The sequence below is a fragment of the Bidens hawaiensis genome, unplaced genomic scaffold (assembly GCF_021521415.1).
Source record: "Bidens hawaiensis isolate Kalapana, Puna unplaced genomic scaffold, B.hawaiensis_p1.1 tig00038163_1, whole genome shotgun sequence".
Lineage (NCBI taxonomy): Eukaryota > Viridiplantae > Streptophyta > Magnoliopsida > Asterales > Asteraceae > Bidens > Bidens hawaiensis.
Genome location: NW_027496695.1, coordinates 121,020 through 190,959, shown reverse-complemented (window position 1 = coordinate 190,959; position 69,940 = coordinate 121,020). Strand labels below are relative to the sequence as shown.

The window sequence follows — 69,940 nt, the reverse complement described above, 5'->3', positions numbered from 1 at the left end:
AAACCGGCAAAGTTCGCCTAAGCGAGCTGACTGGTGCATAAAAACCCTAAAAATGGACTATTTTCATGAAACTAAGTTAATCAAGTAAAAATAAATCATCCGAAAATAATTCGGATGATTTGGGTAATTTTACCCGATTTTACTGTTTCCGGCACCTAAATGACGGAAACGGGCCCCGCGGCCAAACGGGGTGTCCAAACCGAGCTCTAATTTCATCACTTTAACTAAAATAACAGTCAAACACCATTTTTGGGTCGGGTGTGAACAAACTCATTTTTGAAACTAAAAACGGATAACCGTGCTAGGCACGCAAATCAAGGAAAACATAAAAATGATAATTTTGACCGTCAGACTCTAAGTAATGTCACAATCTGAGTCCTTAGAAGTGTCACGGGGTTAACATTGTCCCCGGATCGAGTACAGTACTGGGTTAACAATGTCCCCAGATGTACCGATTGACACGGATTTAATTTATGGGAATTATATATTAACGACTAGATATCATATTACAGATCCAGGCTTATAGCAGTTCATTGTATCACGTCCCGACTCACAGAAAGGTGAGTTTTCACGAGCCCCTTTTAATGAACCGTTTTAAATATTTTCCCGGGGCGGAAAGCATGTCTTTATTAAAGTATTTAAGTACATACCGATCGTATGGAAACACTTGTATATTTATATATATATGGTTTGATGCACAGAATATATAAATTGTTTATCGTGTGGGATTGTTCTGGGGTAACATAGTTCCCAGAGGTTATTATTGTTCTGGGGAAACATAGTTCCCAGAGGTTATTATTGTTATGGGGTAACATAGTGCCCGGAGGTTATTATTGTTCTGGGGAAACATAGTTCCCAGAGGTTATTATTGTTCTGGGGTAACATAGTTCCCAGAAGATTAATGAAAATGTTCTGGGGAAACATAGTTCCCAGCATAATTACATTGCTAATAAATGATTATTAAAATGATCTCTCAGAGTTTATTTAAATTAGTGAAACTCACCAACTATTCGTAGTTGACCCGTTTTCTTTACATGTTTTCTAGGTATGCCCAAGTTGGAATGATTGATATGTGCTTAATGATCTGTGCTACTTGTTGGAAGCTTGCTGATCTATATTTTGTAATGAATATATTAATGTCTTATCGGTAAAACATGTGTAACACCTAGACAGTAACGAAACTCGCAACAATGTAATATGATATAAATTAATGTAGTGGTATTTTCTTTATAAGCAATGCTGTTGATATCAGATGTGTCTGTTGCATCCCGTTTACGTTTCCGCTGCGGTTACGGGGTGTTACAAACAACCCTTGGGTTCGCAGGAAAAACGGCGGCTGAGAACAGACGGACAGAAGCAGGGAGAAGCACCGGCAGCCTGTAAAGGCTGTGGTGGTGGTATGTGATGTCCAGTAGCCGGAGAAGAAGAAGGCGCGAAATTCCGGTGGCCAGAAGTGGCTGCCGGAAAAAACGATTGCCGGAAAACGGCGCCGGCATTGATGGTGGTGATTAGGGTTTTTATGGTACGATCTCTCTTTTATAATAATAAGGATATATCAATTTATAGAAAGATAATTAGGGTTTAACTAATTTAAACCCATTGGGCTTTTACACCCAATTACCAAACTAAAGCCTAATCCACCATCCAATCTTGCTAAGTGATTGTGTCTAGCCCATTAAACAATTTAAATAGACTCGGTGTTCGTTACCCTCGGTGTAACTCTTATCGGGTCACAATAGGGTTGGTCCGCGTTGACTTGACCCGAACCGACCATTTTTCCAACAGTCTCTCAGTTGTACGGATTTGGATCAAGTAGCACAACGCTGACAACTTGAGGCGTTCTAGCTACACATAGTTTTCCCCAACCAATTATGACATGTCTAAATTCATAACCAAAATATCTTGGAATACATTATTGCAAGCTAATGAACTTATAGTAATCGTTGTCATCTATCCTTTCTATATAAGACATCAATTGAACGATGAGACATGGATCAAATCAATTTCATATAGTGTTCAATTATTGTAGTTCTCGATATAGAGCCAAAATGGTCCAATCAAACACACCGTAAGTTTGGGTGAGGCCTCACACTTTACCAGTTTGAATCAACGAGGGCGCCAATATGTCTAACTGTTACATTTTAATGTAAGACTATAGAATCCCATCTTGACTACATACAACTCCCACTGAACTTTAGAATATTCCCAATCAATGCCTTTATGACTGGCAGTTACGTAGAAACGGTCAACATGATCAAAGAATATTCCTCGGCAAACGAAAGTTCCAATATGTATCTCAAGTCTAAGGATAATAAATGAGCATACTATTATCAAAACATCTTATGATCAAGATCCATGAAGATGATTTGATGCGAGTTACATCCAACGCCATTCATAATGAGGTCTGTGAGTTTGGAAGTCAACTGCTTGAGTCCAAAGTCAGAATAGTCTTAATTCAGAATCGTTCCCACGAGTCTGACTGACTACGGATAATTTAGAAATAATATTCACGGATTAAGCGTATTAAAAGAACACAGTTGTATCATTCAACGTTTTCATTTAACCATTAAATCAAAAGTGAACTTAAAAGTACAACTGTTTAAATGTTCATACATCCAAATACTAAATCAAAATAAATCACTAGCAAATCTACGCCCGATAGCATCTCTATGCTAATCATGCTTGTCCTGAGTCATTGGTTTAGTGAACGGGTCAGCTAGATTTTGATCTGTGTCCACTTTGTTTATCACGATGTCTTAATGTTCCAATATATCTCGTACATAGTGGAACTTAAAATGTGCTTGGCCATGTAATGAAAATTGGGCTCTTTGGCTTGAGCAATAGCTCCTGTGTAATCACATATTACGTCGATCATTTTCCTAAACTTGGAACCAGATCGAGGTTGGCTATGAATTTCTTCATCCAAGTAGATTATGAGAGAGAAGCATCTCGGTCATTATGGAAGCTAGCATCAGTGTAGCACCTTACAATGAGCTCCTCTTCCACTCCCCAAAACACCAAGAGCATATCTTTGGTCCTATTCAAGTGCATAACATAGCGTACATGATAGAGCCAATTGTTGAAGCATATGGAATTGCATTCATGTGCTTTGTCTCAATGTCCATTGCCGGAGATTGCAATTTGCTTAACACGGTTCCTTTAGCAATGAGAACAGCTCCTTACTTGGAGTTAACCATTAAGAAGCGTGACATGTCCTTGTCTATGTATATACTTTGACTTAGCCCTAGAAGTCGCTTAGATCTATCTCGGTAGATCTTTATTCCCAGAATATATGCGGCTTCTCCAAGATTTTTCATTGGAAAACAAGATTCCAAACAGTGCTTAACTTCCTTAAGCATAGGAATGTTGTTTCCAACGATCAGTATATCATCCACATACAGGATGATGAACGATATAGTGCTCCCACTAGCCTTTCTGTAAACACAAGGCTCATCTTCATGTTTGATAAAAAAAAACCAAACTCTTTGATTTTCTCATCAAAATGTAGATTCCAGCTGCGAGATGCTTGTTTGAAAATCCACTTGCTCCCATTGCGCGACCTTCGAGGGGTAGCTCAATCAAGTTCCAGACTTGATTGTTATGAATAGATTGCATCTCGGCATCCATGGCTTCACGCCTTTTCTCAGATTCCGGATCCAAGATTGCAGATTTGTAGTTAGTAGGTTCGTCGCTAGACTTGGCTACTAATAAGACTTCTGGACCATCCAGATGCCATAGGTATCTTGGATTTGGTGCGGGAGTTCTACTAATTCTACGAACGCTCGTGTTCATGTCTAATGTATCAGCAACAACAACTTGTTGATCAGACGCTCCAGCTTCCTCAGCGGTTGTTTGTGGTTCATGAATTTCTTCAAGATCGACAATGTAATCTCATGTTCCTTGATCGAGAAATTCTTTCTCGAGGAAGTGGCCTTTCCTCTTGATAGAAATCTTATTTGTATCAGGATGAAATAAGTAATAACCGCTTTGGTTGTAGTATTTGACGAATTCGGGAGGCGGTCATAAGGGCGAAACTCCAAAATGAGTGAGGCAAGTTAGTTCTACACATCATCGTTCTAACCATGTTTAGCAAAGTTCAATTTCTCCTCTCGCTCACGCCAATATGTTGGGGTGTGCCATGTGGAGTGAGCTGTTAAACAATTCCACGCTCTTTTAGAAGAGTGATGAACTCTTAGTTGAGATACTCTCCACCTCGATCTGATCGAAGTATCTTAATGGTTTTTCCAAGTTGGTTTTCCACTTCGTTTTGAAACTCTTTGAACTTTTCAAAAATTTCATGCTTGTGTTTCATAAGATACACATAAGAGTATCGACTATAATCGTCGATAAAATAAACGAAGTACCTTTCATGGTTTCTAGACATACTTCTGAAAGGTCCACACACATCAGTATGTATGAGTCTTAATAGATCTCTTGCTCGTTCACTTTTATGAGTGAAGGAGTCCTTGTCGAGTTGCTAGCTAAGCAAGATTCACAATCGTCAAAAGAGTCTGGTCATGTGGATTCAAGAATCCCTTCGGATTGGAGTCTTTTAACTCTTGCCTTGTTTATGTGGCCAAGTCGGCAATGCCATAGAAATGTATCATTGATGCCAGATCGGACACGCTTTGAAAGATCATATACGTTATTGTTAGTTTGTACATCAATCTCATAAATACCATTTCGAGGTTTAGCCTCAAAGTTAAAGATATCATTCAAGTAAGCAGAAATAGCCATGCATAAAAAAAACATACTTAAATCCTTGTTCAAACAACAACGAAACTGAAATGATGTTTCTGGTCAAACCAGGAGCATACAAACAATTATTCAAAGGAAAAAACTAGGCCAGATGGACAAGTAAAATGAAATACTCCAGTTGCCAGAACTGGTACTCTCTTCCCATCTCCAACGATGAGTTCCATGCTGCCTTTATTCAGTTTCCTCCACTTTTCAGGCTCCTGCAAGACATTAACGATGTGGAAACCACATCCGGTATCAAATACCCATGTGTTGCTAGAGACAGTGAAAAGTTCAATAACATATATAGGAATACCTCGAGAAGAGCCTTTCACCATTGGCTCTCTTCATCTTGATCTCAGCAAGGTATTCGGGACAGTTTCGCATCCAGTGTCCCATTTGGTTGCATCGGTAGCACTGGCGCTCTTCAAGGGGCGGCGGCGGTATCTTTGGAACCCCTTTGTTAGCATTGGTGGCACGAGGGGCAGCAATGGTAACATTCTTCTTGCATTTACCCTTATAACCCCGGTTCTTGGGATTAGGCTTCTTGACACCAGCATATCGGATCATCAGAACTTGATTGGTCCTCGAAGGAATGTTCATCTCAGCCGTTTTGGGCATGTTATGAAGCTCCGACATTGTCTTTACCCCGGCATTCATGTTGAAATTCATTACGAACTGGTCGTAAGAGCTGGGGAGAGAGTTGAGGATGAAATCAGCTGCCATCTCATCGGGCAGGGGATAGTCAAGTTTCTTGAGCTGATCGATGTGCCCCTTCATCTTAAGAACATGCGCACTGACGGGAGACCCTTCTGCCATCTTGCAACTAATGAGTGGTTTCATGGTATCGAAACGTTCTTGACGGGCTTGTTTCTAAAACATGCCCTTGAGTTGCTCAAGCATCTCATAGGCACCAAAGTCTTACAAGCCTTTAGCAAGCTCAGAAGTCATGGTGGCTAGCATAATGCAGGAGACATCAGCCGAGTCATCCTTATGCTTCTCAAGAAATTTTCGAGCAATGGCTGTGTTGTTTTCAGGCTCGGTTGGAACAGGCCCATCAAGAACATACAAGCGCTTTGTCATGGTAAAAACAAGTCTCAAGTTGCGGTGCCATTCGATGAAATTGGTACCGTTCAGTTTATCCTTCTCAATGATAGACTTGAGGGCATAGGGTGAGTTTTCGTTTGACGACATCTGATTAATAAAGCAAAAGTAAATTTAATTAGTATTTTCGACGTTGTAGTCCTATTATTAATGACCCCGATAACATTAATAAAATAGGAGCATGAGAATCTGGCTTCTAGTTATTAAAGGCAGCTGTAGCTCACAACATTAATAAGTGGTTAGGCAGAATGACAACGATTGCCAATTGTGAATAGAGCACAACTCTCGGTTATGAGGCCTATTGAGACAATGATTGTCTGAATAGATACGTTTAGCCTCATATTTGCCCACTTTAAGTCTTCAGACAGCTGTAGCACGTAACAGGAGAGTAAAGTAATAGTTGTCCTAGTACAGTGACGTGTGAAAGGGTTGGATGTGTCAACGAAACGCTTTCACCTTGATGGGATAGGCTAGAAAACAAGTGCGGTGCTGTAGCTCCAAACACTTGAAATTTCGCAGTATGCCTCAAGTGTGACTTGTAGTAGGATTGGCATAAACTATTGGTTTTAAATTAGGATTAATTTTATAATTACCAAATAGAGTAAAAGTCAAATTTTACTGTATTTGTTATCGGGACAAATTGATGAACCCTTTCATCTCTCAGGACACTTAGTTTTAAATAACCTATTAAAAACTAAGTTTGTCGCGATACGGCTAACCAAGTTTATGTTAATAGAAAAACTATTAAGTTATTAGTTTTGGAAATCAAAAGGCTTTTAATTTTCAAAACATAATCGGTTAATAAAAAAATGTTTATTTTCAAATCTATTTGGTATTAGGTCGGTGATATTATAATCCTATTATAAACAACCAAGCAACCACAATAGCAAATAAAATATGTAAATCCATAATGGCCAAAAGAGGTGATCGGTCTCGCTAGAGCCAATTAGGGAGACCGATCGGGTCAAGAGGTTCACAACACAAAACAACCACAAGGATGGACTTCATGGTGCATCCCGTCATCTTGTCCGAACTCCCACTAACTCCAAGAAATCCTTGAGCTCGTCCTTGGTTATCTTCGGGTCTTCTTAATATACAAAATTTATAATACTAACAAAATTTCCCTAATACAAATTTGAACCATCCATATGGCCAAAAGAAAACCAAAAATTAAAATAATAACCGTTTACAACTTTGAACCACCCATATGGCCAAATAACAAGCTTAACAACCAAACACAACCAAACAAACATAGGTCGGGGCCGGATTTACATATTCAAAACAAATAATATTCGGGTCGTTTTGACTTGGTCAAACAAAATAAACAAAACTTTGACCAAATCTAAAATTACCCGAAAACAAATCTAGATCAAGAAACTTTAAACGATTTAAAGTTTGTGATATAGATCCGGTTAAACGAACCGGAATCAACTCGTACGTTGTAACCGCGGCTCTGATACCACTGTTGGGTTTCAACGGTGGTTCGGAGAAAACCGTTAAAACAAATCAAACCCGTTTTAATTTATATATTCATATAAGTAAAAATCAAATTAATATGTATAAACAAACCAAATAAACGCAGCGGATGTAAACGAGTAAAACCGAGCCCGAAACCCAAAACGAGGATCCGGTTACAACTTGTACGAGCACGAAATAATAAACGATAACAACCATAGATAAAAGATTAGCTTTATACCTCGGTTATACACAAACCGGGTGAGACACCGAGAGTTAACAAATCGTTGCTAGATGTTGGCACAATCGAACGGACCGAGACTAACAACTTCCGGCAACTAAGCGGCGGCGATTGATGGCAGCGCGTCAGCAAACGGCGGCGGCAGATAGCAGCTGGTGGTGACTGATGAAGGCAGTCGCGAACAGCAGCCGCTGAAGGTAGCAGCTACGGTGTCAGATAGCAGCAGCAACAACGCTTGGGTTCGCCGGAAAAACGGCGGCTGAGAACAGACGGACAGAAGTAGGGAACAGCACAGGCGGCCTGTAGAGGTTGTGGTGGTCGTATGTGATGTCCAGTAGCCGGAGAAGAAGGCGACGCGAAATTCTGGTGGCCGGAAGTGGCTGCTGTAAAAACAATTGTCGGAAAACGGCACCGGAATTGATGGTGGTGATTAGGGTTTTTATGGTAAGCTCTCTCTTTTATAATAATAAGGATATATCTATTTATAGAAAGATAATTAAGGTTTAACCAACTTAAATCCATTGGGATTTTAGGCCCAATTACCAAACTAAAGCATAATCCACCATCCTATCTTGCTAACTGATTGTGTCTAGCCCATTAAACAATTTAAATGGACTCGGTGTTCGTTACCCTCGTTGTAACTCTTACCCAATCGGGTCGGTCCGCGTTGACTTGACCCGAACCGACCATTTTTCCAACACTTGTGACATAATTTATAAGTTGTAATATATTCGTTTTTGATATGTAAATTCCTTCTGAAAATTGATGTGTATTTATATAAGTGTATGTAACCTAAAGAGGTGTTTTGGTACAACTTAGGTGTTCCAATATAGGGGGAGATTGTTGGAATGAGGAAATGACCTAATAAAGATTGGAATCTTCTCAACCTCTCTGAAAATGGCTAAGTATCGAAACCGAGCACACTTAGGCCTCCCAGCAAGCTTTTACTTAATCTAGCAAGGTATTTTGTCTTCCGGGCAAAGTTATTTTCTTGAAGTCTTCTTAAATGTAAGTTTAGAACCAAGGCAGTAAGCGTGTAACTGGTGGAGAAAATCAAGAAACAAAGCTGAAATATACAGTAATTTCAAATTGATAATTTTTTAAACCAACCTGTTTTGATCTAATCCCTTTATGACCCGGGGCTGTTCCAATCTGAAACTTGTTCTGACCTGACCCCTTTCGACTCAAAATCGTACCGACATCAACCGAGCTAATTTAACCCTTTTGTATCGACCCGTTCCGATTCTAATTTGCTCTTGTAACAATATCATACCCTAAGTGTTGGGATATTTGATATGGTCTAAATGATATACAAATATTATAAATAATCATCCGTTGATGTAGCGCTGATTAATTTTCAAGCACTCAATACCATTTTTATCAGGATTTTAGACGATGATGTCGATGACTAGCCTAGGTTTTGAGGATCCCTTTGCAAAGAGATGGTGAAGCCACCATCAAGAGTTCAGGTCGTGACTACTTGATCGAGAAAGCCATTTTATACCGAAGACCATTTCAAACTTTGGTTCCGAATTTGTAAAAGAATTTGGAATGTGAGGTGTGGTTTTCTTATTGATGTTCGATGCTAGAGGGGGAAAAAAAGATTTACTTTTCAAAAGGTCACCACCGCACTTCGTCAAATAAGGAAGTCTAGTAAAACCGCTTAGGTAATCTACAAAGCCATCAATTATATTTATGTGCCATAAGCATACCGACCGTGAGCAACATTCAACAATTGGCATGGATCAGTTGATGGCTCTTCCGGCATGACGCGGTCAACACATGTGATGTGATCATCCTGTAACAACAATGATGTTGATGTGGGTAGCATCTCAAGATCTATAGTTTTAGCATGGTCTGTTTGGAGTAGCGAGTTCAAGCAACATAAACTTAGTTGATTAGTCGCTGATATGCATCCACAGGAGTAGCACCCAGTTCTTCATTTCAGTTTAGAGAAACACAAGCTACTTCATTGATGACATGGCATATATACCAAGTGCGCTACGTCCGTCATATCCTTTACGTTCCCTCAATATCCAAAAAGAAAATATCACAAATATCCGGAAAAGTTGCTAGGATTCGACGATCTCAATCAAATGACAGCATGTAGTGTAAAACCCAACACATGCAAGGAAACTCCATAGAATACGGTGTGTCATGTGCACATGCATAATTCTATGTAACATGATAGAGCATATGAAGGCCACTTGATTTGAGAGTTTAACAAAAACATGTTTGAAGCATAAATGGGATTAGAAGAAGTTAGAATATGGCAGATACGCAACCGCAAAACACAAGATGTTTGAGCGAATTTACTGAAACATATCGCCTCATTTCCACCCAATGACCAAATCTAGTTTTTATCGTAACTAAACAAGGGAAAATACACCCACGATAACTCTACTATGTGCATTCATACTTGTTAGAAACACATTAATTCTTACGCGATAGCCCTGTCATAGACAGAACCACCCAGCGACCCAGCCATCACCGTGACGAGGCTGAAAGTCCGTTTCCTGCAGGCAAACACCCTCGATCGAAGAAGCACTGCAATTCAAATTCCTAGTACAACCAAGCGGGTTTCGGTAACAATGATGAATTTAAAAACAATACGCCAGTGGAACATACCCCCTTACAATTGATATCAGGCTCATAAGATCTTGTTAGTAAACTGACATGAAATATTCAAGTATGAAAAAAACAATTGCATTCAGTTAGTAAGCAAGCTTGCAACTAGTGTGTAATATCGATTTTAATAGCTTGCTGCTCTTCGATTACGAGTAACAATTTTGCTGTCATCTTATCGCAAATCGATTAACCATGATCCTGTCATTTCAGGCTGGTGTCCGGTTTTCACTCACCAGTCGAATAACACATGGACCAACATGTCAATTAAGCTAAAGAGAGTTTAATGTGAACATGTGGAAACCACCAGATTTAAACTACACCAAATGCCTAATTTAAATAAACTTAGGCTTTTAGACCTGCAACCTTTTGGGCTAACTCATAAACCTCCTCTTGATGCTCAACACCTTCCTGCACCATTTAACAGTACCTTAAAAATATTAACTCAAAGGTACCTTGGGATCACATTTGTTACTAAAAGGTTATAACAGCAATAAAATGGCAAATCAATGTTTGCATACCGAGGGATCTGTTGTTCCTTGGTACCTACTACACATTTGGAAGCACTAATAGTGGCACTCTTTAAATAGCTACGAGCACCGGTTGCTCCATCTTCAACTGCAGTTTCAATACCATTTTCCTTACCTGCAGCAGATGCTTCCGGCTTCGGTGCAGGAACTCTTTCTCTGAAGACAAAATTCAAAGAACATGTTTAAAACCACTTATAATGCATGTGCATAAAAGATAACCAAAAGTAATGAGAAAGAAACAGATGCACTTGTTACTTATCCGTAAACTGTAGCATTAATTTTAGAATTACTTATCCAAAGGGCAAGCACTATAAAAAACCATTATAATTTCTTTCTTTTCTCACATAAGTCCCTTAACAATTTTTCTACACAATTAAGTCCCTCCGCATGTTTAATTTGAACAAAATTGTGATTTTTTTACTTATTAATACGACGTGAGGAAAGTATTGAAATGACACGTGACAAACCAAAGTTCATTCAATGTTCATCTTTTCTTTTCCCTTTTTAATTCAACAAAACTTTCAGAAACAAAATAATAATGATATAAGTGTAACTCAAAATAAAATAAAAAACTAAAAACTTATAAAAATGGTTGTATAAATTAAAATCTTTAAAAGTTATAAACAAATGATTTGAATTGGTACTGTAATGTAATTTTTCAAATAATGTTTTCATAATTTCATACAATCATTATTAAGAGATATATTCTTTTTCAAATTTTAACATGTAAAGGGACTTTTGTGATACAAAAGATCAGAAAGTATGTTGGTTTTTTTATGTGCAAAATATAGTTTAAGGACTTATATGAGAAAAAGAACAGCGAGCATGTTGGTCTTAAGTTCAAAATATTGTTAAGGGACTTATACGAGAAAAAAACACTATGTTGGTATTTTATGGTTTTTGTTGAGAATAATCTCAATACAGTAACTTGCCTAGAGAGTGAAGCATGCTGCCGGTGCAGAGGTGGGGTGCTACTTTTCTCGCCTTTACCATAATGCTCCTCTAGATGTGCAAATTGTCGCTTAAATCGATCAACCCCACTGTTGAATTAAAAAATCGTAAGCATATCATTTGGTGAAACTTCAAATACCAAAGATACATGTCAGCAGTATAACATGTTCTATGCAGAAGTGGCAATTTCAACGCATCTTCCTATATATTTGGACTATGTAACAGATCAACTGAGTTACTTAGAAAAAGTCAACTACAGAGAAAAGAGGTCAAAAGTAAAAAAAACAGATAATAACTAAATTTAATTTCTGTAATAACCTTTAACAGTGACACAACCTGTTTTGAACATCCAAAAGGTACTCATTTTTGAGTCTTTGACCCGTTTTGGCACCTCTAATTTTCATATAAAATTAAAAAATAAATGATGGAAAAACCATATAAAGCTTATCACCTCGGGTACATAAAGCTGGTTTGTTCTCCACCCCGTAAATACTCCTTAAGCATCTGAGGATGATACTCTAGAATCTGATATTATATATATAAGACCAATGTTAGCAAGCAATTAGTGCATATGAACCTAATCACGTTACTTATAACTATTCCCTCTATCCCCTTTCTGGCATGTTTTTAACCAGAATTACTTATTTGCCAATTGTTATAAACGTTATAATGTAGGTCCACAAGGGTACTTTAGTCATTTGGTCATACAAACCTCTCGAAAGATCAACTCTCTAACATCATCTTTTGTCAATTTCCTCCTTTCAAACTCAAACTCAAGCTTCGATATAGCGTGAGTTGACGGTTCTCGCTCCACATTCGCCAACCCTTGAAAGTATGGATTCGCTAGCGCCTGTAAAAGATACCATGTCCTTTAAAGCTTCTGTTTGTGTATTATTCATATAGATGATCCATCAAACATAAACAATAACACATATTGGCCCGTTAATAACGTACCTCTTCAGCTGTTGGGCGATCTTTTGGATCAAACGATAGCAGGCGTTGAAGTAGGCGAAGGCCCAATGGATCAACATTAGGAAACTTGTGTGAAAAAGGAACAGGCGGTTTCTTACGCATGTTACTAAGATACCTTCTAGCTTTTTCATTACGGATCTGCATTTTCATTATATTTATAATTTGATTTGTAAAACATATAAGAAATAGAAGAGGCATTTAACGAACCCTTGCAATAGTTTCAGAGGAAGGAGTGCCAAGCAAATCAGTCATGAGATCCAACTGATGCACCACGTTCTTTCCAGGAAATAACGGTTTCCTCAAAAGCATTTCAGCAAATATGCATCCAATGCTCCATATATCGACACCTGGAGTATAGTACAATAGAAAACGAGCAGGTCAAACAGGTAATTATAGACGGTAGGTAGTAGTGTTCATTATCCAGTTTGAAATCGAGTAAGCCGAAAACCAGACTTGGCCGAAACCGAAAAATACTGAACCGAGTTCTTATTAAGTTATTCGGATCAGTTTGTAACCGAAACCAAAAACAAATTCGGTTTTCGGTTGAAAACTCTGTATATGATTATAACCAAATATCCATAATATTTTTTTTAAAGAAATGTCACATACGATGGACTCGGTACTTCACAAGCTTTTTTTGCCAACCGTATGTTTCAAAATCCTAACTCCAATTTCTTATACTAACATAATTAATCTTAGTACCATACTATAATTTAACTAGATTACTTAATAGAAAAATTCAGCCAAAGTAAACTATCTTTATACATTAATAAACTAAATTAGTTACTTGATAAAGAAATTATACTATCTTTAAATATTACTAGTGGATTATAATACAATTTATATAAGTTGATTATTCTTTATAAATTAGTTATTAGCTAAAAAATCAATTTTGAACCGAATAAAATTCTAAACCTAATAAACTGGAAACCAAACTGATGAATGCCCCTAACTGTATGTGAGGATGACGAATGACGGTCCCGTGAATAAATTTCTATCTTTTGTAAGTTATTTATAAAATTATAACAAATATAATCTTACTTTAAAAAAAACTGATTTAGGAGAGTGTCTGGACGAAAAAGACTTTGGTGGTAAAGTTTCAACCCGTTTGACCCATTAAAGATAAAATAAAATAAAATAGCACAAATCAACCCATTACAAGTAAATGAACCGAAAGTTGTGACATATATAACTAAACGAAAACAAAAGAAGAAAAGAAACATACTTTGGAGAAAAAGAAGCCACAAAGTTCGGGAGCGCGATACCATCGGGTTGCAACATAGTCCTGCATTAATAATAGTAAAATAAAATAACATAACATGACCGGTGATACCAAGATTATAAAGAAAATAAAATAAACACAATTACCGTCCAAAATATGGTAGATGGTGCATCATTAAACGATACCCGAGCAAGCCCAAAATCACAAATCTTCAATTTACAATCCGAATTAGCAAGAATATTTTTTGGTTTCAAATCACGATGAAACACATTTGCTGCAAAATGCAATAACATAAGTAACCATTCACAATATTCACAAGAAGTTGTGATGATTAAAAAACCAACCTGTATGAATATATTTAAGGCCACGAAGAAGCTGGTACAAAAAAAAACTGATGATGTTGCGGTGTCAAATCATCATTGGCTTTGATAACTTGATGAAAGTCAGATTCCATTAATTCAAAAACTACATAAATATCCTTGAACTCTCTTCTAGAAGGAGGAAGCATAATATGTTTAATCTCTACAATATCGGGATGTTTAATTAAACGAAGGAGCTTGATTTCTCTGAGAATCCTCGTGGCATCAGAGACGTGTTCAAATACGTCATTTATTTTCTTAATTGCAACCTTTTCTCCTGTGTGGGTATCAATTGCAGAGCCCACAACGCCATAGCTTCCTTTGCCTATAACTTCTTGAACTTGGTACCAACTAGCTTCCCCATATTCTGTGAAAAATTCTGTTCCAAGCTGATATATAGCAGCATAAAACAGGCATCGGATTAAGCTACAGATAGTTTTTATAAAGGCAAAATATATGATAACAATGTTTCGTATGTTTTCTAAGCATACTTGCTTTCAATGTCTCACATTCGGAAGTTGTTGATCATAGTCCAAGAATGCTCCCTCCAGATCATGGTATTCTAAGACGAAACCTTCGTCTCACATTACATTATAGAAGGATTTACAAATACTGACTACACTGACAGGATGGCCGGGTTTAGGTAATCCCAACTCTTAACCCCATGCCATTGTTATCAAATGCGTTAGGCAGGGTATTTTGACATGTATAAATATGAAAGAAAATGCGTTGCTATGGTTTGAAGTTTGGGTTTCATTGGTGTAATCTACTTGAGTTTACATAACCCAATGAGGTGAGGTTATAGTAGTGTGATAAGTAATGAGCAATTAGTACCTTTGTGTTATGATCCATGGGAGAGGAAGATGAGATGCGTTTGGCGACAGTGATAAGGTTAAGTTGAGAAGGATCCAAGGGCAATTGAGCATTAGGGTTGGAAGAGCGGCGATGACTATGATTGCGAAACCAGCGAACAACACCCCCCCCCCCCCCCCTCCCCCTAAAACCAACCCTACTTACTTCCTGTTCCTTGTATCATCAATTCAATCAAAGTCAACCAGATGCCAGGTAAGAGATGTGAGAGGTTACTAAACCTTTAGTCCTTATAGTTTTTTAACCATATAAAAAATAGGAAAGGAGAGGAAAGAATAAAAAAGTAAAGGGAAGAAAAGGAAATTTTTTTTTAATTAAGTGTGTTATTAAGTTGGAAAGAAAATTAGAGGAAATGAAATGATAACTACGTTCTTAAGTTGGATGAAAAGAAAAGGAAAATAATACTTTTACAATTTTACCCCTCATCCTTAATAAGCAATCGTCTCCAAAAATACACACACACTTTTAATAAGCAATCATCTTCAAAAAAATAACCAACTAGTTTTTACAAGAAATGCAACCAACTAGTTTCAAAAAAGTTCAACTCAAAACCATTTTGGTCATAACCTAATGTGTATTAATTTGTTACAAAAAAAATGTTTACAACAATTCTTAGTCAATCAACAACCTTTTCTGCTAACTTCAATTTTCCTCCATTACTTACTAATTTTCAGGTCCAGCCTTTGATAATTACAAAAAAACATATCACAAAGATTTGCAAAATGATGAGTGAACCTCTTAACTAAGGGGCTGTTTGGAAAGGCTCAGAATCAGACCATTCAGAGGTGAAATCTGAATCGCTCAGATCCAGAGTGTTTGTTTGAGATAATCACAACCTCTTAATGGCTCCATTCAGGCTCAGATACAACATGTTTGCTGAATGAGAAATCAGACCAAATTAAGCCTAAAGTAATATACAAGGTTCGTTCATCCCTCCCAGCCCTTAAACCTTATGCTATCACTCCTTCCCTCCCAAATACAACTGCTATGGCGTTGCTACTCAATCGATTATTACACCCTTTGAACACATCTTCTCCATCGATCCCATCTCAGGTAAATTTTTTTCTCCAATAACAATTTGCGAATTTTTTACTCAATCGATTGAAACTTGAATGTAAAATGTCTGTGTTTATTTTTTAACACGTATTAATTGGATTATTAGGATTGGTTCATAATTGTTAGAGAATAGGGATTGTTTTTAATCAAAATGGTGAAATAAACAGTGAAATAAAGTGGTATTGGCCATGTATACTTTCGTTAATATTAGCTTCGAGTCAAATGGTTCAGGTTTGGGTCGGCTTTCAGGTTTAACAAAATTGAAAAAAAAAACCTAAACTATCAAAGAATTTTAAAACCCAAAGTGAAAGCTAGTTACATTAATCTTGACTGATTATTGGTCTACTTATAATTGCAATTTAAGAATCCAAAATCAAATTTGGCTTGAACGCCTAATCTGATTCGTTTACGCGTATCTTTCTTATGTCGTTTGTTAGACAAAAAAATGATATTTTGATATTCTTATATATCATCCTGGTTTTACATCAGTTGATGTCTCAAGATTGGATGGTCATAACATGGTGCTATGTATAATGATGATTTGCATCAATTTGTGTTTTCAAAATATTGGTTTATATATTGCAAATGTTAATAATTGTTAATTGCTACTCTGATTGATTGTTGCAGATGAAGTGATTTGGTAGATGATGCTAAATAAGCTAAAAATGAGAGAAAATGGTTGGTGTCTCCTATTGGATAATTAGTAGTGCCATTGGGATATAATTTAGGAGATGAAGTTGCTTTGGCATCTATCGATAGTAAGCTTCACTTTCTTCATATTAACTGAAACATGTGTTAATTTAATGGACTCATAATTTGAGTTCTTTTGAAATAAAATGAACCAAAGTTCTTTAAATAATATGTCAAGATTTAGATAACAATTGAATTGGTATACAACTTAAAACAATAATAGCAGTATAGCACATCCAAGCATCATCCCTTGCAGTCCAACTATTACAATTGTCATATATTTTTGATTCATTCAATATCACATAATTGAAACTTTTACATGGTGCAGATTTTTTTTATATATATGTTTAGCCATGTAAACGAACCGAACGAATACGAACATGGCCTTTTTCATGTTCGTTCGTTAAGAAAGTAATGTGTTCACGAATGGTTCACAAACACTTACCGAACAAAGATAAACAAACACAAATTTTTTGTTTATTTATATCTAACGGGCCAACTAAAAACTCGCTTATATACGAGTATGTAGTGTAAATATATGTATATATATGTGTATGTTGTATAAAAAATATATAATAATGCATATATATAAGCGGACTGGACCGGAATCTTAAAAGGGAAAATGTTGTACCTGTAAATCGGACCGTTAATAAAGGGCTGGTTCCGGCTCTACACGGGATTGGAACATTATATCACGGGTTTGCGGGTTTTTAATATAGTTTTTAAGCTTTATTTTATTAATGTAACTATGTTTCGCGGGACAGTTTCACGGATGGGGTTCATGGGTTTCGCGGGACGGTTTCATGGGTCGAACCCATTTATTAATGTAACTGTGTTTTGTTAGGAAATTTCTACGGTTCAGGTGAAGACCTCGATTCGGGTTGCATGCATGAAGACATTGGTTCACGTTGGTTTAGTTGTTGTATATAACTTTCAATTTTAAACATATATATTTGTGGTACTGTGATTTTTTTTTTGTATATTTGAAACATTTTTGTATATTGTTTTCATATTTAGGTATATATATTTGCGTATATTGGGTTTTGTATATTCGGTTTCAATGAAAATAGAAACAAAAAAATATAGATAGTTCATTTTGCATGAAATAGTTCAGAGGGGTATAATAGTCAATCTGTAGAGCCATTCAGACGAAACAAAACTTACTGGTTTAGCACTTATTGGCTCAGAGCCTCTTAATCATTCAAACTTCTTAATCATTCAGCACTTAATGGTTCAGCACTTGCCAGACAGCCCCTAAGTACAGTATACCCCTTTAACTGAATAGCTTCTAATACTAACGGGGGGTAATTTCGTAATTGTACAATCAAAAATTGAGCATGCTTACTAGTTACTACCATGCTAATTTGAGCTTTTGTTATCATCTGTGGTTTCAAAATCCCAAGATTCAACACCAAATACCTCCTCAATCATTGAGCCTATGGGTAAGAACTCGGTTTTAGTTCCCGCAGACGAGATGTACCCGACGTCCCACACCCGTGCGTCCAGGGGTTCAAATGTAAATTCGTGGTTTACCCATGATTTGTTGGCATTAATAATACACGGTGTGCCAGCGGTATCAGATGACCAAAAAGTTCAACTCGGAACGGTAGAAGAAGATGAGTTTATTATGAGTTTGATTATGGGTAATATTGTAATTAGGTTCTGTTATCCTTGGTAATAAACCCAAAAATGGGAGGATAACTTATTGGAAAAATAGATCAATTTAATCCCTCCTAAATCCTTCTACTCCTTTCCTTTCCATCCTAAATAAAAACTCATGAACACCCATTTTTTAATTATCCTTAGTTTTCCTTTCCTTTCCCTCCTTAAAAAAAAACTCAAGAACAGGGCGTTAGATATTATCAGGGAAGAGGGCTTCCCGTCTGAGGCTTGAACTTGAACTTACACCGTGTTCCCGAGTTTCATAAGTATTTTGGCAATCGTGCCATGGGGTTAAGGTGCATGAGTGGGTGTTTCTTTGCGAGATTGGAAGACCAGTGTTATGTGTGAAATTCCTTGGGGGAGCCGTTAGCCTGGATGTCATGTTCATTAGCAGACTTGATATGAAAAGGGCTTCGCGGTCTGTGGAGTTGATGAGCTTTCTCTCGCGTTTGTGAGCTCCGCTCAATGCAAGCTCCTTTTGCTCCGCTCATGTATGGGAGTTGGAAAATTGTTGTTCGCCCTCAGAACATACCAACCTGTGTATGTAGGGGAAGCAGTTTCTGGTTTTGACGATTGTGACACCCCGTAAATTAAGTCATTTTCCGTACAATCCCTAAACATGATTCCTTTACGCTAATTCCTTATAGATTAAAACTGTCAAGTTTAATCATAAGGAGTCTAGCATAAGCCCACATATGCATGAACATTGCATATAAGTAATTTATTTTTCTTAATTAAAATTACTCGAACTTTTGGATTTATCCAACATATACGAGCGTTAGAAATACTCTTAAACGATTTTAATACATATATTTAATCTAACGACAAGGTCTGAATAGAGGTTATACGTTTTTACTTTACAGTTATCTTATAAATAATTGAGGGAGGATGCGAAACAAATTATGAGCAATTATTATTTATTGTAAAATCATACTGTGTGTTATATTATCAGCACATAAGTGTACGAATCTGTAAGGCTTATGTAAACATCTAACCTGCATATAACTTCTTCTAATTAATCACCTAGTCTTATCTCTAATTACCTAGAAAAGAAAACTAAACTCGTCTACTCTAAATTGATTAGATGGCCAGAATTCTAAACAAAAATAAAATTATCTATACATATGATACATACATATGGGCATGGTAAAATGGATGGAGGCATTAATAAAATCTCATCATTACAAATATCTTCATGCCAACTTCAAAACTCCACCTCTTGTTCTATGTGTCTATACCGACACAAACAGCCACACCCATTCCTTTGCTTCAAATTTTCAAACTCAACAAGTACACTCAATCTCATGCACCATCAATTTATTTTATAATATCAAGAGCCATATCTATATACAATTATTACAATCACATCAAAGAGATGAGTACACATCAACAACTTTCTCTCTTTCCCTTGTTTACGTCGGTCCGAACACACCACCGTCACATTACAAACCACCACCAGCAAAACCCACCTCCAACAGGACCATTAGCGGTTTTTAATCTAAAGAAACGACTAGGAACGTGAAGTTGGCAGGCCAAGCTTTTGGAAGTGGGAACTAACTCATGTCTTCTTGTTTCATCATCCTAAATGAACCCGAATCTTAAAGCATTGTGAGCTAATTTTTTTAATGATCTTTACATGGTTATAAAGAGCGTTTATGTTAGCTCTAGCACCCAACGATCAAAACACTAACTAATATGTTTAATGTTGCTAAACTTAGACTTAAACTTGATAAATAAGAGCTTGTTAAGGATTTGAAAAGTTTTATAAAACTAGAGTTAAAAGCATGTTAAAAATGATCATGGTGTTTACATACAAGTTAAAAAGGGCCCTTTGATATAGATGGGGATTATAAAAGATAAACTTAGATTGTGTTACAAAGTCCTAAAAATAGCATGTAACTTCATATTGTTAAAAAGATGGATTTTTATAATATATATATATATGTATTTATATATATATATACAAGCTAGAGTTTATATGAAAAACGGAAAATAAATATATAAAAATATATAAACGACTAAAGCACGGCTTATTGGTTATGTGTAAAGCTATGTCAAATTGATGATTTATAAGTGCAAACAATATTGTTAGAAGATTTTATAAATATTATAGAATACATTCATTCAATCTTATAAAACTTAATTATGGTTTTGACTAGTTTTATGTTTTCAAATGAAAATAATAAGTATTATTTTTAATGACGACATTTTGTGTCAAAATGATAGTTTTTACATAAATATAAATTTTGGGGAAGTATATATGTTAGACGTAAAAATAAATTTATTTTACAGTTTAAATGGCCGAAATGGTATAGAAAGATGGTTTGGATAGTTATGAACGTACATATAGTTACATTATATTTTACTATAATATTTGTCATGACATAAAGAAACAATACTTATATATATATATATGTATATATATATACTATATATAATGAGTGAAAGATGGGCAAATTAAGACACTTGTTTTTAAGTAAAGTACAAATTATAATGCATAACTTACAACCCAACAAAGCATGTTGAAAAGGACAATATAGTCTTTTAAAAGATAAATATCACGTGAACTTCAAATCATTAAATATAGTTACAATTTTGCCCCCTTAACTTTAATCATCCTTTGTAAATTTAAAGAATACTTATAACTATAGCCCTTAATCTTTTACCTATATACTCTTTTCATTTTCACTTTTAACACAACTCCCCCCCACGAAATTTTAACGGTCATAACTTTTTTATACGTTAATATTTTTCATGAAGCATTGCACCATAAAAACGAGCATTTTATTATCTTTAATTTGAGTATCAAATTGCTATAGTTTTTTTCAGTTAAAAAAACAACATTTTACGTATGGGTGTTTGCGGTATGGTGTTAATGGTTTATCAATTAAACCGTGAGCCAAAACCGTTAGTAACGTTTTTTGTCGTCGAATGCCGAAACCACCCCGTTGAAAATTGAAATCTTGTTTGAACGTGTCACGGTTTCAAACCGTACAATGAACACACATAAACTTGTAATGTGATTACCAAAGTCCGCATTTCCCGCTGCATCACGCGGGCACCTGTCTAGTTTATATATATATATATATATATATATATATATATGACTGTAATATATATTTATTTATGACTCGATCAAATGAATCAGTTGTGTCTAAATGAAACCGACACCGAAAATATATTCTTAATATTTATATAAGTATATAAATATTTGTTTTCAAAAACAATATTCAAAACTTATCACCAACGGATCGTCCAAAGACTATCGTCTGAAAAGTTACTTACGAAATAAGGAAACGTTCGGTTGGTGAAAGCAACCGACACAAACTTGATAACGAAACGTTTGGTTGATGAAAGCAACCGACACAAAAAAACATTGGAACAACTAGTTGGGTGCTAGCGACTAGCATAAACCGGCTTGCGAGTCAATAACGAACTAACTGACCTTACGCGTTTAGGACGCGTGAAGGCGGCGAGCTATGATTAATCTGAAATTGCTAGCGAAACGACCACAAAATCACGAGGTGAGTTTCACTACCCCCTTTTTTTACTGTTTTACTCCTTTATTTATTCGGGGGTGGAAAACATACACAACTTCTTTTATATACGATAATTAGAAACAAAACACAAAATCCTTATGCGAACATGAGTTGAACTATGTAGTGCTATAAGTCCCTTGCTTGCATACTATAACCATTAGCTAACGGAGTTAGCCACATGAATATACGAATAGTAATATTGACGTTGACATTTCCCCCTAATGTTAGGTTAGTCGCGCTAACCTCCGATATTGCATCGAAACAGGGTGCGTATATTCCATCTGTGAGATTTGAACAGGGCAAACGGTTATAAGTCGTGGTTTGGTTATAGGCTCAGGGTTCGTCATATTAATTCGTATAATTAGCTAGTCTATGGAGGATAACCGCATTTGTTTCAAGAGATTATTGTATACTTGTTTACGAACTGATTCAACGATTTATGAATAATGTATTTTCATACGAGTATCAAAACCTGTGAACTCACCAACCATTGTGTTGACTTTTTTTTTAAACGTATGTTTTTCAGGGAATTAACAACGCTCATAAGGAATCATGAAGACGGGATCTCAATGCATAATTAGGATACCATTTTGGAGGATTTTTCTTGCATAACCCTATCGATGTTTAGGGTCATATACGAGAAATCTCCTAATTGTTTTGAACAAACTTTGTTTGAAAATAAGTTATGATTTGTAAACGCTTCTTAATACTATTGGTATCCTAATACACTCACCCGTACTTCCGCCTTGGCGGGGTGTGACATATTGGTATCAGAGCCATTGGTTATAGCGTACTAGAGGGTCTAGTCTATAACTCGTGACTCACAATAATCTTTTCATTTCATGCATACCCATTTTCATAACCTATATAATGTTGTACGAATATCTTTGTCACATGGATTTCGTCCTCATCATCCACTCACACTGTGTTTCTCGAAACTATAACCTAGTCTTTTGGCTGCCACCCTTGTATAAGCTGTGACAAACTAATCTTTGAACCGACACCAACCAACTATGCCGACAAGCAACAACTCACACCCGAATGGAGACTTGAGAAAATATTCTTAACTGTCGTGGAGCCGGGATGACTCGGCAACCTCAATGTACCATTATGGAATGAGAACTAGTAACTCTATTAATGGGAGTACCAAATTGATATATTTCTACCGTAAGGTACGTCTCACAAGACTACGATTCAAGGCTGTTGGGTTTTAACAAGATTATCAAAGCCATATAAACCCATTTATATGAAAAACGCAGCGGATTATAAATGTTTTAAATCTTGTTATATTGATTGATATAAAACCCGTTTTATATGTAAACCCAAGCCCCAGATCCATATACGAATTACATGCATACCAAAACTATCAACCATAGGGGGTTTATGTAATACAACCTTTCAAGAGGCAAGAAGATGAAGGAGATGACGGTTTGAATGGCTAGCCTTCAATGGAGAAGAGCCTCAAGCTTGTATACCCTCCAAGCCTTCAACAAACACCTTGCTTGCTAGGATTTAATGACTCTTGCACTTGAAAGATTAACCCTCTTGTGTTCTTCTTCCTTGAGCCGATTTTGGAGAGAAGAAAGAGATGAGAGAGATTACCAATTGCATGTAATGTGGTTGGTGTTAATATGTTGTGTCCCAAGGTAGATATTAATAAGAAAAAATATTTCAAACAAATGGGAGGGAAATTTCCCCCCAAAAGTGGGCTGGTCCTACCAGATATTATTTTCTCTTTCTTCCTGGAATAGACTAATACTCCATGTACTAGTCTCAGGACTAATACTCCATGTATCAGTCGCATTACTAATACTCCATGTATTAGTCACAGGTCTATTGAAACTTTGTGATCTTTAACACTTTTAATATGCCATAAGTTTCGAGCAACATACCTCAACCATTATCATATATATATATATATTATTTAACCAACTTAAATAATATCATAAGATAATCTCTCTTAATAATTTATCCTTATAATTTATCGATTTCTCAAGTGCAAATATTTAGAAACCCATTTTCTAAATATCATGAGTGCTAATATTTACTTGTTAGATCATATCTACAATAAATATTATGGTGTTTGTCTAGCTTGTTATTGGGTATGACCCAACTTGGATCATAACGTACTAGCCACATCAACTCTAATATGTGTCTTGGGCAGACCGATTCCTACAATCTCCCACTTTCACAAGATACATAGAAGATTGATGCAAATAGCAAATACCGCCTAACAACGGTTTACTACCCCTAATACGTATGACGAAGTGCCATTCAATAACATCATTCCCTTCAAGTCCCTTACTTGAAATGATTTAGGTGAATCTATCATTTATCCTTTTGTCACGGATGTCATGTAAAATCCAAAGACACAGAATGATCATTCTTTGTTGATTTAACTTAGCAGGCCTTAGACATCTCACTCTCAAAGAATAAGAGGGACAAATCCCCTATTGACTACATACGTCTCTCACTATCACCTTGTACTACACTTGAGATCAGCCTTATGTACTGACATGTTTCAGAGCAGCGAAGAACTAAGTCAAATTATAATAGTCGATGAATATCAAGACCCAATATGTATCTCAGGTCGGAGGATACTATGATGTTCGCCTTTACTCAAATTTACTTATGATCACAAATCACAAGGATTCCATGCAGTAAAATTGAGGGCGGATCAGTCCAACATTTATCCAATAAATATCTATGAACCTTGGCAGCAACCCTTGCTATATTCATACCCTATGAATATCTACTAATCCAAGTTCATAATAGTCTTACCTTCATACTTGTTCCCATAAATATGAACGACTACGGACATTTAGAATAATTAACTTATTCACGGATTTAAACATGCTAAAATGGAACATAACTCAAATTTCATAATCATAAGCCATAATCATATGAATGAGTCAAAATAACAATTGTTCTGATATCCAAATACAAAATAGATCAAATCCAATCACTAGAATATCGAAGTCCTAAGGCGCAAGCATGACCCTCATGCTTCGGCCTTTCAAGGAGCTTCGTGAGTGGATCCGCAATGTTTTGATCAGTGTAAACTTTGCGAATACATATCTTTCCCTTTTCAACTTCAACCCTTATGTAGTTGAACCTCCGCTCAATGTGCCTAGTCTTTTGATGTGCACGAGGTTCCTTGATTTGAGCAATCGCACCCTCGTTGTCACAAAAGATCTCTATAGGGTCCCGAATGGAATGAACTACCCCTAAATCGGCCGTGAATTTTCTAATCCATGCAGCTTCTTGAGCTGCCAATGAGGCGGCGATGTATTCAGATTCAGTGGTGGACAAGGCTACCACATCTTGATTTGCGCTCTTCCAAGAGACATCACCACCATTTATAACGAAAACATATCCCGACTGTGATCGAGAATCATCTCGATCAGTTTGGAAACTCGCATCCGTGTAACCCTTTACAACGAGTTCCTCCTCACCAGAGCCATATATTAGAAACATATCCTTAGTCCTTCTAAGGTATTTCAATATGCTCTTAACCGCCATCCAATGGCTACTTCCCGGATTTTGTTGGTATCGACTTGTCATGCTCAAAGCGCATGACACATCCGGTCCAGTGCATATCATGCATACATGATGGATCCTATGGCCGATGCATATGGGATTCCATTCATTTTGTCTTGCTCATCCTTTGAGCTTGGACATTGAGAAGCACTCAATATTGTTCCTCTTTGAATGGGTATGAAACCTTTCTTAGAGTTGTCCATCTTGAACCTTTTGAAGATGTTGTCAATGTATGCACTTTGATTCTAACCTATCAACCGCCTTGATCTATCCCTATAGATCCTTATTCCCAAAATATAGGCGGCTTCACCAAGATCTTTGATGGAAAATCAACTCCCAAGCCAGGCTTTTACACCTTCCATGGTTGGAATGTCATTCCCAAACAAAAGTATGTCATCAACATACAATACTAGGAAAGTAATGATGATCCCACTAGCTTTCTTGTACACACAAGCCTCATCAGCGTTCTTGATGAATCCAAATTTCTTGACTTCTTCATCAAAAAGGTGATTCCAACTTCTAGATGCGTGTTTCAATCCATAGATTGATTTCTTTAACTTGCATACTTTATTAGGATGTTGTGGATCGACAAAACCTTCGGGCTGAACCACATAGACATCCTCTTCAAGATGTCAATTTAGAAAAGAGGTTTTGACATCCATTTGCCAAATCTCATAGTCATAATATGTGGCTATGGAAAATAATATCCTAATAGACTTTAGCATCGCCACGGGCGAGAAAGTTTCATCATAATCAACCCATTGAGTTTGAGTGAAACCCTTTGCTACGAGTCGAGCTTTATAAGTATCCAAGTTTCCATGCATATCAGTTTTCTTCATGAAAACCCATTTGCTTCCAACCAGTTTGGAATTAAGAGGTGGAGCAACCAGCCATGGCTTCCAGCCATTTATCACAATCAGATTGCGACATTGCATCTCGGTATGTGGTGGGTTCATACAAATCTACCACGTAGCATCCATCCATGAAAAATCCATATCTTTCAGGTGGGGTGCTAATTCTACCAGTCTTGCGAACGCTTTGTGTGTTCCGATCAACCATTTGATCATCATCAACAACCTCTTGTTGATTGCTAGTGTCAACCAAACGTGTATCGGCTTGTGGTTCTCGATCCTCCTCGAGTTCCAAAGTTCTATCAGTTCCTTCCATAAGGAACCTTCTTTCCAAAAACTTAGCCTTGCGAGCTATAAACACTTTATGCTCATTTGGATTGTAGAAGTAATATCCCATCGAATCTTCGGGATATCCTACAAAGATACACTTAGTGGAACGGCTTTCAAGTTTATCAGGGGTGTAGATCTTAACATAAGCCTCACAGCCCCATACCCTTAAATATGATAATGACGGAACCTTTCCATGCCATATTTCAAAAGGTGTCCTTTCCACTTTCTTGGTTGGTGCCATATTTAAAATATGGGCAGCAGAGATCAGTGCGAAACCCCAAAATGATAGAGGTAATGTTCTTTTAGCCATCATGGATTGAACCATATCCAATAAAGTTCGATTCCTCCTTTCAGACACACCATTATGTTGTGGTGTTCCAGGTGGAGTATGTTGTGAGACAATCCTACAACTCCTAAGATGTTCTAGAAACGCATCATTGAGGTATTCACCTCCTCTATCGGAACTTAGTACTTTGATTGTTTTGTTGAGTTGATTTTGTACTTCATTTTGGAAGACTTTGAACATTTCAAAGGCTTCATTTTTGTGTCTTAATAAGAACACATACCCATAGCGACTATAATCGTCGGTAAAGGTAATGAAGTATCTTTCACCATTCCTTGTCATTGTCCTAAAAGGACCACATACATCCGAATGTATGATACCTAATAAGTCTTTCGCCCTTTCATTAGTTCCATTAAAGGGTTCCTTGGTCATCTTTCCCAATAAACAAGATTCGCACTCATCAAATGAATCATCATTTGATTCCAAAAGACCATTATTTTGAAGTGTACTTATGCGACCCTTGTTTATGTGACCAAGGCGACAATGCCAAAGACATGTCTTACTCAAATCCACTTTGAGTTTCTTGGTGCTAGATTGGTACAATGTGTTATCAAAGGATGTGTTATCATGAACTAATTCGTAAATGTCATTAGATGGCATCGCTTTAAAATAAAAGACATCATTCATGAAAACACAAATACCATTGTCTACAAACTTTAAATCATAACCACATTGTCTTAAAAGAGAAACGGAGATAATGTTCCTAGTCAAACTAGGAGAATACAAAATTTTTTTCAATACAACTTCCAAACCATTTGGAAGCTTCAAAACATAATCTCCTCGGGCTTGGACGTCAAACTTTGCTCCATTGCCCATGAAGAGACTTGTATCTCCTTTCTTGAAATGTTTATTTCTTTTGAACTCTTGCAATAAGCTGCAAATATGAGTTCCACATCCGGTATCCAATACCCATGTGTTAGAAGAAATAACATTAAGATCAATATGGATCATGAAAGTTGTACCCAAGGTTTGCCCCGCATCCCTCTTGTTTTTCAACTCTTTGAGATAGGTTGGAAAATCCCCTTTCCAATGTCCTATCTCACCACAACCAAAGCACGAGTCGTTTAAGCTAACCTTTAGCTTCTTTTCTTTTGTTTGGGTGGTTCCGCTTTTGCTTTCCTTTGACGTTACCCTTGACGTGTCCCTTACCTCTAGCAATCTTTGCTTAAGGTTCCAGGTGACGCCTCTTCACCGATTGTGTTTCTTTCATATGACATGCATAAAACGCTTGAACCCTTTCAATGCGTTCCACCCTAACTTGAATAAGGAACATTTCCTTAAGTTGGGTGATCATGTCATATGCCCCATGATTTTCAAAACCCTTTTGAATCTCGGGAATCATAGTTCCCAACATGAGACAAGAAACTTACACCGAATCCTCGGTGTATTTTAACGAATTTGCATAGGCATCTAAATCGTCAATGTTTGGTTCATCGGGAATAGGATCTTCCAATATGTAGGACCTTTTTTCTTGTTTGAGAACAATTCTCAAATTTCGATACCAATCCATAAAATTATTATGGTTAAGACGATCCTTATCAAGTATAGCTCTTAGTGATAGGTTATGCACGAGTGGGATAATTTCGTTACGTGGATTGTAGATTGCGGACATTTAGGCAATTTAAGAAAGTTCACTTTTAGTATTTTTGATATCAATAAATTAATTTTAATCTTTAATACCCTTTATGTCTTCAAGACAATTAATGATTAAAATCTAGAATCCAACGTTTCATTCAGATAGTAGTTAGGTGATCCTTATCCTACTATTCAAATTAACAAGGTAGTCAACGTTTGACAATTGCAACCCTTTGCAACTTCTAGTTTTATGGGATCAGTTAAACATCATATGTTTAGTTGGCATGTTTAATCCCATCAACACCTTTGAACGCCATGTGCCGGTGACCCTATTCACATGGTTTCAAATCAAGTCATCCTACTTACACACACGTGTGAGTTTACACATACAAGTGGTTAGGTGACCCTCATTCCACAAGTATTGTAAAACCACCTCAAGATCACAAGTTTTCTTAAATGTGGTTAGGTGACCCTTACCCCACATCAAGTCTACAAGTGACTTAAGTGTTGTATAAAAGGATGGTGTTTAACTTGTTTTAAAAAGGGATTTAAGTTTTCTAAATTCTAGGTTGGAAAACTGTATAATGTACCTTCCATTTGCATGCATTCAAATGTATGGTACTTTATTTGAAAACCCATTTTCAAAGTTCCTTTTAATAAAACCCATTTTATTGTGAAATCATTATCTTTTAATAAAACCAATTTTATTACCTAATGATTTCTAAGGAACCAATTTTATGCAAGTTGTTGATATTAAGTTTGTTAATTATCCTTATCCAAATAAGATAAAACAAAATATATAAATCAACCATGCAAGCATAAATAAAAAACCACAAGTTCATAACCTTAGCCACCTAATCTTGGCCACACTTGTTGACCGAAACACGTGTGAGTTTACACATACAAGTGGTTAGGTGACCCTTACTCCACAAGTATTGTAAAACCACCTCAAGATCACAAGTTTTCTTAAATGTGGTTAGGTGGCCCTTACCCCACATCAAGTCTACAAGTGACTTAAGTGTTGTATAAAAGGATGGTGTTTAACTTGTTTTTAAAAGGGATTTTAGTTTTCAAAATTCTAGATTGGAAAACTGTATAATGTACCTTCCATTTGCATGCATTCAAATGTATGGTACCTTTGAAAATCAATTTTCATGTTCCTTTTAATAAAACCCATTTTATTGTGAAATGATTAACCTTTAATAAAACCAATTTTATTACCTAATGATTTCTAAGGAACTAATTTTATGCAAGTTGTTGATATTAAGTTTGTTAGTTATCCTTATCCAAGTAACATAAAACAAATTATATAAATCAACCATGCAAGCATAAATAAACAACCACAAGTTTATAACCATAGCCATCTAATCTTGGCCACACTTGTTGACCGAAACAAGTGTTTCAAAAGGTCTCTCCTAAAGGACGAGAAATGACACAAGTCATGTGTTGGTGAACTCCCACTTGATCCCGCATCCATATGCTTCAAGCATCCACCTTGTGTTGTGACCTTTCCACTTTATTTGGGCTTCCAATGGGCTCCAACTTCAGCTCCTAGCTTCCTTGGGCCTCCACGTTTGGGCTTTGGCCTTTGGGCTAAAATCCCATCTTGGACTATAAGGTCCATTAAGGCCCAAAACCAAAACCGTAATCTTGTTGCATCTTCTTTTACATAAAATATATCCTTATACATTTTTCTCTAGTAAAAGAAATACAACTAATCTACTTATTATTACAAACCAATATGAATGAATAAATAGATTACAAACCCAAATAAAATAATATTACAACCAAATTGAATATTGAACAAATCACAACACAAACACACATCCAAACACAAGGTCATGGCTAGGTTATAAACATCCAAATGCACATCCAAATATGCAAGTACTACATCTTTAAAAAGGGTTCCCCTTGTGAACCTCAAACTTTCGGCCAAGGATAAGAAAAACCGAAAGTTTCGGGTTTTGTCCAAACAAAACAACCAATCATCCAAATGACTTAATTCTTCAAGATTATCACATGCATGTAAAGTATAACCTTGAAGAACCAAGGGGTAACCAAAAGCCCCAAAAAAATTTCGGCCATATGGTGAAACACACCATACAACCCGAAAAATTTTAGATCTATTGATGCATGTATCCGTATAAGCGGCTCTTGATGCCATTGTTGGGTTTTAACAAGATTATCAAAGTCATATAAACCCTTTTATATGAAAAAACGCAGCGGATAAAATAGATTTAAATCTTGTTATATTGGTTAATATAAAACCCATTTTATATCTAAAACCCAAGCCCCGGGTCCATATACGAATTACATGCACACCAAAACTATCAACCATAGGGGGTGTATGTAATACAACCTTTTAAGAGGAAAGAATATGAAGGAGATGACGGTTTGAATGGCTAGCCTTCAATGGAGAAGAGCCTCAAGCTTGTATACCCTCCAAGCCTTCAACAAACATCTTGCTTGCTAGGATTTTATCACTCTTGCACTTGAAAGATACCCTCTTGTGTTCTTCTTCTTCTTCTTCTTCTTCTTCCTTGAACGATTTTGAGAGAGAAGAGAGAGAGAGGAGAGAGATTGCTAAAATGCATGTAATGTGGTTGGTTCTCTTTTTGTTGTGTCCCAAGGTGTATTAATAAAAGAAAATTTCAAACACAAATGGGTGGGAAGTTTCCCCCCAAAAGTGGACTGGTCCTACCAGATATTATTTTCTCTTTCTTCCTGGAAAAGACTAATACCTCATGTACTAGTCTCAGGCATAATACTTCATGTATCAGTCACAGGACTAATACACCATGTATTAGTTCACAGGACTAATACTCCATGTATTAGTCACAGGTCTACTGAAACTTTTTGACATTTAACACTTTTAACATGTCATAAGTTTCATGCAACATACCACAACCATTATCGTATATATCATTTAACCAACTTAAATAATTGTTGGGTCAAGTAATTGACCTAAGGGGAGATTGTTGAGTCAAAGATTTGACCTAAATGAAGTACATGGAAGATTGGAATCTTCTCAACCTCCTCTGAATTTGCTAAGTAATGGATCCGAGCACACCTTAGACCTCCGAGCAAGCTTTTATTTGGCCGGGTACGATATTTTGCCTACCGGGAAAGGTTTACTTCAAGTAGTCTTCTTAAGTGGATATCCGAGCAGGGTTTGCAATTTAGTGTATTGCCAAGTAAGGTACACTAGTTTATGTAAATCCGGGCAAGGTTCACTTTATCAAGCAAGTCTGTTCTTCAGAGCCAAGTATATTACTCTTCCGAGTAAGGTTTGGTTAACCAAGTCCAAGAAGCCAAGTGATTGGAAGACCGGGCAAGAGATTCATTAATAAGTATGATCCAAGTATGCTTGATAATCTAAAGGAATATCTCTAAGTAATATCGGGCAAGGTTCAGCTCAAGCAAGGAACAGTACTCCCGAGTACACTTTGCTAATAAGTTATTTTATAGCAAGGAGCTGAAATGGATCATTGAAGAACAAGGTTGCTCGTAAGGAGTTGTCGGGCAAAGTCTGGCAAATTCAAGTAGACTGAAGTCTACTCGGTGAGTATTTTACTTAGTGAAATACTATTTAAGTAAAGTCTACCCGGAAACTGATGCCGAGCACACTTCTATGTTACCAAGTTATGAAGGATGGCCGAGCATACTCGGAAAGACAAGACTGATGCAAAGCCTACCCGGAAGACTTGTTTTACACTTAGTTTATTTTGAATATGTAATTTGAATATGTATGACTGTATTTAGGGTTTCTAGAAGGAATGACAGCTGTCCTAGGTTGGAAGGCCTATAAATAGAATGATTATGGCACGCCACCGACAGACACATTAATTGAGAGAATATTGTGTGACGGCTGTCTTAGGATTCCTAGAAAACCCTAAATCAATTATCCTTTTGTATGATTAATATTATATAAATGGAAATCTTTTGAGTGAATCTTTAGTGTGCTTTCTACCTTTGATTATTCATTGCAACCGTATGTTTGTTATTGATTCCACCTTTAACAAACGGATATCTTTCTAAATATAGAAACTCGTCATTAACTCTCTTGTCAACACGTTAATCTGTGTGAGTTATGACATAATTCATTAAGATCCAGCTGAAATCGAGGGGACCAACAAGTGGTATCAGAGCTTGTTACTGCTATTTTGGAAAGATTGTTGCTGATTGAAGATTTGAAGAAGAATGACGTAAGCAGACCACTGTTCCATTGATTTGTGACATAAGCAGCCATGTTTTTCATTTTTCTTCCAGATCTACAATCTACCGGTGTTTTCTCTTCCTTATTTCAATTAAAGTTCTAATCTTTATATCTAAATCTTGTTCTAATCACATCAGACACATCAGATCTGAGCATTCTGTTTTCAGATCTGATTATTTTGAACTTTTTTTTTAAAGAAACTAATTTTTAATTTCTCAAAATGTCTGGATATGAGGAACAAGAGGTGTCTACTAACAAGATACCAAGGTTGCATGGACATGAAAACTTTATCAAATGGAAAGTACTCTTTGAAGCAGCAGTATGCTACAATGATATTGATGTGTGGAACTCCATCAAGAATGGTCCACAAACTGCTGTTGAAGAAGGTGCAAATGCAGCTGCAACTGCTGCTGTAAGAGAAAAAATAAGAAAGGTGGATGACAAAGCCTTAGCTATGATTAAGCTAGGTTTGTCTTGGGAGATTTTGACCAAGGTGGCACATCACACAACTGCCAAGCAAATGTATGATGCTATCCTTGAAATGTATGAAGGGAATACTGAACTAAAGAACATAAAGAAGCAAAGATTGAAGAAACAATTGGAAAGGTTCAAGTATAAGGATGGAGAAAGGTTGAAATCAATACTAGAACGTTTTCTAAGTATTGTGAATGAGTTGAGGACAACTGATTATGTAATGACTGACTTTGATTTGAATACAAAGTTACTCAACTCAATGCTAAAAGAATTGTATACTGCTTGCAAGTTCATCCTTCAGAAGCATAATTTCAATGAATCTAAATTGGATGATGTAGTATGCTTTCTTCAGGCTGCAGAACTTGAAATGATAGAGAATGAGATGATTAAGGAAGATAGACCCTGCTTCAATGTTTCAAATGCATTGATTGCACCCATGGGAAATCTGTCTACCAAGAACCAACATCAAATTCCCATTATTGAAGAACCGGCTGAACATAATGTTGTTACTACAAAATCTTTCATTGGAGGTAGCACAAGTAATCAAGGAAATCAGCAGAGGTTCAATATGCAACTGATTGATGATACTGATTCCGCCTCTATGCCAAGTGGAAATGTTCCTCATACTGGCACAGGACATGGTCAAAGCAATAAAACACAGGCTTTGCTGTCTATGTTTACTGAGTCATATAATGCATTTGTTGCAAAAAACCTAATTCACACAAGTGTGGTACAAGATGATTTAGAGCAAATTGATGCAGATGACTTGGAAGAAATGGATTTGAAGTGGCAAGCTTCCATGTTGGGTTTGAGAAGTAAAAGGCTGTATAACAGAACTGGTATGAAGGAAAGTATGCAACAGACTTTCAGCCTCAAATGAATAATCAACAACAAAGTATGCAACAGACTCAAGTTTTTCAAATGAATAACAATCAAAACCTTCAAGTAGCTCAAAATGTTCCAAACAACACTGTTCCAGCAAATCAAAATCTGATCAGAAATCAAGGAAATGTGGCAGTGACTACACAGCATGAAGGAAATTTTGATTGGAGCAATCATGAAGAGGACATTGCAGATGATATCAGGAAAGCAAATGTGGCATTCATGACCATAATTGAGAAAGAAAAAGGATCATCATCTCAGGTACACACTGCTCCTACAGTTGATTTAAATGAACTTATCATTGAATTTAAAACAAAGGTAGGCAAGCTGGAAAGTGAGTGTTTTAGAAAACAAAGCATCATCAATGAGTATGAGACAAGTTAGTTGATCAGTGATGAAAAGATTAAAAGCCTTGAAGATGATTGCATGATCATTTACAGAACTCAAACCAGATACACCACTGAGATTGATGGATTAAAGAAGATGTTGGTTGAAGAAAAGGTACAAAACACATGACTGAAAGTTGAAACTGAATTTCTGAAGAATTTGGTCTCAACAGGCAACATATGCGGTATACTGAACCAGGTGAAAGAACAAGACAAATACAAAACAGTTCCACCTCCATTCAACAACTTGCAACAATTCAGAGATGTCTTTCAAGACAAGGAAGAATTTGTTGATTTGTACAAAAAGGTAGAAGTGAATGAAGAAGGAGAGTTTGTGATTAAGAAAGAAGTAAAAGAGGATAAGTCAATTGGAGTTCAAGTCTCTGAGGATGACTTTGATTCAGTTGAGTTCGATCAAGATGATTTGAGTGATTTGAGTGATCAAATTACTGAAAAGGAAATCAAAGCTGCTGAAAGAGGAAGAAAATATAAGAAACCTGAATCTGTTGATAAACTTCCAAAGTATCCACCAGTCCCACCAAGATTGAAGAAACAGAATGATAAAATGAAAAGAAAACATGTTTCTTTTGATATTTGTGAAAGGAGGAAGATAAACTACAATGCAGTCAGACCACCAAGCAAGGCTGTATTGTGTAAGATAAAACAATACAACAAAAAGAAGATGGTGACTGAAAAAGTTGATACAGAAAATTTTATCCCAGTTTATCCAATCTTTTCTAGTCATGAGGTGTTGGATGTTGGAGATGTGGAAACTATGGAAGAGTATGAGAAAAGACAGTCAAGGGTTAGAGAAAGCAGTGATGAAGAACCTATGATTATGGAGAAAATTGTCTTTGTCAAAAGCAAACTTGAAAGACAAGACATCAAGATTGAGGAATTTGTTCCTTTTTCAATTGATTTTGATGGTTTAAAGAATCAGAAGACTCTAGGAGTCAAGACACCTAAGGCAAGTGAAAGATACAAGAAACCAAAAGAACATGAAATATTCAAAGGCAAGGTTTAGTGCAAAAGGTGTGATGAATATGGTCACCACACAGATTCATGTAATGAAAGATTCAAATTCAAACCATTTCATGTACCAGATAGAACAAAGTATGGACAAGACTTTGTCCTGTATAAACAGAAGTATGATGAATATATGGGAAAAGAAAAGGTGTATGGAAATGAAACCATGAACAGAGAAGAAAAGAAATCTGAAAGGGAGACAAGGATTGAGAAGAAAATGGCTGAACTAGCAAGAAGAAGTAAATCTCCTAAGAAGCATGAGAAATTGACCAAAAAGAACTACCAGTCTTTGAGAATCAAACAAGATACTCAATCAGTCAAATCTGATGGTTCTCAAGGATCATCAAGCAGTGAGAAGACAAGAAGAAAAGAGGCACATTCTAGAAATAAACCAACAGAACTCACTGGTGATGAGAAGTTTCTATTAAGACATGGATATGAACCACATGGTTTCCTTTGGAAACCTAAGACTGAGAGTAAGGTTCAGCAATTTGCTGATGTGAGAGACTACTCTGAGAAGAAGGACTATGTGATAAAGGAGTATGCCACTGACTCAGCTGAATACCAGTGTCCAACCTCACTTGTTAAAACTCCAAGAGAGTGTGGTTATGAAACTGATCATTTAGACAACTTAGAATTGACTCATGAAGATCCTAAACCAACAACACTCACTTCCCAAGCTGTGTCTGAAACTGAATCTGATGAGCTGCAAGTTGATAAGGCTTGCACTTCATCACTCAACTAATAAAATTTTCTTTGTATGTGCAGGAACAGTCCACTCCTCTAAATGACATATGGTATATGGTTAGTGGTTGTTCTAGGCACATGACTTGTGACAAGAGATCTCTTGTCAATTATGAAAAAAAGTATGAAGATCCAGTAGCTTTTGGTAGTGATGAGAATGGTGGAAAGATTGTTGGAAAAGGAATATTAACAAATGGGATAGTCTCTTTTGATAATGTATTTCATGTTGAAGGTCTTCAGTACAATCTGCTGAGTATATCACAAATGTGTGATAAGGGTTACAAAGTCAGTTTTGATGATTCACACTGTTTCATTTTAAAACCTGAGCTTGTAATTCCACCTGAAATGATTATGATGATGGCACCAAGAAATGGTAACTTGTATGAATTGAATATGAAAGAAGCTATTTCAATAGGAGGTGCATGTTTTGTTTCCAAAGCCATTGAAAATGAGTCAAAATTGTGGCATAGGAAACTGTGTCATGTGAACTTAAAGAACATGAATAGACTTGTCAAAGGTGAGCATGTCATAGGCTTACCTACAGGAGAATTCAAGTTGGAAGATCATTGTGATTCATGTCAAAAGGGTAAACAACACAAATCTACTCATAAGTTAAAACTCATCAACTCAATTGATCAAAACTTGAATTACTTCACATGGATCTCTTAGGTCCAGTGATTGTACCAAGTATTAGGAAAAAAAGATATTGTCTGGTGATCATTGATGACTATTCAAGATACACTTGGGCTTATTTCCTAAGTACCAAGGATGAGACTGCAGAGTTGATTAAAGGTTGTGTAACAATGATTGAGAACAAGTTGAATAAGACAGTCAAGATGATAAGAAGTGACAATGGCACTGAGTTCAAGAATGGAGTTATGCAAGAATTCTGTGAAGCAAAAGGAATACAACAACAATTCTCAGCTCCTAGAACTCCTGAACAAAATGGTTTAGCAGAAAGAAGAAACAGAACACTTATTGAAGCTGCAAGAACCATGTTAGCAGATGCTAATCTGCCTGACACTTTTTGGGCTGAAGCTATAAATACAGCCTGCTATGTTCAGAACCGGGTACTTGTCAACAAAAGGCTTAACAAAACTCCATATGAAATATTTCACAACAGAAAGCCTTACATTAAGTTTTTCAAGCCCTTTGGATGCAAATGTTTCCTACTGAACACAAGAGACTATTTGAACAAGTTTCAAACAAAGTCCCTGGATTGTTTCTTTGTTGGATATTCTACACACTCAAAAGCCTACAGAGTCTATGTAAAAGATCACTTGAGTGTTATAGAATCTTCTGACATCATTTTTAATGAGAATCAATTCAATACAGTTGATGGTACAGCATGGCTGTTTGATCATGAGAAGTTAATAAGGTCTTTCAAGATTTATCCTGAAGACTTTGATGAATCTTTCTACAAGACCAGTGAAATTGAAGAGAAAAAGAAGAAGTCATGGGACTTGGAAGAATTATGGAAGAAGGTTGTTGAAAAGGAAAAGGAATATACTTTTGTGAAGAACTCCTCATGTGATATTGGTGAACCTAATCAAGAAAACAATCACAATGTTGAACATAATCATACTGAGAACAATCAAGACAATCAAGATGCACAAAATGATCAAGTTCAGAATGAGGGTGACACAAGCAACCAAGCAAGTGAAGAAGAAGCTGAATCTACAGCAAGATTTCAAGATCTATTTCAAAGATTAAATATTGGAAACAATGGTGCATCTACTTCAGGACAACATAATTATGAAGCATCAGAATTTCATGATGCAGAGACTGATTTGATCATTGAAGAACCAGAACTCAATGAGTCAAATCTTGACACAACTGTGTCTACAGATATGATTGTTCAAACTCCTTATGTGGAAAAGAATCATCCTTCTAAAAACATCATTGGTGATTTGCATGAAAGAGTTACAAGAAGTCATTTCGAAATTGCAAAAATTTGTCTTTACTCTTGTTTTCTATCCCAAATAGAACCAAAGAACATAGCACAAGCATTAAAAGATAATAGTTGGGTGGAAGAAATGCAAGAGGAATTGGCACAATTTAGAGACCTGCATGTGTGGGATCTTGTTGATAAGCCATTTGACAGATATGCAATTAGAACCAAATGGGATTTTAGAAACAAGAGGGATGAAAGGGGTTTAGTGATTAAGAATAAAGCTAGACTTGTAGCACTGGGATGTCTTCAATAAGAAGGAATAGACTTTGAGGAAGTTTTTGCACCAGTTGCAAGACTTGAAGCTATCAGGATTTTTCTTGCATATGCTGCCTCAAAGAACATTAAAGTGTTCCAGCTTGATGTTAAGTCTGCATTTCTAAATGGAAAGATTGATGAAGAGGTGTATGTTGCTCAACCTCCAGGTTTTGAGGATCCAATGCATCCAAACAGGGTGTATAAGTTAAACAAGGCCCTTTATGGATTGCATCTGGCTCCTAGAGCATGGTATGATGAGCTGTCAAATCATCTTCTTGAAAATGGTTTCAAAAGAGGAGCCATTGACAAGACACTCTTCTACAAAAGAAAGGGATCAGACTTGCTTCTAGTACAAGTGTATGTCGATGACATCATCTTTGGTTCTACAAACGAAAAAATGTGTATGGAGTTTGAAGGGGTAATGAAGTCCAAATACAGCATGAGTTCTATGGGAGAAATGAACTTCTTTCTAGGATTGCAAGTTCAACAGAAAGCTGAGGGGATTTTCATTCATCAAAGCAAATATGTGCAGGACATCTTGAACAAGTTCAACTGTCATGAGTACAAGACTGCTTCAACTCCAATGGACACTAAAGAAAAGATGACTGCAGATGAAAAGGGGGAGCCTATAGATGAACATGAATATAGAGCCAAAATTGGATCTCTGATGTATCTGACTGCAACAAGACCAGATATTATGTTTGCTGTATGTGTGTGTGCAAGATTCCAATCAAGTCCAAAAGTCTCCCACATGAATGCTGTTAAAAGAATATTCAGATATTTGAAGGGAATACCAGACTTAGGGATTTGGTATCCAAAGAACCAAGCTTTTGATCTGATTGCATATACAGACAGTGACTATGATGGCTGCAACATGAGCAGAAAGTCAACCTCAGGAGGATGTCAATTTTTGGGTGAAAGGCTAGTGTCATGGCAATGTAAAAAACAGACTACAGTTTCAATCTCTACTGCAGAAGCTGAATATGTTGCTGCATCTGCCTGCTGTGCACAAGTTCTATGGATTCAAAATCAGATGCTGGACTATGGTTTGAATTTCTTGAACACCCCTATTCTTATTGACAATAATGCTGCATATTTTACTGTTAAAAATCCAGTTCAACATTCCAAAATTAAGCACATTGAAATCAGACATCATTTCATCAGAGACTGCAGTGAAAAAGGTTTGATTGAAATGCAAAGGGTTGATACAAGTGACAATTTGGCTGACCTATTCACCAAACCACTTGATAGAACCAGGTTTAACTTTCTTCTGAAAGCCCTGGGAATGATCAACTCTGATGAAATCTGATTAAGGATGTGTGCCTGGTTGTGTGTCTCTCTGTGCTAACTTATTATTTTGACAGAGGTTACACCTTATAAATGTTTATTGAATGTGTTTTAAATATGTTTCAAATGAATGTTGATTGAATATGTTTCAACTGAATAATGATTGAATATGTTTTGAATATGTCACTGGTTTGAGGTTAACTGATAGGTGCTTAAGTAACTATCTGTGCAATTTGTTTGAAATTAATGATAATTCTTGACTATCAAGTTAACTGATCTGATGTTATGATAAGTAGTTTGATCTTTTTGGGTGAAATTGAATGCTTGTCTGATGTCATGAGTAATCACATGTTTATGGTTACTTGAATATGTTCTTTATCTGATCTTCTGATGTTGTTAACATAGGATAGACACTGAATGTTAGTACAGTCTGTTTTCTTGATGATGTTAAGAATGATTAAGATTTGATTATGTGATGCAACTGTTTATGTCAAAATGTGTTTTATGTCAAAATTAAGTGATTCAATGAATTTGATAATGAATTTTGCATAAATTCTTTATTTTGGTCAAAACATGAGCAAGTTACTTAATGGTGTAGAGATATGATAAAATTATTCAGTTCAAGATTTGAAGAAGCTTAAAAGAAGGATTTTTAAAGAAAAGTCTCAAATAGTTGTTTTTGCTGAAAACTATGTCATTTGCCCAGTTGGAAGGACATGCACTTGTGTATGTTTGGTCCTTAAATCTCTATAGATTCAAAGGATAGCCATTGACCTGAAAACTGAATGCATTTGGGGCAATTATGATTTGTTTCTTATTCCTTCACTTAAAATTATGTCAATAGCTCTAACTTTGAAAGGACATATATTCACATGTATGTTTGGTCCTGTTGACTACTTGTAAAGCTCTGCCTGTCTTGGTAGTCATACAAGCTAAGAGTTGCTATTTCTTCCAATTCTTCCTTTTTTTGAAGTCTATAAAATCCATCTTTGAATACAATGTGCCTCAACTCACCACTACTCATTATGACTTTCAACGATTCAGTTCTTGCATCAAAGCATAGCCTCTTTGGTAGGTCCAATTCAGTTGGTGGCCTTAGCTGTCATTGATGAGAGGCTCTGGTGGTTGGGATTGGGACACTTATAGTGGAAGACCTTAGCATATTTCTTTTTGGGAACTGGTCTTCTCACATGCCCAAGTAGTTCATACAAATTGATAATTTGATCTTTTGGCATCAGGATAAGTTTTAAGTAATCACCCCCTTCTTTAGCCAATTTCATAATCATCTCCATCATCAGTTGGACCAACATGGGCAGATCTTTGGCTTGCAATAGTTTCACCCCTTGGTCCGTACTGGAATTATAGTAATCTTCTCTCCTTAGCTTCCAACTTCTCCAACTCAACTTTCTCAGAATAAAATAAGTCTTTTAGTTGGCTTTTTCCCATTGTCAAACACCCCCTCAGCCATTCATTTACTCAACATCAAACCTTTCAAGGTTTTTATTTTATTTTCATCCTCCCATGGCTCAGCAGGCTCAATAGGTTCATCCTTCACAACAACAAGAGAAGGAGTCTGAGATATTTTCGATTTTTCTTTTTGTTTATTGAATTTTGCTTTCTCAGACTCATATAAAGACAATTTTTCCTTGATGCTCATATTTGGTATTCTCACCTTCACCCCTTGCCTCCATCGGCCTTTAAAATAGTTTCACTTGTTCATCTTCCCAGGCTTTTTTCTCTTTCTCTGCTAGAGTGATCAGTTTGGGTTTTCTTTTGCTGGAGCTGGTTTCAGACTGATTTTTCTTTGATATCCTGTTGAATTCTTCTTCAACTTCTTTCTTACTCATTTTCTCCACATCAGATATTTGCATTTCATGATCAATTAAATATCTTCATTTGCCACCATACTTAATATAGAGTTTTTCATATTTATCCTTTTGATAAAATGCATTCTTCTTCATTCATTCAAATTACTCCTTGATAGTTTCAATTGTTGTATTTTAGGAAGTTTCCAATTCTTCAAAGTTCATATGACTCAATTGCATTTTAGAAAAGCCATGAAGTCTTAAGTAAGCCAGGAATTTTTGAGTATCCCTATTTCATTTCTCTCTCTTATTCTTCAAGTTTTCAACCTCTTCATCCAATAGTTCCTGCAACTCCTCATCAGTCATAGGAGCCAATGTTTCAAACATGTAACCATGTTTTATTAAACTTAATATTTTTGGATCTTTCTTTTTGGCTTCATCCAACATGGTTTGTATGGTTTCTCTATGAACATCAGTCATGTCCACAAATGGTAAGTCAGCTGCATCATCATTATCTACTTCAGACAAATCCTCAAGAGCATCAATCTTGGGTTCATTCATTTCATGTTCAACTTTTTATTTGATTGGGTATTGCATGAATTGGACTTTACTTTTTATTTGGAATGGGTTCATCTGATTTTTCATTTTTCTTATCCATCTTCCTCTTCCTTTGATATTTCTTTGCAAATTTATCCTCATCTCCACGATCCCAACTGTCTGGATTCTTCTCTAAATCATCAACAATCTATTGTTCCCATTTTTCACACAATATTTGAACCACAGTTTCAGCACCATATTCATCAATAACCACCTGCTTATCATCATTTTCTTTTTCAGGCTCAGCAGTGGCTTGCTCAGGTATTTTGTTTTATAAGTTTCTGGGGTTTTCTTGAATTGGTACAGGATTATTGCTAAAGAATTTTCTGCTTTTTCAGTTCGTTGAAGTCTTAGCAATGCCTCAATCACCTCTTGTTCTAAATCCCTCCTTTTCTTCATCCAGTTTCTTTTTTCAATTCTGCCTCTTTTAACAAAATTCTTTATTCTTTAATTTCTTTATCAGTTAGAAATCTTGTGATCATTTCTCTTTGAAACCATTCCACTATCTCATCATGCATCTTCGCAGTTTGTTCAGCAGATTCATAAGCCATCAGCACCTCATCACTTGATTTAACTTTAATTGTTTCAAGAGGGTGTAACTGCTCTTCAGATTCAACAATGGCCTTTCCCTTTAGTTTCTCCTTTTTTCTTCCAAAGTAACAGGTCTGGATGTACAAATTTCCCTCACCACAGTTGGTTCATTGAGAAAATTATCAATTTGATCACATTAGTCCTCCATCTCTTCATCGACAGATTTTTTAACTTCGGTCTCTTTCTCCCTTTCCAGCAAGGTTTCAACATTATCAAATTCACCATATAGGATATTCAAGTCATCCTCATTATCCACATTCTCCTTATTCACAATCTCATCAACATTCTAATTATCAACCATCTCCTCATTAACAGTTTAATCATTTTGAGTTTCAACCATCTCCTCATCAACATTTTCTCCATTAATGACCTTTTCATGCACAACCTCCTCAGTATCATCATTCTCCTTAACATTGTAATCTTGCTCACCACAATCAAACGCATTAGCTTCATAACCTCCATCAGCATTTCTATCCTCCTCATCCTCATCATCTTCATCACTCCCATAAATAACACTTAGATTTTTCAAAGTATCAACCTCCATCAAATTGAACACGTGTGGATTCTCCCCCTGTTTTAGTACAACTGAGGTCTTCTCAACCTCAGTGCCTATGGATTGAATCCTATGTTGAGCATGTGCCAACAATGATTCCAGTTCAACATTTCTTTTCTTCAGCTCCTCATTTTCCCTATTTAAATTAACATTTTCAATTAAAACATCCATGTGTTTGCCAAATAATCCAAAATGGGCACTAGGGGAAGGAAGGCTGGTAGGTGAAACTGGAATGGTTCAGGAATATTAGTTTAAGGTTGGTTGGGTTCATGGGGTGGGTTTGGAAAATTGGAATATGTGGTTGGTCAGTTGTTTGTGAATGGGCTGGGGATTGATATGGTCTGTTTGGCGGGTTTATTAGGTGGGCTGGTATATATTTAGGAATGTATGGTTCATGTATAGGCTTGTCTTGGGTTGGGTTAAAGGTTGGTTTAAACTTTGGGTTTGGGTTGGTGTTTGGGATTGGTCTAGGTTTTGGGTTTGGGATTGGATTGGTGATTGGGTTTGGTTTAGTGGTGATGTTGGTGGGGATGGGATGTAAGGTTCTTGGTCTTGGTATTGGGGTGGTGATAGGTTTTGGGTTAAGGGCTGGTTTTGGGGTGAGATAGGTGGTGTAGAAATGGGTTGGTTTAAATTCTCCCCCAGAGCCTCAGGCACATTTTCTTCAAAATTTTCTTCCACAATCATATGATCACCTCCTCCATCATCATTATTATCATTATCATTACCATCACCTCTACCATCAGCATCATCATAAAAATTTGTTTCATATTCTTCATCACTCTCTTCCTCCTCAAAAGTCACCCTAGGTGATTCTGGAACAACCATTATCTCCAAGTCATGATTTATCAGCCATGGAAGTATATCAAATTCAATTTCTGGATTGAAGTTGCTAGTGGCTGCCAACCTTACTATCCTTCTATAAACATTAGGATCTTGTAATGCATGAGTTGTTCCCAAGGTCGGTAAATCAGGGATCACCCTGTTGAAAATAATCTACATGAATCTTGGATAAACCAAAAATCTATCCTGTAGGTTCCCAGCCGGATCTACACGAGATATCGCGTTCTACGTAGGTGCGGAATCCCTACGTAAGACGTTACGAGCGTAGAAGACAAAACGATTAAACACGTTACAATAAACACAAACACGTTATATTGCAACCGTAAACACGTGATACAAAGATCACCAAATACAGACTCTCTCTATCTCGTTCTCTGAATAATGAACTCGTTCAATTTGTTATCTCTTTCTCTAAGCCGTAACCTAGGACATATATATCATGACAACTTCGCCTGGCATGTTCAGGCGAAGTTGTCCCTAACTTCGCTTGTCTAACAAGTTCGCCCATATCAGCGAACTTGTTAGCAACTTCGCTTACATACAAACTCAAATCCAAACGACTCGATTACAGACACTAGACACTGAACTACTGACATCATGTACCAACAGACTCCCCCTTGGCAGTAGCTTCAACTCTTTATCTTCAAACACGTGTCTTGTAATCTTCAATGTCCTTGCATCTTCATCTTCAAGCATGAACTCCTTCGTGTACACAAACTGATACAATTCTTTGAAATTTCTTCGCTTCGTCTTTCCAAGCAGGAATATAAAAAATTTTCTTCTCATTCAGCACCTGCAGATCAGCTTGCGACAAGTTCACTAGATGCATCGGATCATAAACTCTTAGCAGCTCTTGTTTATCTTCGTCTTCCATCACTGCTTCAGCTGTTTCACAATCTACATACCACCACTTTAGATCTTTGAGCACATCCTTGGGCATCTGTTTCATCGGCACTTCTTTAAGGCACCGGATCGGCTTATACTTCATAATCATTCAAGGTTTACCATCTGCTCTCAATCCACGATCTTTGTCTTCGATAAGTTTTCCCTTTTGTGGTTTCAACAGCTCAAACTTCTTCTCTTTTATACTTTCCTTCCAAACAATCTTCCCAATAACTCTAGCCATATTATCATCACTTCGGTTTATCAATCCCAATCTGGCTAAGTCTTTCACTTCACATTCTGGCAGTGTATTCAACGATCTTAAAAGTCTTTTGAAGTACTGAACACCATCATACCTCTTAATAACAAAGAGCCTCAACTGCTCATCGTATATCCAGCAAATAATCCCTTTTCTCGCTTCAGCATAGCCTCTAATGTTGTAACTCTTCTTGAACATTGTAGGGACCGCTGGTTTCTTCGTTTTGACGAACCACTGAGCATAGCCTTCTTTCCATCTAGGCTGCTCTTCCCATTCAGTCTCATCATTCCCAATCACTTGACTCATATCTGCCTTATCTACTTCTGGTATCTCATGCTCCACATTCTCCTCTACTATCTCTCCTTCTTCAATATCATTATCAATAACTATCTCTTCACCAATCTTTTCTATCTCATCACTCGGTAGTACATCATCATCACCAACCAACTCATCATCCATCTCCTCAACGTTCACTACCACCACATCATCATCACCAGCTGCAGTTGTCGACTCCCCCTGAGTTGTGGAAGTTCCAAGAGCTTGTACAGTTCTTGGCAACTCACCACCTGCACCTTTCGATACATTGGGATCATCGTCTCTATCATTGCGCTTCTTCGTCCTCAACTCATCGCCTTTACAGCTCGTCTCCCCCTGAGATGCCAAGAACTCCTTCAGAGCATCTATGATTTTTCCATGTTCTACCAGCAGGGACGACTGCATCTGATTCTCTGCAACTAGGCATTGAATAGCCTGGGTCTGGATAAGATTTATCCTTGATTGTTCTGCCACGACCCGTTTAAGTGCTGCTATTCGTTCTGAGTCTGATAAGGTTGCATCGAAATCAAACCTCAGATGTGATATATCTTGAGTGTACTGAGGAGGGATTTCCGATGTAACCGGGACCTCAGAAGTAGGCAAAGACGTAACCGCAGGTGGTATCGTCACCGATAACCCTGCAGTGGCCACAACCGTCGACTCAATAAAGTGTGCCACGACCTCCGTTGGAGTAACAGTCGGCGGCGGCAACGAAACGATCTCAGGAGTCGGTAGTTGGAATGAAGTTGGTGGGAGGCCAAAGGCAGATGAGGTAGCCACCACGGGAACGTCCGTGGCGCTTGGCCTTGTAACCTGTAATGATGAGGGAACCATTGTCATACCGGATAGTGCGGGTGGGGTGAAACGTACCACCCTCGGGCTCTCACCGGCTCCAGAACCTGCACCTATCCGTTCCCTTCTTGATCTGCGAATCAACTGTTGTACCTCTTCCTCGTAATCTGACTCGCTGTCATCATCAGTTCTCTTTCTTTTCCCATGAGTCCGTTCATGTGTTACCAAAATCCTTCTTGCCTCATCAGAACCAGCCACCGTAGCAGCTGTCCTAGTAACATTCACAGTCGACACCCTCTCAACCGAGACTTGCACATACTCCTCTGGATCAACCCTCTCCATGTCAAAAAATCCTTGACCGCCAAACTCTGCGTCAAGGTCAACGTTCTCCTCCGGTGACACAACAGGAGCAGCAGGTATAGCTTGAGGTGCTCCTGCCTGTTGTGGTGCCGGGTCCCGAAACGCGTCCCCTCGAGCAGGCACATACCCTGGGTTGATTAAGTACCCAAACAGTGGAGTATGGAGAGGACGGAGCTCAGGTTTGCTCCTCGCACTCGAAGATCTACATTGGGCGAAGATCCGTTTATTCACACTTTCAACGTATCTGATTGGACGGCGCTGAGGTAGCGTTGGAGCAACATGATTCAAGATCATTTGTAGGAATCTTGGATACATGATGAATCTCTCACGCGCCATCGCCCTTCTCTGACGATCAATCTCATAGAAGACCAGCTGACTAAAGCTGTATCGCTTGTTGTAAGTCAGAGCAGTCATCGCCGACTGCATGGTCGCGCCCATGCCATCAGTGCCCGCCTTTCTCCCTGACTTGCATACAATCATGACATGCATGAGAAAGCGCCACTGGTCAAGTAAAAACCCTTTCATTCTCTGCGTATCCCCCAAGGGACCAGAGTATCCCATCCTCAAAAACGCTCCATCACGGAAAAGAGCCATAAACTCTGTCGGGTCATCCCTCGTCTCATCTCCAAATCGTAAAGCCGCCCTGATCTGTTCAGAAGAGAACTGAACAATCTGATTGTTGACTGTTGCGCGCATCATCGGGGGCTCGACTCTACAGTCATATTCCACGGTCTGCCAAAAATCCTCAATGTTGGGCAAGGATATCGGTAGTGTTATAGTGATCGCGTGGAATATATGAGAGCGTAGTAAGAATGTGATGATTTCACGGAAATCATCAACTCCGCTCGCCTCCGGGTCTAATGTTATATACATGTTGTGACCCGGGAAGAACTGTCTCTGGTTATCACCACCGTCATCTCCGCCTGCATCATCTACAGCAGCCATATCTGCATCAAACAGACTAAGTTAGATACACGTCAATGCAAATCACAAGTTCGCCTGTTACCATGAGCGAAGTTGTGATCTATTCTGTACAGGCGAAGTTAAAGGTGGGGCGAAGTTGGGAAACAACTTCGCTTCAACTTGAACTTCGTCTGTTAACTGTTAAGTAAAAAGGTCCAGGCGAAGTTAATGATAACTTCGCCTAACCACAACATCGCCTCATAAACTGTTTCAAAATCTATAATCAGGCGAAGTTAAACCTCAGGCGAAGTTACGGATAACTTCGCCTAAACTGTAACTTCGCCGAATTCGAATCGGCAACAGTTAGGTTTATCGAACGACGTGTAGATGATGAAATTGGAGATCGAGGACTCCGTAACACATGATTTTATGAAGTTTTAGACGTTCAGGTATATTACGAACACGTAATAACAAGTTTGAAATCGGGTGTTTAAGGTTTCGAAAGACGAGGTCGATAATCGAGTCGAAACGACCGATGATTAACCTCAAAAACATTGATATTAGAACCCTACACACCTTTAATCGGATTAGAATCTGAAAAGAGAACACAGATTGATCGATGAAATATGATCGGTTAGAGTAACGATAAGTTCGCCGGTTGACAAGAAAGTTAAGTTCGCTGGTTTTTGAAATAATGATACTGTTTGACCTAAAAACTTCTTTATAAAGGGTCAAAGATTATACAGGCGAAGTTAAGGATAACTTCGCCTATTGCAGGCGAAGTTATGGAGAAGTTCGCCTATATATGAAAATTTTCAAAACAAACCCCTAAAATTTGAACAATTTGCAATTAAGTTTTAAAACAACCTTTAAAGAATTAAATGATACGATTAAGACCAAGTAACCAGGTATAAAATCAAACAACTACATAAGCAAAAAAATTTCAAAAAATAAAATACACGGGATCAAATTTCAGTCTCGATAGGGACTACCATGTTTTAGAAAAGATCCGAACAGGAATCATACTAACTACGTGACTGTCACATAGATCCGTGTTCAGCTTTATTATGACATAAAGAAACAGGTTGTAAGCAGGTAAATGACTTAGAATGGTTTTCATCGTTTCTGTGATACGGGTTAGGTTCAATTAAGCTCAAAATTTAAGTGGGCAACAACTCAGAGATTATGATACCTCCTATCTATTCTCAAAGCGTATTTGGCTTTCCCCAAGTCACCCCGAGTTGACCTCGACCCGTAGTGTCTGATTAAATAGTAAGTACTCTTAGATCTTTGGACTCTTAATCCCGTTCTCTATCTTGCATCTTGATTGAGAAGTCTAAATATTATGAACTCTAGAATGTCTCAAATTTTTCCTTTTTTTTTATGTATTTAGACAACTTCAGATAAACTACTGCAAGTCCCGAATCTGGATCACTGCAGTTTCTTGACACGCTATCTTCACGGGAATCAGAACACTCACGGGCTCGTGTATGACTGGGTAATCGCTTTTCTGCCTATCATTCGGAAAGATATATATGGAGACATGCACAACTCATAAGAAGTTTCCACATAAAATTGAGTAGATTTAGTTAGTATCACTTCTACTTTTACGCACCATAAAAAGCTACCATGACATACAATGACTGTTCTAAAGTCTTTTAGGCCTAATAACTTCACTAGTTAAGCACACAGAATCAGTATATCTATCACTTTCCAAGGTTGGATCAATTTTCTGTTAAACATAGTGAAGGTACTTCTTATGAAGTAGTAGACTTGAAAAATAATTTCATCTCCCTAAAATTTTTTTAACTTCAATCGCCCCGATCAAATTGAAGTTTTCAGGTAAACGGCTATCCCGAAGATCCAATGGATCAGCTGGACCGACCACATACAAGTATGTGTCCTTCTAACTAAGTATGATCGACTAATTTTCAGCGAAAGAATAAAAACACATGATAAACCGCCCCGGTAACTTTCAGTCATCTGATTATCGGCTATCCTTATATTCAACAAGTAGAAATGAGGACCAAACATATCCGAAGATATGTCCTTCAAACTGAGGCAACCGACATAATTCTAAGCGATAGTGACGTTTTTTTTTTTTTTTTTTTGTAGGTTCCCAGCCGGATCTACACGAGATATCGCGTTCTACGTAGGTGCGGAATCCCTACGTAAGACGTTACGAGCGTAGAAGACAAAACGATTAAACACGTTACAATAAACACAAACACGTTATATTGCAACCGTAAACACGTGATACAAAGATCACCAAATACAGACTCTCTCTATCTCGTTCTCTGAATAATGAACTCGTTCAATTTGTTATCTCTTTCTCTAAGCCGTAACCTAGGACATATATATCATGACAACTTCGCCTGGCATGTTCAGGCGAAGTTGTCCCTAACTTCGCTTGTCTAACGAGTTCGCCCATATCAGCGAACTTGTTAGCAACTTCGCTTACATACAAACTCAAATCCAAACGACTCGATTACAGACACTAGACACTGAACTACTGACATCATGTACCAACATATCCTCATCCTTTCTCAAGTTGGTAACCAAACCTTCAAATATCCGTCATGAAAAATTAAATTGTTGGTTGTAAATGATAGCCACCATGGCATTTGCAATGTTCCTGCTCATCAGGGTCCACGAACCCCTCCTAGGTGTAAAACCCTGTATAATACGATGAATTAAAAATGTAACGATTTCGGCAAATTCAGGTATACCCTAGCCGGAATATACTATTTACGTGTTATTTAATATTGATTATATGAGTTATAGCACGTTTATACGAATATATATGGTTCACAGTATGAATCATACTCAATTATATAGTGAATCGTATTGGAATTACAATTAACCAATGAACGATTATTGAAACCCGATCGAATCGGGAATTACATTATAGACGAAGTATATAATGTTTAATGATATTTACGAAGTATTAATGCTTCGGGATAAGTAAATTATAGCACAGAAAAAGGATTTCGATTTAATGATACGTCGGTACGCTAAACGAGACCTTTAACACCAAACCAAGCAAGAGACGATCAATCAAGCCGAAAAAGATGCGTAATTATTAATAATATGATGTTTTAATGTCATGGGTTAAGTTTTTAAAGTTTTTAAATCAGTTTTATGTAAATTTTATTTTAACCCGAAAAACGACCATTTTATGCTCGTTTTAAGCCGAATTACGAGTTTAAACGAGAAACGAACTGAACCAGACTATCCACAACATTATCCAGATTATGAAAATCGGAATGTGTGGCCTAGAATGGATGTGTGGGCCCCACCCCACACATATCTTGGCCGGCCATGATATTACACACACACATTTCCTTTTTTTTTTCTTTTTCTACTACACAAACTCTCTCAAAAACTCTCCAAACACTCTCAAATCTTCAAGTGTTCAACCAAAGTCTTGAGTTTTAACCAAGAACACAAGGTATAACATATGTTTTGAAGCTTGATTCTTGTTTCTAATTTCATAATTCTTGAGAAAAGGAGGTTTTCATGTGAAAAATGGGTGAAAACCCGAGATGAAACCGATTCTCGTGTGATCAAGGGATGTATACAAGTTATACAAAGGATCTTGATCCAAGTAATTATTTAAAAGTGTTTAGAATGGATTTTTACGGTTGAAATCTTGTCAAATGAGTTTTCCATGTGAAAGACGGGTGAAAACCCGAGATGAAACCGACTCTTGCATGATCAAGAGATGTATACATGTTATACAAGGGATCATGGTCCAAGAAATGAGTAAAAAGAGTCGGGAATGGATTTCTACGGTTAAAACCTTTGTTTTTACTTAAAAACCGACACTATGAAAGAAATGGTTTGATTGTTGGTATAGTTTGCTTGGTATAGTGTTATGGTGCTTGTAAGTGTTGTATCTAGCGGCTAGCAAAGGCTAGAAACCAAGATCTTTGCGATCTAAAGCTAGAAAACACAAGATAGTTCGGTTTTCGTGTGTATATGAAATTTGGACAGATTTTCGTGTGCTTAGAGTCGGGTCACGAAATTTCACAGAGATGATCTACACATGAAAATAAGAGATCTGTGAATTTTTGGTAATTTTTGGATAAAAGATGAATATTTGGTGAATTTAATGCTCGGTTTTGGCCAAAAATAGTGAAAAATAGCTACACATGATGAAAAATTCTGGAAAATTTAAGATAAGCTTTTTATAACATATAAAAGTCACCCACAAAATTTGAGCTCAGTTGGAAAAATCTAAGTAGGCTTTTCGGTGAAACGAGTTCTAGGGCTTTCTAGCTCGGTTTTGGGTGAAAATGGCTTGAAAAATAAGTTTTAAATTCTGGAAAATTCCAGGAAGTTATGAGGATGACAGAAATCATCCCAGAAAAATTTGGGATTTTTCTAAAGTGTTTTGGTATTTTTGACATATTTAGTGTTTTAATAAGATTTAAAAATAGATAAATAAATGTAAATATAGGAAAATAAATCTGGAAAAATTCCAGGAAGTCATGAGGATGACAGAGATCATCCCAAAAAAATTTGGGATTTTTCTAAAGTGTTTTGGTATTTTTGACATATTTAGTGTTTTAATAAGATTTAAAAATAGATAAATAAATGTAAATTTAGGAAAATAAATCTGGAAAAATTTTGTAAAATTTTCTTTCTGTCAAAATAAGTTTTGTACAAAATTTCAAGACCCGAGACTAATCGGGTAATTATTTGTGCTAAAATGAACATAAAAACAAATATTTAAAGCTTAAAACGTGTAAACCGGCAAAACCCGCATAAGCGAGCTGACTGGTATATATAAAAACCTAAAATTGGACCATTTTCATAAAACTAAGAAAATTAAGTAAAAATAAATCATCCGAAAATAATTCGGATGATTTGGGTAATTTTACCCGATTTTACTGTTTCCGACACCTAAATGACGGAAACGGGCCCCGCGGCCAAACGGGGTGTCAAACCGAGCTCTAATTTCATCACTTTAACTAAAATAGCATCCAAACACCATTTTTGGGTCGGGTGTGGCGATTGATACGTATTTAAGTTATGGGAATTATATAGTAACGACTAGATATTATATTACAGATCCAGGCACGTAGCTGTTCCTTATATTACCCACCGACTTACAAAAAGGTGAGTTTTCATGAGCCCCTTTTAATGAATTGTTTTAATTATATTTTCCCGGGGCGGAAAACATGTCTTATTTAAAGTATTTAAGTACATACCGATCGTATGGAAATACTTGTACATTTATATATATATGATCTGATGCACAGAATATATAAAATGTTTATCATGTGTTATTGTTCTGGGGTAACATAGTTCCCAGGTGTTATTATTGTTCTGGGGTAACATAGTTCCCAGGGGTTATTATTGTTCTGGGGTAACATAGTTCCCAGGGGTTATTATTGTTCTGGGGTAACATAGTTCCCAGGGGTTGTTATTGTTCTGGGGTAACATAGTTCCCAGGGGTATTTATTGTTCTGGGGTAACATAGTTCCCAGGGGTTATTATTGTTCTGGGGTAACATAGTTCCCAGGAAGTTAAATGAAATGTTCTGGGGTAACATAGTTCCCAGCATGATTATATTGTTAATAAATGATTATTAAAATGATTTGTCAGTGTTTATTTAAATTAGTGAAACTCACCAACTATTCGTAGTTGACCCGTTTTCTTTACATGTTTTCTAGGTATGCCCAAGTTGGAATGATTGATATGTGCTTAACTATCTGTGCTACCTGTTGGAAGCTTGCTGCTCTATGTTTTGTAATGAATTTATTAATGTCTTATCAGTAAAATATGTGTGTAACACCTAGACAGTAATGAAACTCGCAACAATGTAATATGTTATAAATTAATGTAGTGGTATTTTCCTTATAAGCAATGCTGTTGATATCAGATGTGTCTGTGGCATCCCGTGTACGTTTCCGCTGCGGTTACGGGGTGTTACAGAACTTGGTATCAGAGCCATTGGTTATAAAGAATTAGGATGTCTGAAAAAGATACCTAAAATATAACCAGTAGCTCAAGTATTATAGGATCTGAATATCAACTAATAATATATTGTGACGAGATCGGGATGAACTTGGATGGACAAGTGGATTATTATGGTCCGGAACATAATAACAGGCTTGTCTGCACGAGGGAATTCAGGGGAAGTCACGGGGGACTTAAATAGGTAAAATTGGCAACATATGTGTAAATGTATAATAATATTATTATGTGGCAAAATTGTATAAGTAAGTGCATGATTAATTTAATTATGAATTACACTATGGAAAGGGACTATATGTTTGTTAACTTGTGTGCAGGTAAAAATGGCAAGAACACCTAGTGTGTCGACGGAAGAGGACCCGGAAGAGGTCAGTTCCGGGGCCTCTGGAAGCCCAAGTGTAGCACCCAGCTCCGAGCCTTCGGAGGCTAGTCATAGTACTTCTAGACAGACCACCCCAGCTAGGAGTGCTAGTTTACCCTCCCCTGCTAGGGTTACCAGGTCTCCTACCCCGCCCGCACCACAGACCGCCCCGATTCCCCCCAGACACGGTCCCCGCCTCACGGCGCGGATCAGTGCCCCGTATGTTCCGCCCACTGTTACCCCACCCAGATCCACTTACCATAGGGGCGAGTCCTCCCGCCCCCAGCCCGAGCCTGCGACCCTACCTGTGTGGGGTCTTCCGAGGCAGGAACGGGACTTGGCGGCTTGGCTACTTGTTCTCACCGAACAGGTGAACGAGCACTCTGCCGCCCTGGTTGTGGGGGTACAGAGGCGGGCGTACCTCGGGGACAGCATACAGGACCACCAGTATGCTATTAACCAGTTAAAGAGGGAGTGCTCATACTCCCACTGGTTGATCGTCCAGATGGAAACCCGAATCCGGGTCATGGCGGCGGTGTTGGTGGTACTGGTGGCGGTGTTGGTGGGGTTGGTTTACCACCATGTGTAGATGTGTTAGATGGTAGAATCTTGAACCGCTTTTTGATACTCCGTGTAAGTAGTTAGTGGTGATACTAACACGGAGTGAATCTTGTTTAGTTATAGTACAACCACTGGCCCATAGGGGGTCTCTTGTAGGGCATATCATTATCGATACTTTTGGGTATCATTCAAGCACTGACCCATTGCGGGTTATGTCGAGGATGATACCAACATAGGCCCTTTGTATTAAAACTTAGTTATGTAATGATGACTGGGAAGTATGTAAACGGATGTTTGTGTAATATGTACTAATGTTTATTAATGTATGGAATGTGTTTTGTGTTTCATAATTTGGAATGGTATTAATTATATGTGTTTTCTTGATGTTGTGTAGAATGGCACCGAAACGATCAACGAAAATATCGGAAGTAGATGTGAGCCGTTTGATTGCTCAACAGTTGGAGGCGGCGATACCGGATATAGTATCGCGCATCGCCGCCAGTATTAATAACTCGACCAATCCAACCCCTCCGAGCAATCAAACGCCCATAAATAATGACGGGGAACAAAATGCTAATCCTCCAAGGAATGATAACACTATTCCGAGTAATGACGCACCGCCTAGGGTGGTCGTTACTGACAGCAATGGCCCTATACCTACGGTAGAGACAAACCGTACGGAACCAATTCGTGCATCCAGGGGATGTTCGATCAAGGATTTCATGTTGTGCAAGCCATTAGAGTTTAGCGGGTCTGAAGGACCGAATGGGTTAGTTAAATGGATAGAGAAAATAGAATCAGTGGTGAATATTAGCAACTGTCCCGAGGATTGTATCGTTAAGTACGCCACCTGTACATTCACCGACCATGCCTTGACATGGTGGAACACCATAGTACAGACTCGAGGTCAGGTGGCGACAAACCACATGACCTGGACGGAGCTTAAGGCTCTTGTGTTGGAACATTTCTGTCCAAAGAATGAATTGCAGAAACTGGAAAATGAGTTTTGGAATCTGGAGATGAAGGGGGCGGACCACTTGGGTTATACCAATCGGTTCAATGAACTGTCACGATTAGTACCGTGGTTGGTCACCCCGGAGACGAAGAGGGTGGAACGTTATATTTGGGGACTTACTCCAGTAGTGAGGAGTATAGTCAACGCGGGGGGACACCGGACGTATGAAAGTGCAGTGACACAGGCTGGCATAGTCACGTATGATTTCTTGCGGAGCGGATCACTAAAGGTGACAGGAGAATCCGCTGGGGGAAAACGGGGTGCGCATGATCATAGAATCCAAGAAAAGCAGCAAAGCAAACGAGCTAGGCCCGCTGCCCAGAGCTATGCCATGACTAGTTCGGGCGGAAGGCAAGAACCGCAGAAGGGAACGTTTCCTAGGTGCGGGAAATGTGGTTACCACCATAGTGGCGTGTGCAAAGAGGTGGTGTGCCACCGGTGTGGCAGGGTTGGACACTACGCACCAAATTGTAAGACAAATCTGAACAACCTGAACCGACAACCACAACCTATTCGGGCGCAACCATTTAGAACTCAACCAGCCCGACTGCAAAACCCGCAAGGAAACCAGATGGTGACCACTAGCCGTGCTTGCTACGAATGCGGCAGCACAGATCACTTCAAAAGGAACTGCCCGAAACTGAATCAGGGAGGAAACGGGAGACAACTCGCGGGTCAGCCATCGTCGTCCAATCCGGCGCGAGGCCGAGCATTTGTGATGGGAGCGAACGAGGCGCGCCAGGACCCCAGCGTAGTGACAGGTACCTTCCTCGTCTCTGATCATTACGCTTCTGTATTATTTGATACAGGCGCCGATAGAAGTTTTGTCTCCGTTAGATTCCTTTCGATAGCAAACCTTCCTATTGGTGAAACCATAGAACCCTACACCGTAGAGGTCGCTAACGGTAAAACCATGATAGTTAATCGGATTGTTCGGAATTGCCCTTTTATTCTGAGCGAACAATCCTTCCTGATTGACTTGTTACCGGTAGAATTGGGTAGTTTTGACGTGATAGTGGGAATGGATTGGTTGGCACGTAATAGGGTAGAAATAAACTGTGAAAAGAAAACCGTCAAGATCCGGGTGTCGGATGACGAGGAGGTATTAGTGCAGGGAGAAAAATCCGGCACCATGATACCATTTATATCCCACCTCAAGGTGTTGAAATATATACGTCAGGGATGTGTGGCGTATCTAGCGAGCCTGACGGCCGATGATTCTGAGGAAAAACGGGTGGACGATATTCCCGTGGTACGCGAATTTCCACAAGTTTTTCCAGAGGAACTCCCTGGATTGCCGCCAACCCGACAGGTCGAATTCAGAATCGATCTGTTACCTCAGGCTGGCCCTGTTGCTAAGGCCCCTTACAGACTTGCACCGTCCGAGATGCAAGAACTATCCAACCAGTTGCAGGAATTGTTGGATAAGGGGTTTATACGTCCCAGTTATTCCCCGTGGGGTGCACCTGTACTATTTGTGAAAAAGAAGGACGGAAGCCTTCGAATGTGCATTGACTACAGGGAATTGAACAAATTAACCATCAAAAATAGGTATCCTCTTCCCCGAATCGATGATTTGTTCGACCAACTACAAGGTGCGAGCTATTTCTCAAAAATTGATCTTAGATCGGGATACCACCAAGTTAGAATTCAAGAGGAGGATATCCCAAAAACCGCGTTTCGGACTCGCTACGGCCACTACGAATTTTTAGTTATGCCTTTTGGGCTAACAAATGCGCCAGCGGTATTCATGGATCTCATGAACCGAGTCTGTAAACCCTATCTCGACAAATTCGTCATTGTATTTATTGACGATATTTTGATATACTCGAAGAGTAAAGAAGAGCACGAGCAACACTTAAAGTTAGTTCTAGAGCTCCTGAATCAGGAGAAGTTATATGCAAAATTCTCCAAGTGTAACTTCTGGTTACAAGAGGTGCAATTCCTCGGTCACGTAATAAACCATCAAGGAATACACGTTGATCCGAGTAAGGTTGAAGCAATTAAGAGTTGGCAAGCGCCTAAATCTCCAAAGGAAATCTGCCAATTCTTAGGCTTAGCTGGATACTATCGTCGATTTATAGAGAACTTTTCCAGCATCGCCCAACCTTTAACCCTCCTGACTCAAAAGGATCGGAAGTATGAATGGGGTGAAGAGCAGGAAACGGCGTTTCAAACGCTAAAACAAAGATTGTGCCAAGCGCCAATCTTAAGTCTCCCCGACGGAGACGATGGATTTGTTGTATATTGTGACGCATCCCGTAAAGGGTTAGGATGCGTGTTGATGCAAAATAAAAAGGTCATAGCCTATGCGTCTCGACAGTTGAAAGTTCATGAGAAAAACTACACTACTCATGACTTGGAACTGGGAGCAGTCATCTTTGCACTTAAAATCTGGAGACACTACCTCTACGGTACAAAGTGCACCATCTTCACTGATCATAAAAGTTTGCAGCACATATTCGATCAGAAAGAACTGAATATGAGACAACGAAGGTGGGTCGAGTTACTAAGTGACTATGACTGTGACATCCGATATCACCCCAGCAAGGCTAACGTTGTAGCCGATGCCTTGAGTAGGAAAGATCGAGTTAAGCCACTACGCGTGCGAGCGTTGGGAATGGTAGTCCAATCGAGCCTTTCGGATTTGATTCGAGTCGCTCAACGCGAGGCGTTGAAAGAGGACCAATTGGATAAAGAAGGACTTTTCGGGAACGAGAAGAATTTCGAACAGCGTGTGGACGAAATTCTCTATTTCAAAAGTCGGATTTGGATTCCGACCCTCCATGACCTTCGTGAATTAATCATGGACGAAGCGCATAAATCGAAATATTCCATACATCCGGGATCGGATAAAATGTACCAGGATGTGAAAGAATTTTACTGGTGGCCAGGTATGAAAAAGGATATAGCCACATACGTCGGCAAGTGTACGACGTGTGCGAGGGTTAAGGCGGAGCACCAGAAACCTTCGGGAATGTTACAACAACCGGAGATTCCCGAATGGAAATGGGAGCAAATCACAATGGATTTCGTGACACACCTCCCTAAGACATCCCGGGGAAATGATGCAATTTGGGTAATCGTGGATAGATTAACCAAATCGGCACATTTTATTCCGATTAGAAACAATTATAACACCGAGAGACTTGCGCAAATTTATATAAATGAAATAGTGTCTCGTCATGGCATCCCCATCTCGATCATCTCCGATAGGGATAGCCATTTCACCTCCAAACTTTGGCAAGCTGTGCAAGAAGCATTGGGAACACGTATTGACCTAAGCACGGCTTACCACCCTCAGACCGATGGTCAGTCTGAGAGGACCATTCAAACTTTGGAGGATTTGCTTCGTGCCTGCGTACTGGACTTTAAGGGAAATTGGGATCAACATCTCCCACTCGTTGAATTTTCCTATAATAACAGTTACCATAGCAGTATAAATGCAGCACCTTATGAAGCATTGTATGGGCGGAAGTGCCGATCACCACTTTGCTGGTCTGAAGTGGGAGACTCGCATGTCATTAGATCGGATCTGGTCCAGGAGACGACCAGCAAGATTCTTGAAATTAAGAACAACCTAAAAGCCGCGCGGGACCGGCAGAAGAGTTATGCCGATACCCGTCGAAAACCGTTGTCGTTTGAGAAGGGCGAAAAGGTATATTTAAAAGTATCACCGTGGAAGGGTGTGGTTAGATTTGGCAAGGCAGGGAAGTTAGCCCCGAGATATATTGGACCATTCGATATTATTGCAAAAATCGGTCCTGTAGCTTACCGATTAGAACTGCCTGATGAATTAAGTGCAGTTCATAACATGTTTCATGTGTCGAATTTAAAAAGATGTCTGGCGGATGAGACATCGGTGTTACCCTTAGAGGGTGTTCAAATAAGTGATAGGCTCAACTTCGTAGAGGAGCCCGTCGAAATAGTGGACGGTAAAATCAAGCAACTTAGACACAATAAGATCTCGTTGGTCAAAGTTAGATGGAATTCGCAACGAGGCCCAGAATTTACTTGGGAACGAAAGGATGAATTTCGGAAGAAATACCCCCACCTATTTCCTCAAAAGGAAGTAGTTGATGCGTAAAATTTCGTGGACGAAATTTTTGTAACGGGGGGAGAATGTAACGATTCCGGCAAATTCAGGTATACCCTAGCCGGAATATACTATTTACGTGTTATTTAATATTGATTATATGAGTTATAGCACGTTTATACGAATATATATGGTTCACAGTATGAATCATACTCAATTATATAGTGAATCGTATTGGAATTACAATTAACCAATGAACGAATATTGAAACCCGATCGAATCGGGAATTACATTATAGACGAAGTATATAATGTTTAATGATATTTACGAAGTATTAATGCTTCGGGATAAGTAAATTATAGCACAGAAAAAGGATTTCGATTTAATGATACGTCGGTACGCTAAACGAGACCTTTAACACCAAACCAAGCAAGAGACGATCAATCAAGCCGAAAAAGATGCGTAATTATTAATAATATGATGTTTTAATGTCATGGGTTAAGTTTTTAAAGTTTTTAAATCAGTTTTATGTAAATTTTATTTTAACCCGAAAAACGACCATTTTATGCTCGTTTTAAGCCGAATTACGAGTTTAAACGAGAAACGAACTGAACCAGACTATCCACAACATTATCCAGATTATGAAAATCGGAATGTGTGGCCTAGAATGGATGTGTGGGCCCCACCCCACACATATCTTGGCCGGCCATGATATTACACACACACATTTCCTTTTTTTTTTCTTTTTCTACTACACAAACTCTCTCAAAAACTCTCCAAACACTCTCAAATCTTCAAGTGTTCAACCAAAGTCTTGAGTTTTAACCAAGAACACAAGGTATAACATATGTTTTGAAGCTTGATTCTTGTTTCTAATTTCATAATTCTTGAGAAAAGGAGGTTTTCATGTGAAAAATGGGTGAAAACCCGAGATGAAACCGATTCTCGTGTGATCAAGGGATGTATACAAGTTATACAAAGGATCTTGATCCAAGTAATTAGTTAAAAGTGTTTAGAATGGATTTTTACGGTTGAAATCTTGTCAAATGAGTTTTCCATGTGAAAGACGGGTGAAAACCCGAGATGAAACCGACTCTTGCATGATCAAGAGATGTATACATGTTATACAAGGGATCATGGTCCAAGAAATGAGTAAAAAGAGTCGGGAATGGATTTCTACGGTTAAAACCTTTGTTTTTACTTAAAAACCGACACTATGAAAGAAATGGTTTGATTGTTGGTATAGTTTGCTTGGTATAGTGTTATGGTGCTTGTAAGTGTTGTATCTAGCGGCTAGCAAAGGCTAGAAACCAAGATCTTTGCGATCTAAAGCTAGAAAACACAAGATAGTTCGGTTTTCGTGTGTATATGAAATTTGGACAGATTTTCGTGTGCTTAGAGTCGGGTCACGAAATTTCACAGAGATGATCTACACATGAAAATAAGAGATCTGTGAATTTTTGGTAATTTTTGGATAAAAGATGAATATTTGGTGAATTTAATGCTCGGTTTTGGCCAAAAATAGTGAAAAATAGCTAAACATGATGAAAAATTCTGGAAAATTTAAGATAAGCTTTTTATAACATATAAAAGTCACCCACAAAATTTGAACTCAGTTGGAAAAATCTAAGTAGGCTTTTCGGTGAAACGAGTTCTAGGGCTTTCTAGCTCGGTTTTGGGTGAAAATGGCTTGAAAAATAAGTTTTAAATTCTGGAAACATTCCAGGAAGTTATGTGGATGACAGAGATCATCCCAGAAAAATTTGGGATTTTTCTAAAGTGTTTTGGTATTTTTGACATATTTAGTGTTTTAATAAGATTTAAAAATAGATAAATAAATGTAAATATAGGAAAATAAATCTGGAAAAATTCCAGGAAGTCATGAGGATGACAGAGATCATCCCAGAAAAATTTGGGATTTTTCTAAAGTGTTTTGGTATTTTGACATATTTAGTGTTTTAATAAGATTTAAAAATAGATAAATAAATGTAAATTTAGGAAAATAAATCTGGAAAAATTTTGTAAAATTTTCTTTCTGTCAAAATAAGTTTTGTACAAAATTTCAAGACCCGAGACTAATCGGGTAATTATTTGTGCTAAAATGAACATAAAAACAAATATTTAAAGCTTAAAACGTGTAAACCGGCAAAACCCGCATAAGCGAGCTGACTGGTATATATAAAAACCTAAAATTGGACCATTTTCATAAAACTAAGAAAATTAAGTAAAAATAAATCATCCGAAAATAATTCGGATGATTTGGGTAATTTTACCCGATTTTACTGTTTCCGACACCTAAATGACGGAAACGGGCCCCGCGGCCAAACGGGGTGTCAAACCGAGCTCTAATTTCATCACTTTAACTAAATATCATCCAAACACCATTTTTGGGTCGGGTGTGGCGATTGATACGTATTTAAGTTATGGGAATTATATAGTAACGACTAGATATTATATTACAGATCCAGGCACGTAGCTGTTCCTTATGTTACCCACCGACTCACAAAAAGGTGAGTTTTCACGAGCCCCTTTTAATGAATTGTTTTAATTATATTTTCCCGGGGCGGAAAACATGTCTTATTTAAAGTATTTAAGTACATACCGATCGTATGGAAATACTTGTACATTTATATATATATGATCTGATGCACAGAATATATAAAATGTTTATCATGTGTTATTGTTCTGGGGTAACATAGTTCCCAGGGGTTAAATGAAATGTTCTGGGGTAACATAGTTCCCAGCATGATTATATTGTTAATAAATGATTATTAAAATGATTTGTCAGTGTTTATTTAAATTAGTGAAACTCACCAACTATTCGTAGTTGACCCGTTTTCTTTACATGTTTTCTAGGTATGCCCAAGTTGGAATGATTGATATGTGCTTAACTATCTGTGCTACCTGTTGGAAGCTTGCTGCTCTATGTTTTGTAATGAATTTATTAATGTCTTATCGGTAAAATATGTGTGTAACACCTAGACAGTAATGAAACTCGCAACAATGTAATATGTTATAAATTAATGTAGTGGTATTTTCCTTATAAGCAATGCTGTTGATATCAGATGTGTCTGTGGCATCCCGTGTACGTTTCCGCTGCGGTTACGGGGTGTTACAAAAAATCTATACAGATTTGGGAATATGCCCTTTTTAAATTGCCCCTCATGTTATCTCCTTGAGAGCTTATGGTTTCCTGGAATATTCTCATCAGACGGTTGGTGGAAAAGTGAACAAGGGCTTCAACGGCATCATTCAATTGCAAGGTAGCCCTGATCAGTTGCTCAGTAATAATTATATCATGCCTTGCTACGGTAGCCTCAATGCTCCTACCGAGTTCATCATCAATTAGTTCAGCAGATTTTCAGAAATCAAGTTGGTTATTTCTGTAAATAACCGGACTTTCAGTCAATGAGAAACGGAGATTGGATCGCTGCATCTATTGTATCATCAGTTCTACGATCTATTATCGTCCGTTACCCGGAGTAGAGCACACATATTATGTTTCTTTTCGAAAGGGTACTCCATATCTATACAAACACAAACAAAAATACAATCATAGTGAAGATTAGTCATTAAAATTCACAACTTTGACATGTAATAAGTCATAATTTGAAGAAGAATTAGAAGATATTCTTTTAAGAACCTGTTCTTCGACATATTGTTAACCTACACATAAAATAGAGATGTTAGTGATGATTAAATTAAAGCCCTAAATACATATAATGAGTGTAAGGATGAAAGAAAACGATTGAGATTATGGTTACCGGGTCGGATTTAGTGGGCTGGTAAATTTTGGGTAAGGATGAAAGAAAAATGATTGAGATTATGGTGACGAGCAATCAGGCAATAATGCAAGAGAGAAGTGGGAAAAGGTGAAATGTGAACATTTTTCTAAGTCCCCCTTATATAGTGTATTCTTTGCATTTTGATAGTGGGTTTTAAAAGAATTATGACCTTTGGTGTGAGAATACTGCAAAAAATATCTCAGCAAAAGTATCTTTCTCTTTTAATACCTTGCTTGTTAAAGCATATTTCTCTAACCTTTCTCGTCGTAGAGTTGAGTATTATGAAGTAATTAATTAAAAATAAACAAAGTGAATAAATGAAGGAAGCTTACTCGAATATACAAGACTGCTCGAGAACTAAATCACAAGAGAAATAATCAAGTATAAAACATCAAATAGGTAACCTTACTCGAAATGAATAAAGAATCCAAAACAGATAACTTAGATATATTTCTAATATGTCAACCTTACTCGAATACCATAATTTCACAAACCTTACTCGTTTAAACTTATAAAAGCAAAAAAGTTAACTCATATTCGTTCAAGGGTACTTATAAGTAAAGATGAAGGATGCAGTTTCTAGGATACTTATAAGTAAAGATGGCTCCTAGAAATGGAAATTTGTATGAGTTGAAGATGAAGGATGCAGTTTATAGGGGTGGAACTTATTTTGTGTCCAAATCCACTGATGATGAGACCAAATTGTGACACAGAAAGCTTTGTCATGTTAACTTAAATAACATTAACAAACTTGTAAAGGGTGAGCATGTAATTGGTTTACCTACAAGGGAATTCCAGCATGATGACAAATGCATTTCACGTCAAAAGGGTAAGAAGCACAAGTCATCACACAAACCAAAATTTGTGAACTCAATTGAAAATGTACTAGAAATGCTGCATATGGATCTCTTTGGTCCTGTGAGTATTCCTAGTATAGGGAAGAAAATATATTGTTTGGTGATCATTAATGATTTCTCTAGATACACATGGGTTTATTTCCTAAGTACCAAAGATGAGGCTTCTGAACTTATCAAAAGTTGTGTGTCAAGGATTGAGAATTAGTGGGATGTAAGTGTGAAGGTTATGAGAAGTGACAATGGAACTAAGTTTAAAAATGGGGTAATGGATGAGTTTTGCACTTCAAAAGGAATACTACAACAATTCAGTGCCCCTAGAACTCCTGAACAAAATGGAGTTGCATAGAGAAAAAATAGAACACTTATTAAGGCTGCAAGGACCATGTTAGCAGATGCTTATCTACCCGCTACCTTTTGGGCAGAAGCCATTAATACAACCTACTATGTTTAGAACAGGGTTCTTCTCAACAAAAGTCAAAACAAAACTCCTTATGAGATTTTGTTCAAAAGGAATCCCTACATCAAGTTCCTCAAACCTTTTGGTTGCAAGTGCTCACTATTGAATACCAAGGACTATCTCAACAAGTTTCAATCAAAATCCTTGGATTGTTTCATTGTTGGATACTCCACACACTCAAAGGCTTATAGATTCTATGTTAAAGATCATTTGAGTGTGATTGAGTCTTCTGATGTGGTATCAATGAGAATAAGTTTAATACTGTATATGGAGCATCATGGTTGTTTGACCTTGAGAAATTAATCAAGTCTTTCAAGATTTACCTTGAAGACTTTGATCAAACTTTTTATAAGACAAATGTCTATATAGAAAATTCTGAACATAAAATTGATTTGGACAAGCTATGGTCCAAGGTTGTTTGTAAAAAGACAGAATATTCATTCATTAAGGATGCCTCAAATGCTGAAACTGAAGAAGTTCAAGACCATGATCAAGATCAAGAACATGTTATCCCAGACAATCAAGATGTTCAAGATGATCATTCATTAAATGAGGAAGATCCTAGCAACCAACAAGATCAGAGTCAAGAACAAGCAAACAGAGAATCAAGATTTGAAACTTTATTTCAAAACTTGAAATTGGAAATAATGTTGCATCTTCTTCACAACAGATTACTGAAGAGACTCATGAATTCCATGATGCAACTACAGATTTGATCATTGATGAACCTGATCTCAATGATACAAATCTTGATTCAAATGTGTCTACTGATCTAACTGTGTAAACTTCCTATGTTGAAAGAAATCATCCACATGAAAACATCATTGGGGACATAAATGAAAGAGTTGCAAGAAGTGCATCTGAATCTGCAAACATCTGTTCGTACCCCTGCTTCCTATCCCAAGTTGAACCCAAGAACATTGTTCAAGCTTTAAAAGACAATAGTTGGGTAGAAGCAATGCAAGAGGAGTTGGCTCAATTCAGAGATCTGCAAGTGTGGGAACTTTTAGGTAAGCCAAGAAACAAGTGTGCCATTGGAACCAAGTGGGTTTTAAGAAATAAAAGGGATGAGAGGGGGATTGTAATAAAGAACAAAGCAAGACTAGTTGCACTAGGATGCTTACAAAAGGAAGGTATTGACTTTGACGAAGTTTTTGCACCAGTAGCAAGGCTAGAAGCTATAAGAATCTTCTTAGATTTTGTTGCTTCAAATAATATAAAAGTATTCCAACTGGATGTTAAATCTGCTTTCTTAAATGGAAAGGTTGAAGAGGAGGTGTATGTTAATCAATCTCCAGGTTTTGAGGACCATGATTTTCCAAATAGAGTCTATAAACTAAACAAAGCCCTACATGGTTTACATCAAGCTCCAAGAGCTTAGTATGATGAGTTATCAAATCATTTGCTTGTGAATTTTTTTCAAAGGGGAGCCATTGATAAGACACTCTTCTACAAGAAAAGAGGAAAAGATTTACTTCTTCTAAACATTTAGATGATATAATCTTTGGGTATACCTATGAACAAATGTGCTTGGAAGTTGAAGAGGTTATGAAGTCCAAATACTGCATGAGCTCCATGGGTGAAATGAATTTCTTTCTAGGTTTGCAAGTTCAACAAAAAGAAGGATGGTATATTCATTTGTCAATCAAAGTATGTGCAAGACATTCTGAACAAGTTCAAGTGTCAAAACCTCAAGACTACTTCAGCTCCAATGGACACCAATGTAAAGATGATTGTTGATGAAAAGGGGGAGCCTGTTGATGAACATGAGTACAGAGCAAAGATTGGATCTCTAATGTATCTGACTGCTTCAAGGCCAGACATTATGTTTGATGTCTGTGTTTGTGCAAGATTCCAATCAAGTCCAAAGATGTCTCACATGACTATTGTCAAGAGGATTTTTAGAAACATGAAAGGGAAACCTGATTTGGGGATAGGGTATCCAAAGAACCATGCCTTTGATCTGATTGCTTATACTGACAGTGACTATGATGGTTGCAACATGAGTAGGAAGTCCACATCTGGAGGTTTGGGAGACAGGCTGGTGTCATGGCAATGCAAGAAGCAAACTACAGTGTCCATCTCAACTGTTAAATCTGAGTATATTGCTGCATCTGCCTGCTGTGCACAAGTCCCCTGGATTCAAAATCAACTACTAGATTATGGTTTATATTTCTTGAACACTCATATCCTTATTGACAATACTGCTGCTTTGTTCATTGTTAGGAATCTAGTCCAACACTCTACGACCAAGCACATTGAAATCAGACATCACTTTATTAGAGATTGCAATGAGAAAGGGCTGATTGAAATGAAAAGAGTTGATACAAGTGATAACTTGGCTGACCTATTCACCAAGCCACTTGATAAAACCATATTGCACTTTCTCTTGAATGTTTTGGGAATGATCAACTCTGATGAGGTCTGATTGATGATGTTTTCTCACTGTGCTATATGAATATCTTTATGGTTTTGTGAGTGAAAGTTGTGATTAGATGTATGGATAATGATTGTGTGCTTGAATACGTTATTGATGAAATTAGTGTGCTTTGAATGGCAATCTTTGTGACTTAGGTATCTATAATGCTTAGGTTTGATTTTTGTGATTGAGTATGAAATCAGGATAAGTCTGTTTGGGATTGATATGAAATGATGAATCTATGTGCTTATCCGATGTTTGGTTTATTTAGATAATATGAAAATAATGATATGATTAGGATAGGATAGGCTTAGCATAATTAGTATTGGATGTACATTATGTAAGGTCTGCTTGTTTTTTTGATTATGTCATATATGATCTGATTATTCTTGAATATGTTGCAAATTGCTTGAGTCAAAACTGAGTTTTTGTGAGAAACTTGTAGGCTCAAATGAATATCTTGCAAAAGAAGTTTTCCAAGAAAAATGTTTTTGACAAAAACAGAGCAAGTTGTTATGGTGCAGAGATATGATAAGACTATTTAGTTAAAAGCTTTGTAGATGCTCAAAAAGAGTTTTTGGTGAAAATTGATCCAATCTTATGAGAAATGATAGTACATTGATTATTTATGCTAATCATATGGATTTAATAGGCTAAAAAGACTATTAGTGCAGTCATTGATATGTATGGTTTTTTCCATGATGTGTAAAAACTGAGGTGATATAAACATAATGAAAATGCTAAGCTTAATGTGGAGATACATTGTTGAATATGGATGTTTCAAGATAAATCTTTCCGAATGATAGGCAGAAAAGTGAATACCTAGTCAGTCATACACGAGCCTGTTGGTATTTGTTCACCAAAAATGAATCATCTTATGAACATGACAAAAAACAAACGTGAAATTTTTTTTTATCTTTATTCAACCAAAAGTTGATATATGTTCACAAATTTTAAAAGAAAATCCAAACATGAGGGTTAATTCTATCAGAGATGGGGGCATAAAAGTAAGTTCTGTAACATCTCGAATGAAATGCCTGTAAGTCCGAACTGCGTGGCAAGTAAGTCAAACGTTCAACCTCACATATGTTTGAAGTTTTGAATAGAAAAATAAAATTAATTTAAATAATCTGTCATAAAAAATTTTGACCAAATATCAGGGGGTCAGAGTCAATTCGGGGTGATCGGGGGAATGCAACATAAGCTTTGAGAAGAGATATGAGACATCGTAGCACGATAAGTGTTATCCATTTATGTTTTATGCAAATTAATTGAACCTTAAGCATATAACCAAGGCAATGAAATTTATGCTAAGTCTAGACATGCTATTAACCTGCCTAATCAGTCACAATGATGCTGAGAATAAAGTATTGAGAAGTGACCTAATCAATATGATCCCATGTTGAGATCTTTTCACAAAAGAAAAGAAAATGTTTTGGAAGGATATAAGATTGAAATTTGATCTCATTATGCACCATTTGCTCTCAAAACCTTGATCTTTAATGATAAAACAGTTTGAAATATGGTTTAAGTCAAAAAGAGTTGCATTTTACTCTGAATATGTTTGAATATGTACTTTTGAGTAAGATTTGATGAATTTCAACCTTTTGAGTAAACTTAGATGTTTTTATTTGAATTTCATCCTTTTCGAGCATACTTGATGTTTATTTGTCCTTAAAAGAATTATTCATATATTATCGAGTACACTTTGAGAATTGATGACCGTCGTTCAAGTCATGCAAAAACCTAATTAAACTATATAGATAGAGTAAGTAAGGTATCGTATCCACCAGGAGTATGTTTTCAATGAAAATCGTGTAACAAAATTAATATTATGAAGTAGCAGATTTTAGTGCTGATCACACAAGCAATTTGTTTGGTTTAAAATTAAGCAACGAACAAGTGAACAAGTTTCAGTCAATTAATAAAAGCAAATCACACCCGGGACTACAAGTAACTTACAGTAATATCATGCAACCTAACAGATTAATCATTAATGGTTAACTACAGACTGATCAACTAAATAAAACCTTAGACATCAATAATCGTTTTACACATGGTACTGGTTATCAAACAGTCCCTGCCAGTGTGACTCAGTTAAAGGCAATCATATGTTTTATCGTAATCAACCTAATCAAACACTCCTATGATCAATTATTATAGCAACTGGTAACTAATCGTTCAGATCAACGTGTTTCCTATTGAACACACAGAAATACTAAACATCAATAATCATAGATTAACCATAAACAGTTATAGATAAATGTTAATAGTTACATGAGAAAACTGAAAATAATATGAACTTTACATCCAGGGTATGATTCGGAGAAGTTAGCCGAGCCTCAACATCATAAAATCTTCAATTATGATGATATTTTGCATGTATGTGATCTCGGTATGAATCGGAATGGTGGAATCGCCCTCTTGAAGCTCTGGTAACTGCATGGAAGAAGTTCTGGTCCAAACCCTAATTTTATCCTTATATAGGTTTTAAAATTAGCGACTCCCGTAGTTTAATTTGGTCCAGCATATGATACTCCAGTTTCAGAAAATGGTACTTTGGCTCAACAAATGGTACTCTAACTTTAGAGTATGATACTCTAATTCAGCAAAACATACTTTAAAACTTCCTGATGTGCGTTGCTTCTCTACGTAGCATAAGATACTCTGATTTCAACAAATGATATA

The 69,940-nt window shown here is 37.3% G+C and overlaps 1 pseudogene across 1 annotated transcript; it reads right to left on the bottom strand.

Moving 5' to 3' along the window:
* Window positions 1–10,507: 10,507 nt before the first annotated feature.
* LOC143590094 (mitogen-activated protein kinase 9-like) lies at window positions 10,508–41,747 on the bottom strand (annotated as a pseudogene). Its single transcript, XR_013145404.1, has 13 exons — window positions 41,589–41,747; window positions 15,031–15,216; window positions 14,182–14,585; window positions 13,984–14,111; window positions 13,841–13,900; window positions 12,823–12,972; window positions 12,598–12,753; window positions 12,356–12,493; window positions 12,095–12,168; window positions 11,625–11,732; window positions 10,684–10,848; window positions 10,618–10,636; window positions 10,508–10,573 (listed from the first exon to the last, which is right to left on the bottom strand). The product of XR_013145404.1 is annotated as a mitogen-activated protein kinase 9-like (transcript).
* Window positions 41,748–69,940: the final 28,193 nt, after the last annotated feature.